The sequence below is a fragment of the Cololabis saira genome, chromosome 18 (genome assembly GCF_033807715.1).
Source record: "Cololabis saira isolate AMF1-May2022 chromosome 18, fColSai1.1, whole genome shotgun sequence".
NCBI classification, from domain to species: Eukaryota; Metazoa; Chordata; class Actinopteri; order Beloniformes; family Belonidae; genus Cololabis; species Cololabis saira.
In genome coordinates, this window is record NC_084604.1 from 20412687 (window position 1) to 20484775 (window position 72089).

Below are 72089 nucleotides of genomic sequence, written 5' to 3' on the forward strand. Positions count from 1 at the left end.
TTGAAAAAAGTCAATCAGACAGCTACAGCTGATCCAGAATGATCCAAAGTTCCTACTAGAACTGGGAAAGTGGACCACATCCCTTCGGTTCTGAGGTCCCTACACTGGCTCCCGTTTTCTAAGAGAATAAACTTTTGTTAATTTATAAATCACTGAATGGTTTAGGACTAAAATACATCAGAGGCTTGTTGCTGCCATATCAACCATCCAGAAACCTCAGGTCTTCTGGTCCAGGTCTGCTCTGTGTCCCCAGAATCAGAACCAAACACGGAGAAGAAGCATTCAGCTTTTATGTCCACAGATCTGGAACAATCTTCCAGAAAACTGCAGGAATGCTGAAATCCTCAGTTCCTTTAAATCAAGATTAAAAACGTGTTTGTTTACAGCTGCCTTTGAATGAATTATTCAAACCTTTCTGAATTTAACTTCACTTTAATTTCAGTACCAAAGTGTAACCATAGCTTAAGTCTAACGTTTCCTTATGATGCCTTTCCACTGTAACTCAGAATCTCTTTTTTTTCCTCTTTACTTTTAATGTTTTCATTATGTAAAGCACCTTGAATTACCTTGTTGCTGACATGTTCTACACAAATAAATGTGCCTTTTGCCGTCATTTACTCATGTAGGGTGCTCCCTCTAAATTAAAGATCAACACAAAAACCAGTTTTTATGGTAGATTATATCTTCAGCAGAATCATTACAGTGTGGAAGCATGGCTGCACTCAAAACACACCAAAAACTATAACGTTAAGAATAATACCTATTTTGATTTCTCCTGCAGAGAGTGTTCTCTGTTGCCCTGAGAAGATTTGCTGAGAAAGGTGTCATTTCTTGGCTCGCCAGATCCAGATCCTGCACATTTACACACTGAACAGTTTTTATGCATCAGCCTTTGTGAGCTTCACTAAAGCCTTTAAATTCTTGGCCTTGCTGGGCCTGCACTCGCAGAACAGGCAGTGAAACTGGTCTGACAGGATGGACCACCTTTGCTCTTGTCTGTGTCTTTTTGTGCAAAATAATAAATAAATTATTTCATCCATAAAATAAAGGTTTGGGGGTAATTTTGTCCTTTGCATGAATTAGCATGAATTCTCACTTTTTAAAGCTCACTTTATACATCTGTGGGTTGGTTTGCGCCAACTCCTGTGCGTCTGGCACACGTGCACCTGCGTACCAGACTTAAATGAACGTCTGATGAGTGACAGACTGATTTAATTTCAAATTCTGCCCATGGGTCCTGCTATGACATCATCTATAGCTCTTGAGCTTTTGGTGATACTAATTTTAGCCCAATAATTATATTGAGTTGTTTATGCTTATGAATCGTATTTGTAATTTCAGCACAAGCCAGAGAAAGGCTTGATTAGATGCTCGACGTGAAATCATCACCAGAGATCTCCTTCGAACACTTTAATGCCCGCCGTGTTTGTGTTTTGCTGTGAAACAAGAAGAAGTTACTTTACAAATCAGCAACCCAAGCCAAACAAATACAACTATTGGTTTAACTGAAATGATATTTTATTATGGTCAGAGAGAATAAAACATGTAACGGTATGACTCACACACAGAAATGTTGATAACTCATCAGTCAACGAGAGATGCTGAACAGCTTTAACAGGCGTATTGCAGTTAAGAAGAACATTCCAGTTGAGCTAAAAAAAAAAAAAAAAGAAAAGAAAAAAAAGCTTGAAAACATACAGAAACGACTCCTTGCCAGGTTAAACTACAAAAATAGAGGAAAGCCTGCTCCTTCAGAAAACTAAACTGAACACTGCATAAAGACCTCACTTGGCAGGGTCAAGTGTGTTTAGATGGGGCTGGAGCAAAGACCCCCTAAGTGCAAGAGGTGCAAACTCTGAGGCTGTTTATTTGTGAGGTGTGCTACAATTTAATGACACTTATCAACAACACAGAATATCGAATCACACACCTCCTACTAAGGAACCGAGAGACGAATAATGAGGGCTTATCATTTACAGAATCAGACAGAATGTGATTCCTTAAAAAAATAAACAGTGCACCGAGTCCCAGTGTCTGAACACATGTACAACAGTTCTCTAAGGTGCAGCAGTGAATACGATGCTTTTCTACAATTTACAAGTGAGCTTGCATGCTCTAATTTAAACTCTCAGGTTATAGTCGCGCTATCTGAAAACATACTGATCAACATGTATATAAAATACATTAATGCACGAGAATAAACCATGAAAACTAAATCCATAGCAGTGAGGTCTGGAGAGGATGATGGGGAGGTCTAGTGGTTAAAGACACTGGTATAGTTCTGAAGCTCACATAAAGAGTCCAAAGTGTTGTGTCCTTAATCAAAACAATAAAGCTAAACTTGCTCAATCATTATTGGCATGATGTGTCATTACTTATGTTTTTTGTTGATGGAATTGAACCAGTTAAAGATCAGAAAGATTGGTTTGAACCTGTATTGTAGTTACAGACCCACATGAAAAGACACTGAGGTTTATATATACAGCATATTTTTATAGATATTAAGCTGAAAAAAAGGCTTTCCATTGATAACAGCTATAAGTGCAGTGTTCAAATATATACATGTTAATTTCACTGACGTGAGTAAGCTACTGACAACTGTAGATTTTGTTTTGAAAAGCCTTTTAAAAGTAGATTGAAGTTTATTTAATAAAATATTTCTTAATAGGGCACTATATACAGTTAAAACACCCCTATCTGTCTTAAAAACGTGTCTCACAGTGTTTCTCCCTTTTGCCATCAGAATGTGAGAATCTGCCTCATGAAAACAGAAAATATTGAGTTCAATATTTTCAGAGTTCAGGGGTGCAGAGAGACTTTTCAGAGGCCTTTTAACAGGAGACAGCTTCAGAGAACGTACAGTAAATGCTCCTTCAACAACCGCTAACATTATTTTTCAGAGGCTTCAGTACAAATATTAGTGCTAAATGGTCTGTGCTTTCCTATTGGAAGTTAAATCTCTGTCTGGGGTTTACAACACCAGACACCAGACCAAAACGTTTGGAGCGCTGAATCTCGCTGGGAGCGGAGCTGCGATGTCCGATGCAAACCTCGTGCTACAGTCACACGGCCCTCCCTCACTTCAAGGGGATCCTAAAACACAAAGCCCTCTCGGTGTTTAGATTGAGCTTCTTCGTTTATTGAGTCTTCTGTAGGTGTTGATGCTGTGCAAGCCAGTGGACACGGAGCTGATGCCTGAGTGGCGATTCAGGCTGCACACGCAGCCATTGGAGTGGAGTGTATTGGAAAAAGCCTCTCCCTGCTCCATGTAGGTTTCTGAGGTGGAGAAGTCACGTGGGATGATCATAGGTATGGAGTACTGCAGCTTCTCTCTGCTCTTGTACCAGAGACAGGAGCACATGGACTGGAAGTGAAGCACCTCGGCGTAAACGTTGCGCAGGCCGCGGCTTGCTGTTCCTCCGCTGCTTCCGCCGACTGCGCTCCCGCCGCCGCATCCAGACGGCGTAGAGGAAGGGGAGGCCGGGTCAATGGAGCAGTTGATGTGTCCTCCCAGTTGACCGTTGTGGGCGAGAAGAGCCCTCTGCTCGGCATCCCTCTTCTCGTCCTCGGCGTTCATTGTCATGAAGCGCAGCACTGCTAAGTTGAGGAAGGCTCCGATCACAGCCAGACCTGTCAGGATGTAGATGAAGCTGAAGGCCACATAGTCCGGCTGGTTCTGCAGAGCCCCCTCATTCTGCAGCGCCACATAGTCTCCAAAGCCGATAGTGGTGAGCGTTATGAAGCAGTAGTAGTACGCATGTAAGAAGCTCCACCCCTCAAAGTAGGAGAAGGCCAGAGCCCCCACACATAATGTGCTCATGCAGGAGATGAAACCGACGATCACCATGTTAACCAGGGAAACTTCAGTGTGCCTCATTCCAAGGCACTTCTTCAGGCGGTGAAGCAAGCACCTGACGAAGGTGTTGATCCGTTCACCCACGCTCTGGAACATGACCAGGGTGAGAGGGATGCCCAGGAGGGCGTAGAGCATGCAGAAGACCTTCCCTCCATCTGTGCTGGGGGCTGCATGGCCGTATCCTGAAGGAAAGTGGAAGAAAGAAGCAGGGTTACTGGGGCAGAACTAATTAAATCTACAGTGCAGAGGACAGGGGTCTAAGAAGAGAAGGCTGGAGGCTGCAGAGATAGTCAAACCTGGACTTGACAGATATGAATCATTTGTATTCACTGAATGGCTCTTCTGATACATTCAAACACTCTTTATTTCACAGAATGCAATTGGAGATGAGAATGCATGGCTGGGCAGAAGCAGGACGGGCCAAGTATTGATGTCATGTATGGGAGAGAGGCCTTGAATAATTAATTGACAATTGGTCTCTGCAGAGTGGCTTCAGTTAAAAGAGCATTTGCAACTAATTAGGGATCAACATTCTTCTGGATCAAATAAACAGTGCTCCAAAGGGTAGTTGGAAATACTGATCTTAATTTATTTCAAGTAAAACAAAATACCTTCTTTATAGAGTCGTACTATGAAACTTTAAGTGTTCAACCAAATCAAATGAACAGTTACATAGCCTAGACGACATTAAGAAAGAAATCTGGCTCAGAGCTTGGAATATCAAGTTTAGGTACGAAGTTTTGAATAATTCATCAACCGAAAGACTGAATTTGTGAGACACGCATACCTGCTAGGGATATGTGTGCTTTCTGAAAGGACTGCTTTGACATCACATTCTCACAACTTCAGATGTGACATCTGTCCTTTGGCCTCACGAGACACTCACATGCAACACAATTACTACTTCAGATATTTTCCTGTTGCAAATGGGAGCTGGGAGATGACGTCCCTGATAATGACGGGATTCGCAAATGGAAAAAGTTGTCCAATAGCGTCAATGTAATTATTTCTGGGCTGATTTAATTCCAGAGGCTCTGGTTTTATTGTCACACCGATCTGGGCCGTTGAACCATCTGTTTGTCTGATGCCAAATCTGTTTAGCGCTCTCCCAGCTGTTCAGCCAAAACAAGAGTCATGATGACTGATTCATCTCTTTGTCGAAGCCAGATCTGATCACCTGGCACAAAGATCATTGGCTACCAGAGTTTTATTCCATTTTCACGGACAGAAAAGTGACTGATGGAGAGTCACTTCTCCGTGATGTGAGTATAATGACTCCTCTCAGTCTTCCAATTATGATCCTTACAGTTGTTAAGCAGAGAGCCTGAGTCTGCAGAGCAGACCTTGGTTCATGGATCCTCACACATCTCTGAAATAAAGTCAGATTTAGCAACGATAAAAGGTTTTAATTCATTTGAAATCATTTTCTCCATTCTTAAAAGATTTAAAGCAGCACAATGTAACTTTCAGCTTTTGTTGAGTTTGGCGGCTCCTTTGGACAAAAGCGGTATTGCTTTACCAGAAAGAACACTACATTTCCCATGAGCACCAGCGCGTACTGCCGGAAAGATCCTGTCCCCAACGCATGCATTTGTTTTGATAGTCAATGAACGGGACAGACTTTCAAAACCACTTTTCTGTATTCAGCGGTCGTTTGCAGGATGGATAGTGAAGAGGTAATGTATCTATTTTTGGCTAAACAATATAATATGACAATGTTGAAAATCACTAAGTTCAACTTGGTTTTATTAGTGAAGTCACCCCTGCCCCTCTGTCCTGTTTCAGCGAGATAATGCGCCCCGAACTACAAACGCTCTGGTTTTGTTCTACTGCACCTTTTTCTTGTCACGTTTTTTAGAGGGACTTCGTCATGAAATTAGTAGTCCAACATACTTACTGACAAAATTAAAAAATACTTTATAACCTGTGAATAACTGAATGCCCATTCCTTATATTTTGCAGATCAGCCCTGCACAATTTTACTGTTCTCAGGAAAAATACTAGAACCCAAGACGAATCCCCTGTATGTGAAAACATTCTAATTTTGATTCTTATTGAACATTTGTATCATAACAATTCTGTCTCTCTCGTCGGACATCCCTCCTCGTCTTTCATCTCATGCCAGCGAGTGAACGCCGGGCCAATGTTTATTCTTGTCCAGGCATTTTTTTTAAAGTTTTTTTTGTCCGGGCATTTAGCTTGTTACTCTCCCGCTTTCTTTTTTTCGCCTCCTCCGATAAAACTTTTATTTTCTTCGTTTTTTCGCTGCTTCGGCCATGATACCAGCTTCTCCTGAGCTCTGCGCTCCACGCCCAGACCAGCTTTCGTTTCGACTACGAATCGGGAAGGAGGGGGAAGTGACGTATGCCGTAAAGCAGTCAAAGTCGTAAAAAATTGTAGTTTTTTAGTGTGGAAGGGTTTCTACCATGCTCCTGCAAGTTACATAGTGCCAGTGGAGGCGATACAGAAGACCCCCTCAGATCACGACAGAGGTGTCATTAAACCTGTTGGAAGTTGAACGCGGACCATATTATTCAGGCTTCACATGTGTCATATGTTGACGTTTTTTTCCAGGATTCCGATTGGCTAGCATGACTTTATGCTTCACGTTACACTGCCCCCTGTAGGTTTTGCTGCTCATAGCACCTTAACAGCGGATTTATCCGGGTTCGTGTAAACAAGAATATTTTTCAAAACGTAGAGGGGGAAATATCCGTTTTTGTAAATACCCGGCTATGTGTAAACGTGGCCTAAGTGCTAATTCGTTTTTTTTTATAAGAGAATGTAGGATTTTAATAATTGTATAAATAAATAATTGCACCCTTTTTTTTTGCCTTAAAAATATTCTGTTTCAATCATATTTGTCTGCTGTATTTAATGATTTATCAGTTTCAACAAGCTTTTTATGTTACAATATCAAAATCAAACTATTTGTCTTTTAACATAAGCAAGCCAACAATTAGCTATTTAATAAATGTTTATGTTTTTTCCATCCATTACTTTGAACATCTGTGTTTTTATTATCGGTGCAGAGTGAGATGTTAAGGTGTTCTCCGTGGATAAACATACCGTAGTTTAATATGTTTATATGTATATGTTTATGTTTCCATATGAACAAATGTTAAATTGTGTTAATCCAAGCTCCTAGACTGCTATTAGGTCCATGGTGCATGCAACAGTCATATATGGACCCAGTCCAACCTGATGCAGAACTGCTACAGATCAAAAATCCAATATATAGCAATTTCTCAGACCACTTTATAAAATGTATTAGGGTTAGTGATCCTAGATGGTGATGCCTTTTTCTTTTCTCCTCTGTGGTTCCAAGTCTCTGTTAGCCTTTAGCTCCCCATCATGATTCCTGATTCTCCAAACTGAAAGTTCTTTTTGCCGCTTTCAGCTTCAGGTGAGACACTAACGACTCTTAAGTACTTCTGGGTTTGACAAAAACATGTAATTACAGTTTTAAACAATACCACCTTGTACAAAAGAAATGGCAAAATAAAATGCTACCAACTGTCCAATTTTAAGCCTTTATTGTGACATTACAATTCGGACATGTGGACACATGGACCCGTGTGTTTACTTCAGGGTAAGAGCTTTAACTGCAGTTGTAGCCTCTGAACCTCCTCCAGTGATACCAGTAGTTTTTCTACAGTGGATGCTGGTCTTACAACATACATCACCTCTGGTCTTTCTCATAACTAAGCGGCTTGCCTTTTCTTCTGCAGAAACAACTTATCTTGAATACAAATACAAGTCTACTGCAACTGGTCAGCCTGCTTTTGTTACATTGCACGTCTATGAATACTAATGTGTTCTTTCTAATAAATATATATTAAAATCATAATATACTGAAGAATATTTGCATTATTGCTTCCATTTGTGGCAGTGCAGTTTGAAACCTCTTTTTTCATGCATTTCAATTCGTTTAGTATTCTCCCCTTCAGCATTGCATCAAAACATTTTATTACCCTCAAAATGGTTTGCCACTTATGCAGCGGCAAACTGTCGGTGCCTTCAAAATGTTAAGCGTAGGTTCTGTATCAATTGTAATATGAATGTAATTCGGTACCTAATTTAAAGAGTTTTTCTTTTGATACCCATGTAAAATAAAAGGGTTTTCTGTCTATGCTCCAAACAGTGGTCTGTGGTGAGGAAATAACTAACTAACTAACTAAATAACTTTGGGACAACATTGACTCAAGGTGAGTGCCATCCATCCATCCATCCATCCATCCATCCATCCATCCATCCATCCATCCATCTTCTTCCGCTTATCCGTTCCCGGGTCGCGGGGGCAGCAGCCTCAGCAGAGAGGGGAGTCCGAGGCGTTCCCAGGCCAGCCGAGAGACATAGTCTCTCCAGCATGTCCTGGGTCTTCCCCGGGGTCTCCTCCCGGAGGGACATGCCTGGAACACCTCCCTAGGGAGGCGTCCAGGAGGCATCCGGTACAGATGCCCAAGCCACCTCAGCTGACTCCTCTCAATGTGAAGGAGCAGCGGCTCGACTCCGAGCTCCTCCCGGGTGACCGAACTACTCACCCTATCTCTAACCCTGCGTTCACACTGAAAGCGGGCGTCATAGGCTGCCGTTCATTTTCTATGAAAACGCGCGTCGAGAGGCAGCGGGAGCAGCAGAGGCAGCGGAGACGTCGGGAGCAGCCGGAGCAGCGCGTCAATTTGAATTTGAAAAATCGGAACTTTATGCAAATGAGCAGCGGCGACGCCGAAGCAGCGCCCAATCACAGACCCAGATTCCCGAAGCGAGAAACCTCAATGCAGATTGTACTTTCGTGTACACACAAATGTACACTCATTCACATGCACACAGGAGCAGAGCTGTGCACTAACACATTTATTTTATCAGGAATTAATATATTTCATCCAGCAAACTGACATTTTTGCTGATTTGACTGCCGTTTCTACCTGAACTGCTCAGGTGAAACACGTAACTGATAGTTGAGGAGCTGTATGGTCTAAACGATTTTATTTGCTACATTGATCCAACGCAAAATAATTAAAAACCGTGCTTATTAATCACAATACACAGTTTAAACATCATGACCAAATCCGCTCCGACCCGGTGTGTCAGTGATCAGCGCAGACAGACTGCAGCTTCAAGCCTGAATTATAGTTCTGCGTTAAATCGACGGCACTCAGCCTCAAACCGCCCCAGCACATGCTGAAGGTCCTGGTCCGATGAAGCCAACAGGACAACATCATCCGCAAAAAGCAGAGATGAAATCCTGAGGTTCCCAAACCGGATCCCCTCTGGTCCCTGGCTACGCCTAGAATTCCTGTCCATAAAAATTATGAACAGGACCGGTGACAAAGGGCAGCCCTGCCGGACTCCAACATGCACCGGGAACAAGTCTGACTTACTGCCGGCAATGCGAACCAAACTCCTGCTCCGATCATATAGAGACCGGACAGCCCTTAATAGAGGGCCCCGGACTCCATACTCACCGAGCACCCCCCACAGAATGGCACGAGGGACGCGGTCAAATGCCTTCTCCAGATCCACAAAACACATGTAGACTGGTTGGGCAAATTCCCATGAACCCTCGAGCACCCTGCAGAGGGTGTAGAGCTGGTCCAGTGTTCCACGACCGGGACGAAAACCGCATTGTTCCTCCTGAATCCGAGGTTCAACTATTCTCCTCTCCAGTACCCTGGCGTAGACTTTCCCGGGGAGGCTGAGTGTGATCCCCCTATAGTTGGAACACACTCTCCGGTCCCCCTTTTTAAAAAGAAGGACCACCACCCCGGTTTGCCACCCCAGCGGTACTGTCCCCTTCCTCCATGCGATGTCGCAGAGGCCTGTCAACCAAGACAGCCCTACGACATCCAGAGACTTGAGGTACTCAGGGCGAATCTCATCCACCCCCGGTGCCCTGCCACCGAGGAGCTTACGAACTACCTCAGTGACTTCAGCTTGGGTGATGGATGAGCACGTCCCCGAGTCCACATTCTGGGCTTCCTCAATGGAAAGCATGTCAGTCGGGTTGAGGAGATCCTCGAAGTATTCCTTCCACCCTCCAACGATGTCCCCAGTCGATGTCAACAGCTCCCCACCCGCACCGTAAATGGTGCCGGCAGAGTACTGCTTCCCCCTTCTGAGGCGCCGAACGGTCCTCCAGAATTTCCTTGAGGCCGACCGAAAGTCTTCCTCCATGGCCTCCCTGAACTCCTCCAAGACCCGAGTTTTTACCTCCAAGACTGCCCGAGAGTGAGAGTTGAAGATGTGCCTGACAGAAGGCTCAGCCAGACGTTCCCAACAGACCCTCACAATCCGTTTGGGTCTGCCTGGTCTGTCCAACCTCTTCCTCAGCCAGCGCATCCAACTCACTACCAGGTGCTGATCAGTTGACAGCTCAGCCCTTCTCTTCACCAGAGTGTCCAAGACATGCGGCCGAAGGTCAGATGAGACAACAATAAAGTCGATCATTGACCTCCGGCCGAGGGTGTCCTGGTGCCACGGGGGGGTGAACATGGCGACTGAGCTGAGGGGCTATAAACAAGCCCACACCAGCCCGCAGCCTCTCACCCTGGGCAACTCCAGAGTAGTGGAGGGTCCAGCCCCTTTCAAGGAGATGGGTTCCAGAGCCCAAGCTATGTGTGGAGGTGAGCCTGACTATCTCTAGCCGGTATCTCTCAACCTCACGCGTGAGTGAAGCTGCCTGAACTTGTTGACAGATCCACCAGATACGGACCAGTTCCTTATTTGCAGAGTCCTTGGACCACACTTTCTTCCTGTACCCAGGACATCTGAGGTAGGATTGCCTAGGGATTGGGATTGCCTTTTCAAAGATAAATGTTCAATGTAAAGTTGATTTACAGATGAAAAGAAAAACAAAGTTCTCTTGATTCTGAAACATTTCAACAGCTTTAAGACAGTATTCCTAGAAAGTGCCTTCTCGAATATGATGGACAACCATGGACTGCACTTTTACTTCTGCAGCTGAAAGAGAGCTGCCTGTGATTTATATGTAGTAAAACGTTATCTTCGGCTTTTCCTCTATTGTAAAGTACAGCATGATTCAGCTCTATACACCAATCTGTTTAGCTTTGACAATCTCTGTAACTGCATCCACTGAAAGGAATTTCCTGCCCTTTGAAGGATGACACCATTTCCCTGTTGAAGGCAGAGTAACAAAAGAGAACATAAGGACATGGGCACATCGTGGGACAATCCAGACTTTCTACGCTGGGGTCCGTTGCTTTTAATAAGAACCCTACAGAGATTTGCGAATGTGAGGGTAAAGAAAGGCCAGCTCGAATATGCGTGGTTCTCCACGGTGCTTATTATACATTCACTGTGGAGTGAGCAGGACATTTTGTTCAGGTGAGGACAGAGACGAAGCTGCAGGCCTGTGACGAGCTGTCTACAGCAGGGAGCAGCTAATCGAGACGCGGTGACGACCAGAATGACAGCAGTGCTTGTCAATAGCAGACGCTGGAGTTGGAGGCGACAAGGCAAGCAGTGCTAGCATGATGTGAGGAAGTGAACATGTCCCACGTGACAAGTCTTTCCTCCCTCTTTCCTCTTCTGTCCCTCCCCCAAGCAGTGACAATGTTATCAGAAGACAGGACGTCTCCGTTGGATTGTAGGGGCACACAGAAGAAGCCGCTGCTTGGTCATTTGCTCCATTTAAATGGATTACAGTTGCAGAGTTGCAGCCATGTCCCTCTGAATGCTAACAGAAAGACAATGCCCCAGAGAGGTTTTGGTGATTTCTGAAGAAGCCTGACTCATAATCCTGCGGTCTGGAGATGAACCATTAACACTGAATATGTTTGGTTTCAAAATAGCAGCATCATTACGAGGGAAAGACCACAAACCACTAACAGCGGAAATAATAACAACAATAAAAAGAGAGAAAACATCTGGGAAATTACAGGCTATTATATTTTTCTTGAGGAAGTAGTCATTCCCTTATCTCAGATTCCTCATTTGTGTTGGGACTGTTGCAAAATGACTTTTGCTCGAACCTGAGGCTGACTGTTTCATAACATAATTTCTGCAATTATCATGTGAAAGAAAATATGAAAATTGCATAACAGTGGAAGGGGATAAGAGCATTTAGACGACTTATCAGGCAAAGCTAACAAGCGGGGGGGGGGCTTCAACAGATCACAGGTGCACCCTACTCTAATTTCTCATTCCCTTCTCACCGCTGCTTCTCATTACTGAACCTGAATTCACAGCTAATCATTTGAGCTAATCGGCAACTGGCTTGTTTAGGGGAAGATAAATATCTTGTTATGTTAGCTGTGCAACTCTGAAAAGCTGCCAACATTCGGAGATTTGATTTCAAGACTTCGATTAGACAGTTACAAATTCATATCACATTGTTCAATCTTCCTATATTCATTGTTGCAGTTTCATTCAGTGGCGATAAGTCCCTCGGTCAGACTTTCTAAATTAAATGTCTGATATCTTCTCATTCGGCTCATCTGTGGTCGAGGAAAATGTGAAACTTGTCTTGGTTGTCATTTCATCTTTTAGTGCTGCGATAGTTTGTCTCCGAAGGTGACAGCTCGGCGAGTACACTTGTCTCCCCCGGGTGTCTGCTTCTAAAAAAGCGGCACCGACAATAACAACAGCATCTGAAGTCTCCATTACACTGATTAATTAGGCTGGGATTGAAACGGGCTTTGAAAATACATCAAAAGAATGGCATAATGTAGATCCTGGGGCCCCCGTTCTTGGGCACTCAATTAAATTGTCATTGATTACCAGGCACAGTTTGTTCTCACCAAACAAGACGAGGAGCGCGACCCATTCATCACGCACAAGGGTGGACGCTCTCTTGAGAAGGAGGTGCATTTATCAGGGCATTTATTATTTACAGTACCGCTCATTTGTTAAAAGTGTAACAAAATACATATCCTATTACATTATATACAATTTATAGTATTTCTGATCAGACAGACGGCCTTCAGTGCAGACTGTGACTGCAGAGTGACGGCGTTGCTCTCTCCCAGCTTAACGGATAATGTCCCCAGACGTCTCTGCAGCCTGCAGACCAAGCAGAGCCACCTCCGTAATACACGTCTCACTGCCTGTTTGTGTGTCGACTGCTGGGTTTTATTCAAACCTAATTTATGAATATGTTATCTCCTAGCAAGGAAAAAGTAGGTTTTACCTCTTTTAAACACTCAAATATTTATTTTGAAGAGAAAGGCTTTGGCTATGAAATCTTTTATTGCCACATTACAAAAATTGACATTAAAAGTCTTTATTTTGTTGGTTTTTCACATGCATAACTACAGATGCATTTAAGAAAGCATCAATATATTGACAAAAAAATGGTTCCAATAAGGGCTAAAACAAACCAAAATGATGTAAAACAGAGCTCTGAGACTTATCTATGACTAATCCATGAGGGGAAAATTATTTTCCCAGTTACTGGATGCACTTTAACATCACTCAGCACACGGTTCTGATGTCAAAGCTCTAATTAAACTTTTGTAGTTCAGCCTATGAGTAGCATATTCTTTGGTGTTACCAGGGTTGAAAAACTTGTGATAATTGCGTCCACAAGAAAATACAACCAAATGCACACATAATCTGAATTTCTGTTGGAATGGTTTTGTTATTTTTGGGCAAGCTTGAAAACCGCAGCGTTGAGGCTGGCATGATGAATTCCTCAGTGGCGGGAGGGAGGCAGCAGGGAAATAAACCTGCTCTGTGATGGAGATTACTTTGTTTTTGAAGATATTTTAAATGAGTTAAGGATTACATTTAAACATTTTGACACTGGTCAATTCCTGCTAGAGGAACTCTGTCAAATATCTGTCATACTTGCCTTAGACTTTAATCCACTGGCTTCAAGAAGGTGAGCTGAGCTGGCTCACTTTTTCTCAACCCTTGTTTAAACACTGCAGCAAATGTTGCCTTATGTACATTAAAATCTGGTACTTAACAGGAAAATGCAACAGAAACACCCAAAATAATTACAGCTTGTCTCCATCATGCTCTTCTTCTTTTAATTAATTCATGGAATTCTCAAAATAAAGTTGAGAAAATAGAATATTTTCACTATTTCACATCAAATGGTTTTTATTCAAAAAAAAATGCCCCGGAGGTATTTGTATGTAACATATGAAACGGGATTTAGTCAACAAAAGTGTGAATGATTTCTGTGAGGTCGCCAAAGTATTTGTTCATGTAACATCAAGAGTTTAAAAGTTGTTACATTTTTAAAAAGGAAACATTAAAGAAAAGCTGTTGCTTTACCTTTTTATCATAAAGCACTTCGGTTGGCCATGAGGTTTTATATGTGCTATATAAATAAAGCAAGTCAAGTTTATTTATATAGCACAATTCAACACAAAGGTAACACAAAGTGCTTTACATCGACATTAAAATTGGCAAGACATAATTAGACAGTAAATAACAAATAAAATGAAATAAAATTATGAATAAAATGATAAGAAAAGAAGTAAAATAATAAAAAGCACAAGTTGTTAAAAATAAGGTCAGTAGAGTACAGCAGATAACTATTTAATTTAGGAGTACACTTGAGTAAACAGTAATGTTTTTAGGCCTGATTTGAAGGAGCTGACAGTTGGAGCAGACCTCAGGTCTACAGGAAGTTTGTTCCACCGGTGAGGAGCAGAATAACTGAACGCTGCCTCACCTTGCTTGGTTCTGGTTCTTGGGACACACAACAAACCAGATCCAGATGAACCTCAGGGGTCTGGGAGCTTCATAGGAACTAACAGATCAACCATGTATTTTGGTCCAAGACCATTCAGTGCTTTGTAGACCAGCAGTAAGATTATAAACTTTATCCTTTGACTCACTGGAAGCCAGTGTAGTGATTTCATGACCGGTGTGATATAGTCCAGTTTCCTGGTGTTTGTAAGGACTCTGGCGGCAGCGTTCTGGATCAGCTGCAGCTGCCTGATAGATTTCTTGTTAAGGCCTGTAAAGATGCTATTGCAATAATCCAACCTACTGAAAATTAATGCATGAATAAGTTTTTCCGTGTCTTGTTTAGACAGAATCCCCTTAATTCTAGCAATGTTTTTTAGGTGGTAATAGGCAGATTTAGTGATAAACTTTAGATGGCTGTTGAAGTTCAGGTCTGTGTCAATAATTACACCAATATTTCTGGCTTGATTTGTAGCTGTTAATGACATGGAGCCAAGGTGAGCGTTGATCTTTTCCCTTTCATTTTAAGGGACAAAAAAGATCACCTCTGTCTTTTCTGCATTTAGCAGGAGAACATTCTGGCACATCCACTCATTGATTTGATGAATACAGTTACTCAATGAGAGTAGGGGACTGTGGTCACGTGGTGACACTGAAATGTAGAGTTGTGTGTCATCGGCATAAGTATGGTAGGAAATGTTGTGATGTTCCATAATCTGAGCTAGGGGTAACATATAGATGTTGAATAGAAGCGGTCCGAGAATGGACCCTTGAGGAACCCCACATGTGATCTTGGTTCTCTTAGACTCATGGTTTCCAATTGACACAAAAAAGGCCCTATCTTGCAAGTAAGATTTAAACCATTGAAGTACAGTGCCGGTAAGTCCCACCCACTTTTCCAATCTGCTGAGAAGAATGTTATGATCAACTGTGTCAAATGCGCACTGAGATCCAGTAATACCAGAACAAAAATAAAGCTGACACTGACATAACCTGTAACCTGTAACCAAAGATTGTTCACTTAGGAATTTTCCAATATCATGTATCTTATCTAATGCTTTACAAACGGACTAAAAGACAAGAGTAATACCACTTCTGACTGTCATTCTGATGTGTTGGTTGAAGAGGCGCTGATAATATTGTGTTACTGAATGGCAACGGTCTTCTTATACCACTTGGTGGACTTCCAATACGCTTCTCCACAAAACAAAAGCAAAACCCTGACTTTGCGACAAAGGTACAGCTGCGGGGGACCAGTGTTCTTCCTTTTATGAGCTTAACTCTCCTAGGTCTCCCTCTGTATCTAGTCCTGCGAGACTTCTCTTCAAAACAAAGAAGAAGATCTTGAAAATAGTCAACAGAACACAAAGGCAGCAGTGATCATTCAAATGATAATTCAGTAATTTGTTATGATTACGGTAAGTAGTGTTACACAACCAATCAATAAGGGCAAAAACAGCTGGAAACTACATTTTGAGGACTTTAAATTGACAGATTACATCACACCCAGCACTGCCAGAGACGTGCAAAAAAAGAAGTGTTGTGTGAAAGCGTGAAAAGGTTTTTTTTTTGCCAGTGTTTTTCGTATTAGAGGTGTTTCCATTCCAGGTTTTTCTTTGTGATATTCAAATTTTGCACAAATCTAAGGGTAATGGAACACAACTCCTCTATAGGTGTACTTTGTTGTGTCTGAGACCACTATGTGACATGATGTTAAGAGGTTGTAGTATTATTACTTTTGTAACCATGTTGATGCTCTCCTTTCTGTATTAATGAGCTTTTATTCTCCACCTGAGCTTTAAACACCACTCACATCTCCCACGAGGGGAGTTTTTACCAGCCATTGTTTATGTAATGCTCGGGGTCATGTTGCAGGTCTCAATATATACAGGTATTTTTTCCTCCACATTTTTTTCATTTTCAATTTCAATTTTAATTCAATTTTATCTATATTGCATTGATCACAATACAAGCTGTCTCTATATGCTTTCCAGAGACCCAAAACACGACCCCCGAGCAATTATTACATAAACAATGGGAGGTAAAAACTTCCCTCCTATATAAAAAGCTTTGGCTGTATACACAAAAACAGCTGTGTACTTTACACCTGCAGGGGGGAAAGTAACTGGCTTGCTGAGAGGACTGTTGGTAACACTGTAGTTGCCTCTAAACAAATTCCTCCTGCAGAGCTGAAGTTTTTCTCAGAGGTGTTACTGTACACACTCACAATATTCAAGCCTATATGGCCAGTATGTTTTATAATAATAAAAATGAATTTAATTTATAATGCACTTTACATTCGATGAATCTCAAAGTGCTACAACATTCAAGGCAAGAAAATCAAAAAAGCAGCAGTATCATCACTAAAATGTAAAAAAGTCATAAAAATCTATGGCAAATCATGAATCATAGCTGGCATATGCTTTCCTGAAAAGGTGGATCTTAAAGGGGACCTATTATGAAAAACACGTTTTTTCTTGTTTTAACATATATAAAGTGGTCTCCCCTCACCCTGCCAGCACAGGAAAGATAAAATACCATGGAATTCTGCAGGGTCTGCTCCCCCCGCCTGACTGAGTCTTCCAGTGTCACGTGACTTTTTTTGGGCCATTCTGAATCTGCGCCTAGGGTGACGTCACCCTAGGCGCTCATTTCCATAGGTCGGCCCCCGCTGCTGAAACCACGCCCACAACCAGCTCTCTACGCCGGCTGGAGCTCCAGCCATTGTTTAGCAGCGGTGGCTGTTTCCACAGCGAGGGACAGTTAAGATGAGGTTTTGCATCGACACTTACCCTTATAAAAGGATCAGTACCAACAGCACGGACCCGGCAACTGCACACGAGTCAGCGGTAAGAACGTTATTTTTTTACGTTATTTATATTTGTCTACAAGTATGATCTTTGCATGGGCTAAGTATTTAGCTTAGCTCGGAGCTCCGGGGCCGCTCACGGACCGGACCGGTGAGGAGCCCCAACGGGTACCGTAATATATTTATCTTCTGTTCATTTCAGATCTTCCAAGCAAAAGGCTGATTTATGGTTCCGCGTTACACCAACGCACAGCCGTGGCGGGGCGCCTGGAGCGGACGGAGCGACTATGAGAAGGAGACGCTGCTCCCGGGGAGCTGCTCCGCAGAGGCGGGCCCGAAAACCTGTCTCTGCCCGAAGACCGGGCGGTGGTTCCTCCGGGAGGAACCGCCTGCCCGAGCGGGAGCCGAGCGTCGGCTGCCGCTCGGGCAGCGGGCTCCGTCGTTTACTGTTGAAGGAGCGCGGCCAGAGAGCTGCGGGCTCTGCCCGTCGCAGATGCAGTTCTCCTGGTCTGATTGATCAGGCTCGGATGAATGCAGAAACTGAGGATGGGGATTTCGATGGGTTTGATTAATGTAATAACTTAAATAAAGCACAATCAAACTAAGTTTTGCTCCCGCTCTATTTTTAAATACCACACTTGTATGCTTGTGTGTGTGTGTGGCTGATTTATGGTTCTGCGTTTCACCAACGCAGAGCCTACGGCGTAGGGTACGTGCCGATTTAACGCAGAACCTTCCCTTAGAATGAAGCACAGAAAAAGGCTTTAGAAGCGGTAAAACTATAGACATGGCTCACAGGCTGAATTTCTGATGTATGTAGAAAAAACAAGCTTTAGGTTGTTTTTAAGACATTCAAGGCCTTTTTAAAATATACATTAAATGCCATAATATGTCCTCTTTAAGTCTACTCTTGAAAGAGTCAATTGACCATGGTTCTCTCAGGTGGGCGGGGAGGGCGTTCCACAGTTTAGGGGCAACGGAGCAGACAGCCTGGTCTAGTGACCAGTTTAGTCTTGGTGGGTTTGAGGAGGTTGTTCTTGTTTGAACGAGTGCGGGTGGGGGGGTGAGTATGGATCAGCTCCTTGAGGTAAGGGGTTTTGTTGCCATGGATGCATTTGTAGGTTAACAGGGTATTTTGTATTCTGTCCGGGAGGAGATGGGGAGCCAGTGTAGTGAGTGGAGGATGCACTGTTCCTCCACTCACTAGCAGCACTGTTCTGTATGTATTGGAGCCTTTGAAGGCTCTTGCTTGGGATCCTGATGAGAAGTGCATTGCAGTAATCAAGTCTGGAGGAGACGAAGGCGTGGACCAATTTTTCAGCATCTTTCAGGGACAGGATGGGGCGGAGTTTGGCTATGTTTTTGAGGTGGAAGATGGACGTTTGACAGAGGTGTTTGGTGTGGGCCTCATTGTTGAGGTGGGAGTCCATTCTAACACCCAGGTTGGTGATGACAGTGGGATATCCTGGCCAGAAAAGGTGATGCATGTGATGGGGGGTGAATTAACCTGGGGTGGGGTGCCAATGAGCATGGCTTCTGTTTTGCTGCTGTTTAGTTGTAGAAAGTGCTGTTTCATCTACGCCTTGATCTCCTCCAGGCAGATGGTGAGTGTGGATGAAGATGACTCTGCTGATGATGGGTCCAGTTTTATGTAGAGCTGTGTGTTATCAGCATAGCAATGGAAAGCTAAACCGCGCCTGCTGATGACACGGCCGAGGGGAAGCATATACAGGGTTAATAGGGTGGGGCCGAGTACAGATCCTTGAGGGACACCACAGGTGACGGGCTGGGTCCGGGATTTAACACCTCCCAAGGAGATGCACTCGGTTCTTTCGGCGAGATAGGATCTGTACCAGTCCAGGGCGGTATTGCGGAGTCCGATGGTGGAGTGATGGCGGTGTAGCAGGATGGTGTGGTGGTGATGTTTTTTGTTTCTTTTTATCATACAGGTGGCCTGTGGAAGCATCGCAGTGTGACATCACCATTATCTGCATTTACGGTGACCCTAAAATGATGCACAGACTGGCGAATGTTCTCCTCAAACACCTATCATGTTCTCTGCTAGGAACAGGCTGTCTTTGAGCGGCAGCCCACTACAATTCCTAGCATGCCTTTTTGCACAGCTCTCTTTCATCCACTGCTGCATCTGTTCACAGATATCATTACAAGACCCAATAAAGCTGTGAGTGTTTCTGTTTGTAAGCAGAAGGCATTACTAGGTACGACACCCAAAGACATTACATTAATAGATGGCTACAATGTGGTGTTTCCCACAAAGTAGGTCTCATCCCTATCTTAAACTTGGACCCGCAGACCCCTATCAATTCTCATTCACAGACACCTCAAACTCCAGACGACCCTGTCATTGTTTATTCAGGCACTCAAACACAGCTCCAGTCCTCCCACCTCCCCGGAGTACACTGAGTGGCTTTTGACCCGCAAGGCTTCGCTGACAGCTGCTGTGTTATGTCCATGTGTGTGAAAGCAGAGAATTCAAGGAAAATGTTTTACTGGGAAGGGAAAAAAAATCAATATATATTTAAGGTCCATGAGTGAAATCTTGGATTTGAGTTTTTATTTTTGTGTTATTTCAAAGCTTGATGGGGCTTCTACAAACAGACAGTAAGAAAATTATCTGAAATTGCTGTTTAACTGTTTTGCTTGTGTTCTATGAGCCTTTAGAGGCTATCGCAGTTACTACACCTAACTCTTGTATTTGTTGTAGCCTTTAGCAACCAATCTACTTGTTAAATGATGCATGTTTTGCAAAAAAATAAAATAACACCATAAAAAAACACTTTAAAGCTGTTTATTTTTAGTATAAAAAACACAGTCCCCTGCAGTGTTGTTCAATGGGGATAAATATTGCTGAAGGAGATTACTGACATCATAGTTCCTTGGACCCCTTTTTTCCTCACACATATTGATCTTATAAATCCCATCTGACAGCATAAAGTACAAATCTGAAATGTTCCAAGTCACGCACTTGTGCAATGACTACTTTAAGTGCATGAGTACATTCACATGGCAAGGATATGAAAGGACACTTAAAGTACCCCAGTGGTGAACTCAAAACAAAAACTGAGAGCAGACTGTTGAAAAATTTCAGGGCTCACCATTTTATCAACAAAGTAGACGTGGTGGGATCTTGTTTGCCATGTTCTGTGCCAACAACTTTGCAGCTTTAATTATTCATTTTAAAAGAAGGGGTCAGCTATTGCACACATAACAAGGAAATTGGGTTTGTTTTGTTTTCAAACACTACCAGTCAAAAGTGTGGGCACACTTACATTAATTTGAATTAGAAATTGTTTCCAAACTTTATGAGTGAGAACAGGTCACATTTGGGTAGTAAATTAGGACAGCACTCATTCAAATAATGCGCCTGTAAGAACATTGGGTACGTAGTACACCCTGTTTTGGTGTACTCAGAAAAGTATGCCATTTCAAACGAAGCAACGCTTTTGATCCATTTGGTTCATTTGCAGGGTTAAGCGCTGCACTCAATACTTTTATCTTTGCAACTAGGTTGTGACCACAATTTGCATCTTATAGATCAACTCATGATCTTAATCATCATCAAGGCCACTAAGAACTACAGTCACAATCATTCCTAAACGAAGGGAAGAATCATAAATTAAATTGTGATAACAAAAAATGCTTCACTGCAAAACTATACAATGACATTGTCTGTGTAGCACACATACATTTATAAACAGTATATGTAATTACAGATAGGATTTTAAAAAACTAAAGCAGTAGAGTCAGCCGAGTGCTGTTCATAAATATGGATAGATAACAATGCATTAGTCCCAGGTGAATGGAAATAAAAATAAATAAATGTGACGGGGTCCTTTGTTCACCACAGTATATTACAGATAATTAGTGCTTATTGTACATGATGGCGTCTGACTGGGTTTGTTATTGTATTATTTGATAGAGTTTACTGCAATGATGGAACATGGAGAAAAAAAAACTAAAGAGCATTTTTTTAGTCTGGAGGTCCAGGCTTTGAACGTCCTGCAGCGTCTGCCAGACAGTAGCAGTGAGAACGGATAATGGTAGGGGTGAGACTGATCTATGAGCATGCTCTTGCGTCTGCAGGAACAATGTGTCCTAAAGATGTCATCCAGAGCTTAGAGAGAGAGTTGGACATCATTGTAAATCACCTTTACAAAAGCAAACGGGTAATTAAAGCTGCAAGCAGCGATGAACGGGCCCTCGCACCCTTATGCACGTTCAGGCATGCTGCAGTGGAAGCGCTTGTATGACTTGCATGTAGATGTCTTCAGGCCTGGACATTTAGCGGATGACACCACCCACGACTCTCTATATCAAACCATTCAAAAGTTATGGCAGAAAGTAGGAACTATCAAATATGGACCAATCGGAAGAAGGGGCGGGGCAAATCTGCACCAATTATGTTCAAGGACTCAAAACCGAGTCCAATGACACCACCCACGAGTCTTTATGTCAAACCATTCAAAAGTTATGGCAGAAAGTAGGAACTATCAAATATGGGCCAATCAGATGAAGGGGGGATGCGCTTGAGGCACGAAGTTTTCTAGGGGGAACTGTTGAGCCATTTGGCCACGCCCATTAATGCAAACCATTAAATATCAAATTTTTCGCCAGGCCTGGCTTGCGTGCAAAATTTGGTGACTTTTGGGGAACTACCAAACATGGACCAATCAGATGAAGGGAGGGTGCGCTTTTTGGCGTCTATTGTCGCCACGGTAACGCTTTTACTGAGAAAAGTAATGCGCATCGTCGCAGGATCGAGAAGCACATTTTGATGTATAACACACCTAGGTGCACGTTACCGTTCTGGCGAAGAAGCGGCCGAAGAAATGGCATAAATTGCGCCAAAATTACACGATTAATTCAAAATGGACGACTTCCTGTTCGGTTTCGGCCATGGCGCCATGAGACTTTTCTTTAATTTGCAACATGATACAGGTGTGTACCAATTTTCGTGCATGTACGTCAAACCGTATTGTGGGGCTTGAGGCACGAAGTTTTATCTGTATGGACTAATCAGATGAAGGGGGGTCGCGCATTTTGGCATCTATCGTCGCCACGGTAACGCTTTTGACTGATAAAAGTAATGTGCGTTGTTGTACGATGGAGATGCACATTTTCATGTATAACACACCTGGGAGTACGTTAAGGTTCGGCCGCATTAACTGCCGAAGGAATGGCATAAATTTCGCCAAAATTACACGATTAATTCAAAATGGCTGACTTCCTGTTCGGTTTCGGCCATGGCGCCAAGAGACTTTTCTTTAATTTGCAACATGATACAGGTGTGTACCAATTTTCGTGCATGTACGTCAAACCGTATTGTGGGGCTTGAGGCACAAAGTTTTCTAGGGGGCGCTGTTGAGCCATTTTACCACGCCCATTAATGCAAACCATTAAATATCTAATTTTTAGCCCGGCCTGGCTTGCGTGCAAAATTTGGTGACTTTTGGGGCACGTTTAGGAGGGCAAAAAGGCCCTCATTTCGTCGGAAGAAGGAGGGAAAAAAAAATGTGGAAAAAAAAAAATTCCTACAGATACAATAGGGCCTTCGCACTGTAAGTGCTCGGGCCCTAATAATGTGTGAAATGATGCTTGTGTAAGCCAGAGCTTTTAAAGTTGGCTTCTTGAACAGAACAGAGAGAAATTACGATTGTAAAAGTTAAGATCAGACCTTATTGAGATTACTTTTAATAGAGGAATTAAAAATGATGTGTGTCCACATGTGGGCACGAGTGGGGTTATTTTTTTTTTTTTAATTTCTGAACGAGGACAGTTTTGGAAGGCACTTTACTGATAATCTCAATGAATGGAGGAGATTTAAAAGAAGAGTCAAAAAAGTTGACACAAATTCCTGAGGTCCTTGATGCTTTTTAGTCAATATACCACAAAGATGTGGCACAAAAGCACCCTTTTCAACCACAACTTTTCAGCTTTGTTAATAAAAGCAGGTTGAAGGAGGTGGGCTTGGGATCTTAACTTTGCCCTCTTCTGCCCTGGGGAAGATACCAATACAAAGTTTGGAAAAACCTAAAAGCCACATATATATGTTACGGTTAATGTAGAAAAACGGCTATTTTGCAAAATAGCCGGCTAATGTGCAAAATAACCGGCAGGGCGGTGAATGTGTAAAATAGCTGGCTAATGTGCAAAATAACCGTCAGGGCGGCTAATGTAGAAAAACGGCAGTAGCGGGTTAATGCTGTGGATGTGTCAGACCCAACACTTTTTCGGGGAGTGTAACGTTAGGCTTCTTCAACAGCCATAAATAGCCTTGTCAACAACAAGCATGTGCAGCATATGGGCTTCTTCCATTGGCTGCGTTACGCACCAACTGCACTGATTGGCGACTGTAAGTGACTGGTTTGAAGCGCGAAATCTACCCAATGAATTACGTTTGCTTAGTTTGTTTTGGTTTAATCAATTTGTGCACCTTCCATGAGAGAGACGCAACAACTGTTTGTCTGTTTTGGAGGTGGCAAAGAGAAGGTGGGAATAGATGTTTCCTCACAAAGACTGTCACACTGGATATTTGCGAGTACATTTCCCAGACCTGTAAGGCTGGTAGAGGTGTGCCCAAATTCAGAGTGCACTCCACTGTGCTTTGCCACCTCGGTGGCGCTCTATTCTGGGGTGCCAATGACGTGATCTGTAGTTTGCATTATTCATTTTGGAATACTCAATTTAGGAATATACTGCATGGGATTTGAACTCAGAATAATTGCTATAATTGCCACGGCATGCACGGTCAGCTCGAGACAATTGTCTCGAGCTATGTGCTCGAGCTGACCGGAGCATCGAGACTGGAGAGATGATTAAAAATGTGATGTCCGTGCACCATGAGCTTAAAAATGTATGTAATTTGCAAAATAGCCGTTTTTCTACATTAGCCGCCCTGACGTTTTTTTTGCACATTAGCCGGCTATTTTACACATTCACCGTTTGGCCGGCTATTTTACACATTCACCGCCCTGCCGGTTATTTTGCACATTAGCCGGCTATTTTGCAAAATAGACGTTTTTCTACATTAACCGTAACATATATACATTAAGATCTTGCAACAGAGGGTCTTTTAGTGTGTGTGTGCATGGGTGTTTGTCTGTGTGGGTGTGTTTCCTTCACCAGCCCCCATGACAGTCGATCATATTTTATTGAACCCTAGAAAAAAAAAAAAACAATTCTCCAGCGGTGGGAAACGAAGGACCAGGAAAGAGTGGGACATTAAGGGAAAGACAAGACAGTGATGGGTGCAGTTTGGTGACTGTGTGATGTGTTGTATGACATGTGAATGAGTGTGTGAAGTGTTGTGTTGGAATAAAAGGAGACATTTAAACAAAGGACAATTAGGTATTTATGAACAGAAGAGGACAGAGAGACAGTTGTTTAATTTTAGTGTGTGGCATGTGTGTGGTGTGTGTATAGTGTGTGTGGAATGTGTTTGGGATGTCAGTATACAGCATGTGTGAGTATATTTAAGTGTGTGTCAAAACCTGGGGGGGGTGCAGGTATCTTTAACTTCTCATACGTGTGAAATATACCAATATAAAGTTGTATACATACAGTCAACTAGCACATATACATATCAATTGTCAGAGAAAATAAAATTGCGCAGTCATCAATAAAGACCAATGTGTAAATATCTACTTGAGAGTACATGATTGTTCTATGCTTGCCATCTATTTAGATATGGCGTCCGTATTAATGGTGCCATCGGTGTAAACCGGAGTCAAGTTCTCTCGTCTGATTTATGTCTGACCTGGCAATAAAGCTTTTCTGATTCTGATTCTGATTCTGATATTATTTATTGTGTGGTGTGTATTATATCACAATTCATGATTAGCACACTACTATATATAGCTATATTTATGTATAAATGCAAAATACATACAGTACAGACCAAAAGTTTGGACACACCTTCTCATTCAAACAAATGGGGAAGTGTGTCCAAACTTTTGGTCTGTACTGTACACGTACATACATGTGCTTGAATAATCATACTTTGATCTGGGTCTGGGTCTGTCATTAAACTGAAAACCTGAACTACTCACTGACTGACCTAAAACAAAGTGAAAAGGTTGTGTTATCTCAATCCTCAGACAACCAAATATAAACTTTTGTTTAAAATATAAACAAAATATAAACTTATAAAACTTATTTTTCATGAATTTTCTCCTTGATTGTTCCCAAAAAAGTTTAAAGGACAAGAATTCATGCAATGGTTCAGTTCAGTAGGGAGAACAGTGAGCAGCAGTCAGTCCACTGATTGTAGTACATGTTGAAGGGCTGAATATTTTACATGTTGATTCAGTATACCTATTAATAGTAGGTTTCACTGGTAGTACACTGAAATTACTTATTAGTAAGTATTTTCATAACTTTTGCTGTATACTGCAATGTAGACTGAAAAACTGGCAAAGATGTAGTGGTCTTCAGTTCTTGAAATTATGTCAGCTTCTACATATTCTGCCGATGACTTCAACTGACAAAGATGATAGCAATAATCTCCCCAATATATTGTCCAATATATCCTTCATCAATTAACAACAAGCCTGTCCGGACAGATGAGAGAGAGATAATAATATATTTATCAAAGGGAAGCTGATCTAACGCCAGAGGAGAAAGCCTATATCTGGGTCCACTTTAACTCAGTTACCCCTGTGTGGGCTTCAGATCGGGCCCGGGAGCATCTGCTCTCGTACATCACACAGCTGAGACCCAAACACTCCAGCTTCAAGCCTTCAGACCAAAGCAACCAGGCGTTAGATACAAGAGTTGTGACTTGCCTGCCACAGTGCTGATTTATCTGTCTTGTAGTAAAAACCACTCATGAACACGCAATACACCCACCACATTCCCGCACTGTTAAAAGCCCCTTATCCACATTCAGAAGCACTAATCTCTGTGTGTCCGTCCATGCTTGGGCAATGTTTTGCTTTCACTGTGGAAGAAAAAAAAACTCCTATCAGCGAATACATCCAAACATACAACTTGGGTTCCTTTTTAGGGGATATGAGAGGAAACCTTGGCAGGCCACAGTTTTCCATGAAGTCAGTAGGCAAGGCATTCCAAGAGGAGTTTGAGGTCTCTGGGAGGCTTAGTTAATTAAATAAACCATATGATTTATTTACCTGATATACAGTTGATATGAACTTGTTTCAAAATTTACAACACAGCTGGACCTGAATGGTGCGTGCACACTCCCGTACTGTACACAACACCGGAGGAGGAGGAGAAGGAGATAGAAGAGGACAGCAGGGATAAAATATAAGGGACAGTAAAGCATTAACATGTAAGATTAAGAAATACAACTGAAAACTAAAATGATTTTGGACTACCAACAGTATCTCGCACTCTTTGGTGTTGCAGTAAATATATATAGGATCCATTAAAAATGGAAATGTTTGATACCTGAAACTTCATTTAGGTGTTAAGTCTTAATTTGTAGTCATTGCTAATGTAGGAACTCCAACTTGGGATTTCTTTCCAGGCTTTTATGAGGTCATCTCAAATGACAGACGTATCTGTTTCAAGTGCTCCACTTAGACGTGTGTGTAATAGTGTGCCTGTTTGGAGAAGATAAGAGAAAAACTGAAAAGACAGAAAGAATTTATTTGAAAATAGTTGGAGATTGTGACATTTGACCTATCAGTAACTCCCGCACCCTTAGCTACTGTTGCTAAGTCGGACAATCCATTGGTATTGTTTACAGTTTTAAAATAGCGATTGCATGTGTGAAAACCTTGTGCCAAGGTGTTTTAGACCAGTTTTGGACACAAAAGGCCACCTTTCATTGAGGAGCATTACATTTGTTTTTAATATGCCTTGGAGGGATATGTACAACATCTTAAACTAAATATGGTAATGTAGTTAAACTTGGAGGCGAGGATTTGCAGATCACAGAGCAAGTGGGAGAAGCCTCATGTTTCTGTTGTCACGATTGCAGATGACAACATCCAGAATCAACACTACTAATTCAGGATAAGATCAACTTAGTTTACTTTAAATTACCCTCATTTGTAAAGGTATAACTTTAGATCCACTGCACTACAGAACTTCACTTCCAGTCTAATCAAAGCCTACATATAAGATGTATATAGATGTTTGAAAGAGGAGGGCATGATGAATATAACTTAAAGGGGACCTATTATGGCATCTAATACCTAATTTAAACAGGCCTTGAATGTCTTAAAAACAAGCTTTTGATTTTTTTTGCTAAATAAATTAGAAATTCAGCCTCTGAGCCATGTCTGTAGCATCCCAGTCTCTAACCTCATTATCTATGCGGGACTCTGAGTGGGCGGGGCTATGATAATAATGCACTGTGCTGATTGGCTGCCTGAATGACGCTTAGCAGGGGAGGGCACAACGACAGAATACAGACATTTGTGTTGGTTTTTACAAGGAGGGGCGATTTTAAGAGTAGCAGCTAGCTTGGCGGGGGACAGACATCTGTAGGGATGTGAGAAAATGACTTCCTCTTTCTTCTTAAATAGACCTATGAACATTATGGAGTCCATGGTGGGGGACAAAGCAAGCATACCTACATCCCAGGGTGCCATAAATAAAAAATACATGCAGAAAATATCTCTTTATACCCCACAGACCAATATATAAATCGCACACTACAGTAGTAGTGTGCGATTTCTGGGGCCCCGGGTAGCTCAATGGGTTGAGTGGGTGCACCATATCCCGAGGGTTCGAATCCCAGCCTGTCACTCTTTAAAGTGCATCTTCCCCCCTCTCTCTATACTCATTTCCTGTCTAGCCTCTTTCAAAATAAAGGCCACTAGTACCACAAAAGAAGTGTGTGATTTCATGAATAATCAAATGTCGATGGATCATTAGGGAATCCGAGGATGAAATCCCAAATCAAAAGTGATGGAAAATCTCTGAACTGTTAGCCAAAAATAGTCAGCAGAAGTTAAGTGAACAAAAGTCAGTTAATAGAAGCTTCAACTGATTATAAACGATAGCTGTAGCCACTGTGATGACTTTGGGATTGTAAAATGCTGTTCAGAAGCATCAAGCTTGGCATGTGGCATCATGATCATGGTCTCCGTGGTGCCAGACGTGACCGTATTTGGACAGGAAGGTGGACTAAGGTGGTAATGATCATGGGTTGGGTCATTTGCTCTTTTTTTGGTTGTCGGGTCATAAAGTTCTGTATTTGCCTTTGTTTGCGGACTTGTTTTGAAGATATGCTTTCTGATATTTGACCTGCTACACCTGTTTTGAATCTGTTGATTTCACAGCTGCTCCAGTCCCGCCACACACCTGTTAAGTGTGCAGTTATCATTTTCCAAGTATGCAAACTCCTTTGCCTGTTATTTGTCCTTCTATTTTGGAAAAATTATCTGTGTTATTGCAATGTTTGTCTTGTTCTCTCCCATACTTTTTTTTTTTTAGTTGCATCTGGTTGTTTTTTCTGTAGATTTACAGTTGGACCGCAGGTGCTCTAGGTTTGTATTATTCTATTAAAGGCTCTTTTAAATGCCTCCTCTGTTCTGTATTTGGGTGCTCAGTCAGCGTCACATGAGACAGAGTGACACTTGAAATTAGACAAAAATACCTCTCTTTGAGGTTGTGTGAAAGGACTGTGTTCCCACTGGCATGAGACTGACTGCCAACCCTTTGAAGGGACAACTGCTCCACCTCCTGAGCCACCGTCATGAAGATGCTAATTTTGTCTCTTCGCAAATGGTGATAAAACGGCATGAAATGGCTAATGGAAACAATTCCCAAAGTGAAAAGTCTAATTTTGCTGCCTATAAATGTTTTGCATTTGTGCAAACAACTTTATGGGTTATAAGATTTGTACCCACCACCATCCCCCGAAAAAATCAGTTACACAAATTTGAATAGATTTCGAAAGGGGTGTTTGTACAAATGCAGATCTGAGCTGATGCTTAATTCAACTATATCCCTCTGAAGGCAAAACAAGACATTGAGAAGCACAGGTTTATGCAATAATTAGTTCCAGGTGTCGCTGCTGGTGATGGTATGAAGATGACAAGGATCATCTTCTGTGGCATATATAAAGATTGTGCAGAGGCACACTTACATCTTGGCTAGGAAGTGGGCCGAGCGTGAATGAGGTGATGATTGCTAAAATTCACATGCTATTGACAGACTTTGAGCCATTTGCATGACAGACAGTGATTTATATTTGTTGCACGTGACAGTAAAGAAGCAGCTGCACTCGTATGTTGTTTTTCCAGACATATTGGGGAGGCCTCTCTGGTCATGCATGTAAGAAACTGCTTAACAGACATGTCATTGAAAACAAAGTACAGTATGCAGACCAGCTACAGTGTGATATGCTTATTTCCCTTATAACTTACATGATATCTATAACTACCGCTACCTTACTATTCTGTTTTTCTATATTAACTTTACCTCTCATGTTAATTTCTGATCAAACTAAGTCAGTTCATCCTTCTCTTTGTCTTTGACCCATCATGTACAGGGTTGTATTTGCTGTTTGCAGCCTGCACCAGCCGTTGTCACCTTGCTGCACAAAGACATGTGCACATGCTCTGCCTGCTGGTAAACTCGTTTGGCTGCTTCGGGGAGCAGATGTTGTCCCAAATTGACCTGTACTGATGTAACACGCAAACATTAGTTTGCACAGCAAAAAGGAATATAATAGGGAAACAAAAAAACTCGAGTTAAATGACACAATAGAAGAAAACACAAATGTACAATGGTAAGCAATTGTGCTTGATTGTGCAGCGGATGTCAATAGAAAAATCTGAAATGTGTATATAGTAATTTAATATACCTCCTTTTGTATTTCTTTATCCATCTCTGCTCCACTTATACTTTCGGTTTCATGTGTTTGGGGGAGGTTTCAGGGGTAAGGTTTGATCATTTTATTGGTCCAAATGTTAAGTATGCATATTTCTCCAGAGCATTTTACATTCTGTGATTTATTTTCAAACAAGGTCTTTCCGCAGTACAACATGAGAATGTTTAATTTTCTTCGTATTAAAAGAGCAAATCCTTCTTGTTTCTTTTATCTGAGAGGAACAACGTTCTTGGAGTGAATATTTCCCTCTCAGACAGACTGGCTTCATTTGTTGGAGTGGGTGACTGCTGGCTGCAATTCACCAAAAACATCTGTTTTTTATTGATAATACAGACGAGGGACTGCGAGAGCTAGGCCGTGCATCCTAAAAGTAAGCGAATATTCATTCAAATGAAACTGAAGCTGATATATTAACATGAAAAAGTCCTTTGAGCTGCTTTGAGACCTCAATATTTAAATAAGCTGTCTGAGTACAGCACATCCCTTGAACAAAGTTTTTGAAAATGTCTTTACACACCTTGATCTCGTGGTCAGTTTGAAAGAAAAAAATAAAGCTAAAAGAAATTAAGATTAGATCAACATCAGAAAATATACCATGGAGGCTTAATTTTCCCCTGAAGCTCCAGGTACACTGAATAAACTGGAAATGGCTGCATAAAGGAAAGAAAACATCAAAACAGCTCTGTGTGGAGTTTTGTACCACACTTTCATAGGCTCCATACCACTTCATTCACTCGTTTCTTTATAATTTTGGATCAGTTTCTTATCTTTTTTTGTTGCATCATGTCATTGCACTATTTTCCTCTGCAGCCACTGAGTGGGACACACAGGACTACCCGAACAGCTGCTTATCATCCTGACCCAAACCATGCATAACTTTCTGCTACGTCAAACCTTTATGGTGGCGTACCACAACCCAGTTGCTCAAATGTATTTTTGCTGTGTATACGTTATAATGTCTATAATTTTCATGTGCAAGTCTTATCACCCGGCCAGCATGCTTGTAATGTAGGCTGGACGGACGACAGTTGGACACGAATGTTCTGCTTCAGTAGCGTGGAAGTTGCTGTACTGAAGAAAAAACTTAAGCATCGATGAGTTCTTACTTTTTTGACATCTTTAAACTTTCTAAAAGAAGCTTCTTACTTTTATATGGTGGTGAATCAGGTGCTCCTTGAACTGTCTATCTGGAGATTAACTTGGACTGTCTGTCCAGCAGATATGACCTCAGCAAAACCATAAAAGCCTGCCTGTAGACGCAGACTGCCAACAAATGTTACCAAGGACTTTTATAGTTCTATCTCCAAAAGAATTGAAAGTTTGTTGCGAAATATATTTTGACGAGGTAGTCGAATACAGCACTCCCCGGCACTTGACACAGACACATGCACTGCTTTGACCTCATTTGTCAATGAATGCGCTCACCATGTACACGTTTGTCTTGTGATCGTAGTGTTTGACTGAAAGGAGAAAATTAACTGTATAATAATGTGAAGAGGTATGAAAAACCTAAAAAAGCTTGAAGATGACAGGCAAATGTTTTAAAATAATTAAGCGCAGAAAGAGATGATGATGAGTCAGATAATTACTCTGGGAAGTCACATTATCAGCATGATGTCTTTCCACACTTTCCACAATTTGAAGCAGCTGTTCTCTTATTTTAAATGTCATTTGAAACAGGAAAATTAAATAAGACCTTTTAAAAAAGAGTTTCAAAGCATGATGTGTGCAGCATCAGGAAGACCCTGAACATTAGCCAGGAGCAGTGTGAATGCTGAGAGGCAAGCTAGGATTCAAGTAGTAACTATATAGGTGGCTGTATTTTAGTAGAGAAAACCTGTACACAAGGAGTGTGGCTCAAAAAAGATCATTATTACCTTGAAGTAACACGACACTGGCTGAACTCAAGATATTCAAAATTAAAAAGAGAGAAAAAAGAAAACTGAGTGATTTAGGTATCTTTTGATACTCTCAGCAATTTGAGATATTTTACTTGGATTTTTTTTAAGCACAAGCCAACACTGGAGAATGTGTGTTGATGCTTTTACAACACATCATCGCTCTGTGTGTGTGTGCATGCATGCGTGCATGTGTGCATGTGTGATCTTCTGTCAATACTTTCTGCTGAGACTCAACTGGCCATCAGCATCCTGGCTGGGCTTGTTGCCACATTGTAAAGCTATCATGTATCATGTCGTGTGATGCATGAGACTAATGCTGGCAACTAGCTTAATGACCAGAGTCAATTAAATCAAGTAATGAATCTTATTAGGGTGTCATATGAACCTCAAACTGCATTACCTGCTGCTCAACATCCCTCCTCTGCATCGGGAAGATGTTGTTTGGCTGTTATCATCTGAAAACGTCATTTTGCGGATCAAAGCCGGCAGATTAAGCTGAACGAATAGCAAATTACACAGGTAGAAGCTATTTGGCTTAAAGCAGTTTCACAAAAAGAGTAATTTTGTCATTAACAGCTTGCATTCAGTGCTTTGACTGAAAAGGCCTCAGAATGCTGCACAACTTAATTACAAGAATCACGGGAACGGGTGCTTTATTTCTCTTGCTTATTCTGCACAGCTTTCAACATGTCCTTTGTAAGTGGTCTCATATCTGAGTGTTTTCTCGGTAGTCGGAGTCCTTCGAAGTGGCATCCCTCTTGGGCGGACAGTTGTGACAAGTGGGCAGTTTATGAGAATTGATACTTCACTAAAATCCATAAATTATGTATAAAGCATTGTTTGGAGAATGCTGAGAACACATAGAGGCACCTTTAAAAATGTCACTAAAGTATGGGTTAGGTGTACTAGATACTAGGGCTGCAACTAACGACTATTTTAATAGTCGACTAGTCACCGACTATTGAAACGATTAGTCGACTAATCGGATAATTAGTAACTTTTTCTTAAATTTAGTATGTCACTTTAATTATGTGGCAAATGATAATAAACACGAGAAAAATGGGTACTTCAATTAAAAATACAGGACTGTCTCAGAATATTTGAATATTGTGATAAAGTCCTTTATTTTCTGTAATGCAAAATGTCATATATTCTGGATTCATTACAAATCAACTGAAATATGGCAAGCCTTTTATTATTTTAATATTGCTGATCATGGCTTACAGCTTAAGAAAACTCAAATATCCTATCTCAAAAAATTATAATATTCTGGAAATCTTAAGCTGTAAGCCATAATCAGCAATATTAAAATAATAAAAGGCTTGCAATATTTCAGTTGATTTGTAATGAATCCAGAATGTATGACATTTTTGTTGTTTTAATCGCATTACAGAACATAAAGAAATAAAGAACACAATAATCTAATTTTTTGAGACAGTCCTGTAGATAATTTATTCAACTTTGCCGCTGTTCATACAAAAAGTTAAGAAAATGTCCTATTTAAAACCAAGGACAGGCAGTGATCAGTCAGACATAAATCCATGAATGAATAAACATCTAGCCATTATTTTTCATTTTTTAAGGACAGGCAAATGTGTTATATAAAAAATAAAATAAAACGTCTCATATTTTTTCTGTATCAAGTGGGTGAAATCGGTTCTGGATGGGAGGACATGATCTGGGTTGAACTGGTGTTGTTGAAACCCGTCACTCAGACCCGACGTGCTTTCTCTTCAAATTCTTGTGCTCCCGTGATAAGCAAGGTCTGCTTTGCAAACCTTGCAAGTAATCTTTTTATTTACCGTATCGAGGCTAAAAGGCTCCAAAATTTTAGAAGTTTTGTTACATGCAGCGGCTCTACAGGACGGGACGCCGTCATTCTGTTTACCCGCTACCGCTCGGCAGAGACGTTATCGCGCATGCGCGACTCTCGGCAGAGAACGTATTGAAGTGAGATGCCTCACTCCGTTGGAAAAACACGTCTGGCGACTATTGTCGACAATGGAATTCATTGTCGACAATTTTGATTATCGATTTTTGTCGACAACGTCGACGAATCGTTGCAGCCCTACTAGATACCAGAGCCGTTCTTCAGTTTGAGGTGATGAAATGAATTTATGGAAAAGTACCTGGATTCCTTGTCATTGTAAATGTATATGTGTATTATTCCTTTTAGACAATACAAGCTGTAAATCATATCTTCCAGAAGCTAACTATGTTTTGTAAGAACTGTCTCTTTGTGGCCATCCAGGTCTCCCTGTAACCTTGATGAGGTAGCCACCGCCTCAGGCTTCCCATATGGCCGGAGCAGACAGCCAGGGAGCTCCACTTCCACTCAATCTGCGGGTTCTCCTCGTCAGGTCTCACAGTACCAGAAAATGCATCTGTGGCATTTATTGTAACCTACTTGGAGAGCTTGAGTGATGAGCCTGGGAGCTTCGGCATGATTCTGGACAGTCAAGTACAAACATTAATACATTACAATTATGTACCTAATCGCTTTTGTTTCGAATGAAGCTGTTCGTTTCTGTGATGCATTTACTTTTCTTATGAAACAATCCCAAATAGTCGAGTTCAGGGAGTCAAAGTCCTCAGCTGATAAACCATCAGAGCCCCAAAGATGTGCAGAGAAAAATAATGATACAAGAGGACTCATCTCATCTCATGAAGTGGTACAAGCAGCAATAATTTGTTACATCACTGACTTCCACGCCAGAGATCACCAGAGTGACACCCAACACATATTTCTATTTTTTTATTTCATAATTTCATCGGGCAATTTATGTTGAAATGGTTTGAATGGCTTCTGACTGAAGCACCGAGTCAACAGCAGCCCACTCCCAGCAGCTTTCCAGGGATCTGTGGATGCACCTAATCTGAGACTTTTCTTGACACAGAAGTACCAAAAATCCTTGTGGGACGAGTGCTGGTAATGGAGCCACGGAACAGTCAAAGCTCTATAAGACCCTGTGAACCTGCCTTTTATGTGAATGACACAGCAAATTCAAACCGCAAGTTCATTCAGAAGCTTCTTTATGGAGGTCACGAATGAAGTTAGAAGTAGTCACTTTTCCACAGACTTCCATGTAAACCTTTTTTCCTCCTTTTTTTTTGCAGCCACAGAAGACATCCTCTTCTCTTCATTAGACAGAAAACAGGTTCATAGCGTCTTTTCTTCATCCATTTTATATAGTTGAAATTCTATTTAATTACAGATAATGTAGATGCAGGATACTTCATGATTTGTTTCATAAACTTAACTTCATATGCTAATACATTTATTTCCACTGTCTCAGGGATGCAGCACATTTTGCTTTTACATGATTAAACTGAACTGTTTGAAATAACATTACTGTTTTGGTTTATTTCTTATAACAGAATTAGCGAGTTTGAAATATATTGGAATACTAAAATACTAAAAGGATGTAAATTAGTAACTGATATAAAGCTTCAAACAGTCTGCAATAAAATAAAAGTAAATGAAAATCAAAGAATCTCTGTGAAATATATCTTATTGGATTTTCTTATTTGAGGTTAGTAATTTGCACTTAACAGAAATAGACTCAAACTCCCGTGGGAAAAATGAGTCAGCTTTCTGTACCCGGTAAGGCATTTATCACTTTTCTCACACAGAAGACCATCACCAGACTGAACATGGAACACTACGTTATTGTCACAATCACATTTAATCTCCATTACGTTTCTTCACGTTTCCCTTTGCTTGTATTTAAAAGCTTTTCTGTTCTATAAAGTAAACCGAGCGTTTAGTTATTGTTCTCTGTTGCCAAATAAAATCCTTAATCCAAAGAAAAGCATGACGGTAACGATTTTTTTGTGCATTAAAGTAACCGAAACTAAACCAGAAGCAAAGGTGCATCAGTGCTGGTTGATAGTTATGAAAGACAAATGATGTTGTGTTGTTTCAAAGGTCAGTTATGTATTTAATCTCTTTTCATTCAGCTTAGTTTTTTTTTTTAATGAATTGGTATATATTGCAGTCTTTTCTCTAATAAACATGCTTTGGATAAAATGAGCATCTACATTTTCATAAAAGACAGTAAACAAACAAACTGCAAGCAGTACAGCAAGCTGCTGCTGGTATTATCAGCACAGCAGGAATGCGTTGAATGCATCACTGGCCAATCGTTTTGCTTCATTACCCGTAGGTGCAGGGTTTGATTGGAAACACTGTTGCATCATCACACATCATCAGCATGTGGATGTGGATCAGGCGCATTATTCCCAACAGCTTGCGTATTACTTCAATGCCAGAAAAGAAATAGGTTAGTAACCACTGGTTTAGGCTGATTTTCTAACAAGACACGGGCTTTGGATTAAACCCACACTCATAAAGCCATGCTCTGTCCGGGGCCCTGAGGGGTAAACACAAGTCGGCCATCTCTGTTATTGTCATTATCATTACAACCCAGTGTGTGACAGTCCACTTCATCCAGGTTGGCTTGTTGAGAGATTAAGCAGATGCTGGAAACAAATTGGGAAAACAAATTCTCCTAGGACACGCCAAACGAGCTGCAGTCCCTTGGCACTGATGGTGTGAATCATTCCAGCGCTCCCAGCCAGTTGGAGTAGCACAAAGCTAATGCAACACCCGAGGAAGCAAAGCGTTCAGCATAGGCTCCATCTCTGGTTGCAGAGAAGGTTTAGATGCGTCAGGAGCAAGCGTGTTGCGACAAAAACACTTCACGTTGTCATGATAAGGGAAACAAGGAAAAGGCTCATGTTGCTGTGTAAAACATAAGCAGACAGCTTTAAATTCACACCTTTCCTCAAGTGTTTGGATGCCTCACACGCAGCTGAAGAGCTGACTACATCAAGGTTTTTTCCACATTCATGTGCTGAGGCAAAATAAAACTGAGGCACTGCCGTCTCTGGGGGCTGATGGACACAGCTCAGTGATTCAGGTATATTCAACAGCTGGGTGACATGTTCAACACCACCAATTGTTCATATTTCTTTTCTTTCTCTTGTGATTTCTTGATTTAACTGACTTGAATGTGTGTTTGTCTTGCTGCCTACTACTCATTCACAATTACAGCTAAGCACAGTAGCTCTTATGTTTATCCAACCAGGGGAAGAGTTCAAACGTAGCGCACACTAACCTATGCATTCACGATTTCAAGTGCAATTTAAGCTTCATTGAAGGAATGTTTGGATATTTCTATTTTGGACCATCTCCCATATTTCTGCATAATTTTCGTATAAATCGGGCAATTTATGTGAAATGGTTTGAATGGCTTTTTGAGTTTAATGCTATCATGGCCGATGAGCTGTGGCAGCCTGATCAACTGTAATAAATGATTATCAGACTAAGGTTTTGAACGAAAAGCTGCTGGACCTGACTGAATTAAGTCAAATTAGAGTTTAACTATTGTCAAATTAAGCAATGTTTGGAGTCATGTGCTCCAATAATAGACAAACAAAACTGGTTGAACACAATTGGTTGGAATATGTCCAATTAACCCGAGTTACCACAAAGTATCTATTTTATAAGTCTGTCCTACTGTCAATAAAGGTAAAATAATGACGAGGAGAGGTCAGGGTCACTGCCTCCCCAGTAGTGGAACAGTATGACAGTTTTATTGAAGCAGTGACCCCCTCATTTTGTGTCTATTGACAGTTGTATATCAGACGTTTGGTAGTCAATTGATAAGGATTTAAGATGCTGGGAATGGGCAGCTTGTGGCTTAGTGGTTACCACTGTTGCCTCAAAGCAAGAAGGTTCCTGGTTCGACTCCCTGGCCCGGCAGAAGTCCGTCTGTGTGGGGTTTGCATGTTCCCCCCGTGCTTGCATGGTTTAACTCCGGGTACTCCGGCTTCTTCCCACAGTCCAAAAACATGCATACTAGGTTAAATGATGATTCTAAATTGCCCGTAGGTGTGAGTGTGAGTGTGTCTGGTTGTCTGTCTGTATATGTGGCCCTGCGATGGACTGGTGACCTGTCCAGGGTGAAACCCTGCCTCTCGCCTGTGATGAGCTGGGATAGGCTCCAGCAGACACCGTGACCCTGCACAGGATAAGCGGGTATAGAAAATGGATGGATGGATACTCAATGTCTGAGTATAAGCAGTTCTTTTTTTGTACACACAGGTAAAATGACCTTGATTTGTCTGTAGAGACCATATACACACCACCACTTCAGTTAAATTACTTCTTTTTTCCTTTTGGAGATTTATTTTATTCCTTCATCACATTTGTGTGTTTTTCAGATGGACAGATTAGTTAGTATAACATTTTCTCCTGACTGGAATATTTTTATGTATTCACGTAAACCAAAACCAATGAACTATTTATGTTTAAATCTAATGATATGGTTTAGGTGTCTAATTCCAACCAAATCGTAAATGAATGTTAATGTAAACAGCAAAATGTATGGATGCAACGGCTGAATTGGACCAACATTTTTGTTTCCAAGGGAACAGTGAAGTTTTCCATCTATTAGAACAGCAAAAGGCTTGTGTTAACAAGTTCAACAGACTGTGTTGCATGGTCACGACTGTCTACACAAATGAATGAATCCTGCAACAGATTTAATACATCATATGTAACATTAAAAAAATAAAATTAAAAAACTGTCTTTAGAGTACAACGAGAGATTGGAGAGTACTGGTAGTTGTTGTTTAACTACTGTAGTGGAAGTTGTTCTAAAAGCACATAAAATTTTAATTCGAGGGAGTATTTTTTAATCTTTTACAAAGTGTCGTCTAGCTGCAGCGATCTTATATAACTGCTACCCGCACAAACCAGACAGAGTAAGTTCCAGCTCCTGTCCCAGACATCTGAGCATCACTTACGGTGGTGCTATCACACATCAGCAATGTGCATGAAACGTAATGAAACAGTCTCACAGAAATACTGTTGACATCACGGCAGAGGAGACTGAGAGACTCAGGAGAAAAAGTAATGACGCAATAGAAAATGAGAGCGTGACCAAAGAAAAGTATCTTAGCATCTTAACCTCCCCCACCTATTGGGGGACCCAAAGTGCTAAAATCGCAAAAGTTCCTCTGTGCCGCTTAAAGTCAGTAAAGCAGATTATTAACGGCCTTGGCACCAGCATTGTTCTTTGAGTCACATCCAAACTGTTTTTAATTCCTTTCCTTTTCAGGTCACGAGAGGAAAAACGGTGACACAGCTTTGTTCAGGAGACGGCTCATTGCCAATTTTACGCTCCATAAAGGGTCACATTCGCACATCTCATATCCTTTTGTGACTCAACAACATACAAACTAATGATTTTTGATTTCCCATATCAACTCAATATAGGCCTTCTTCTTGTCAATCAATAAATAAACAAGCACTGTTTTTTCCTCTGTGTCACATGACTCCACAGCTGCTATTTTTCTTTGCACACGCACTGTAATTTAAATCCCAATGCAAAATGCATTCACTTGTCCATTAAATGTAAATGAATTTGCTGCTGACAGTTTTTATCAGATGCATTATCATGCATTGTTCAGTGTTTGTCTGAAGCAGCAAATTACAAATAAGTTAGTAAGTCGCTTTTACTTCTTGTTTATTTTCCATCCATCCATTCAGACCTCCCACTCACCAACTACCCTCTCTTCCGTGGCAATACTGGAGCATTACCAGGCCAGCCGACACATGAAACCTCTGGATCTCCAACCACTTCAGCAAGCCTGGAACACCTCCCCAGGGAGATGTCCAGGAGATGTCGTAACCAGACACCAGAATCAGCTTGAGTGGCGCAGCTTGATGTGTGGAAGCAGTAGCCCCTTTCACACAGAGATTCCGCAATATTGGTGTAAAGAAGTCCTGCCAATACGCCGCCTTTGTTGGTTCACACAGAACCATACAACGCCGGCATAACGCCGCTCCCGTCTGTAAATTCACACAGCATGCCGGCGTTCCGCAATCAGAGGCGTGACGACAGCGTCAGTCCGACCGTCATGTCAGCGGCATGCCGGCTGTGTCATTCACACAGACCCCGTTTCGTCTCTGTGACGGCTCTGTGACTACCTCCGCTGCCGGCTTATTGGTGGGGCCACTTGGCCCCCCCATTCCGCCTCCGTGACTTTCACACAGAACAGCGAGGCGGCTTAAAGGCGCAACGTTCCCGCCTCGAACTGGCTGTGTGAAAGGGCCTACTGACTCTACTTCAAGTCCTTCCAAAATGGATTAGATCCTCACCCCGTCTCCTGTCTCTAAGGGAAGATCCAGCCACGCTGTGGAAGAAACTAATTTCAGCCACTTCTATCCACAATCTTTCAGTCACAGTTTGTGACCAACAGAAAGAGTAGGAGCGAAGATCAACCAGTAAATAGAAAACTTTGGCTTATGGCTCAATTCTCTTTTCAGCATAACAAACCGGTTCACATTAGTTCACATTACTGCCAATGTCACATGTATCTGGTTGCCAATCTCCCACTCCATTTTTCCCCCACTTGTGAACAAGACGCTCAGATACTTAAACTCCTCCACTTGAGGCAACCCATTGTACATGGACGTAACCCTGACTACGGTATATTTAGTTGATACTGCTCAGCATCGTGCACAACCTCAGGTTTCTTCCCAACCAGAGGAGGGAAATTCCACGATAAGCGCCAGTTTTGGGATTGAGTGTCAGAACACCGGGCCCAACACCTTTAATCATTACACATCCCACATGGTACCTAACTCATATGGCCCTTCCTGCAGGTGTTGGGCCCACAGATTGGCTCTTGGGTTGATCCAGGCTGTCAGCCCGTCATGAAATCATTAGCACCTCGACAGATACATGGAGTTGAATCACGCGGCATTTCTATGGCTTGTCAGTCATTGTCTTGAATTTTATTTACATCCCCTGACAGACGTATGCGTGAGATGTTGGTGTCACTTCAATCAAGGTTTGAATAATGATGAGACTGCCTGGGGAAGGATGTCAGAGCAGCATCACATGTGGCTGACAACTGATGCTGAAACACATGACCGCTGTTTAGAAAGGGTTGTCTCTAATTAGGCATAGATGGTTCCTCTATAAACCCACCTAATGTCTCCACCCATTATTATTTTCAAATGAATATCCCTTATCTTGGAGATGCTGAGGAGACCACTGACTGGTCACTGCTTACAGTTAAGTGACGTTAAGTGTGTTTTCCCAAAAATAGCATAATTACATACAAAAACTGTTTAAGGATAGAGATGGGCAATATGAGTTAAGGGGGGAACATAATATCAAACAACCAACAGTTAAAACAACACTTAAAAGTATGTGTATTTCAGTTACAGGGGTTAAGTTGTGGAACAGCTTGCCAGATAATCTGAAACAAAGTAAAAACATCAGACAGTTCAAAAATAGTTTAAAACACATCATGATTAGTAAATACCAACAAGATTAAAGGATAAGACGCAAGAGAGAGAATTATGGAATTATGCACGTAATAATTACTGATCTTTTTGTCCTTGTTTTAATCAGGACTATTTACTATTTATTTTTCCTTTTTTTTTCTTTTCTTACTGGTTCTTTGTTGTTACATATATTTTTCTTTCGTGTTTGCTTCTTTTTTGGGTGGAAATGCTAGAAAGCATTTGTTATAGAAAGTTTAAATAATAATAATGTGAAGGTTAAAGGGTAGGCATTTATAAGCTCAGAGCTTCAGCCTACTCCTTTTCGATCCAAATGATTACACGACATGTTATGAATGAGTGTACCATACTGAGCACGTGATCTAAATAAATAAATAAATAATTATGAACATCCTTTCTCATATAAAATTATTATTTTTAGCACATATTTAGTGTCTGTTGCACTGGGCCTCATCACAATTAATCTTAAATTTCCACTGGAACGATTAAGACATTAATCAAAAGGCTGTGACCAAACTTCTATAAAAGCTCTGGGTTGTGAAAGAGGGACATAACTCAATATTGCTGGACATGTGTTTAAAGACATTGTCCTTTCAGAGGCAAAAACCCCCCCAAACCAACAAATAACAAAATAGGTGTTCATGTTTCCGATTAAATAAACTTCACAGGAGTCAGTTTGTTACAATCCAACTGAGACTTTAACATGCAGTCTGTTGTATATTTATAGAGAATCAGCAGTCAAGTGATGGATATTCAGATCTCACCACTGTGCACTATTTTATTTGGCTGAATGCCACGCAGCCCCCGTTGTATTATGAAGTTTGCTAAATACAACGTCATGTTTTGTTTAGTGAGTCAGGCAGGCACTAAACTTTCCATTGAGGCACTGAAGCATAAAGCTGACGCACAGTAGATAAACATTTGCTGGTCATGTGAGCAAAGAGGCAGCAGCGATGGGAGTCACTTCTGTAAACTTTCTCAGAAATTCAGACTAACATCGAGTTTTTCCATCCCGTAATAATAGTTGATGTTTCTACATTTCTGTCTGTACACTCTTCTACAACTGAAAGTAAGGGTAGAGATTATGTAAGTAGTACTGTTTGTATTGAGGAACCAAATGGAAAGGCCAAAATTGTTCAGATCATCAAGCTCAAGCTTGGCCCATGCCTGAAGGTTTCTTTGGCCCACATTGAGCTTTGAGTGGCAGCATTGAATCAAGTTGAGTGTGGCTAGTTAAACTTGGCCACATATCCAACAGACGTTGTCTAAATACTAATTTTCTCTAAGCTATTGGGCCTCAAGCCTTGCCATGTCAAATCTATCTTATTAAATATGGACCTAATCTACATTATCCAACACGTCCCAAAACCAAAGTTTGACCCAGTTGATGAACTTTGGGATGTGCCTAACCCACAATAACTCCCATGTGCCATAACTGAGCCACAAATGCGGAAAGTATAAATACACAAAACTGTTCATATAATATGTTATTTTAAAGTGAAACTCAGATTTCTGAGCAGGGTAGACATCTAAAAACATATGTCCTGGAGCTGGAACTCTGCTTATTACTCAAAACTGTACTAACATTAAGCTAAATGTATACCTTGTTTTCTGGGTGGTTTTTTTTTTTTAAACCTTTCTGAATAGTTATGTGAACTCTATATTTTTTGTGCGGGATACAGACAGAAAACACAGCTTTGGTGCGGTTGCTTCCTTTGGTTTGGTTTATAAGATGTGACTAATGTGAATTGATGATGAGGATGAGTTAGATTAGAGATTGTTATAATGTACCTGTACTAAATTGTAGTTAGTTGTTGTTGTTCTTGATTTCTGTGAGTAACTGCAGTCCTGATGTCTCCTTTTGTTAACATATGTGCCTCTTGTCCTCCTAATATTTCTTTTTTTCTTTATCTCTGCAAGCTACTTTAGAGTTTTTGTACTGTTTCGCTTCTTTTCATTGCCTTTCTGGTCATTTTTATCACGTACTGATAAACTATGGCGCAGAATAAGGGCCAAAATTAAGAGGCCCTTATTCCGCGCCATACTAAACATGACATGTTTGCAGCGTGTGGAAAGTATAGTGTAATATAATAATTAATAATTAATATGCCAATTATTAATCAGGAGAGTGTCCTCACTCATTCTTGGCGACAAATGGAAGTGTACAGTAAATCCACCTTGTGCAAATGTGTCATTGAAATTTGTAAAACGGAACCATGCGTTGGAATGACCTTGCCAGTTTGGTAATTACATGGTAAAATCCAGTTAAGGAGTTTTTTGTGTCTAATTTGTGTGTAATTAGGTGCAGCGTTAAAACAATAGCCTACAATTATAATAGCACAGACTACCAGTTTTACATTTTCTAGAACCACTTGGACGATAGCCATATTTTTAGGATTTTATTGATGATTTAAGTTTTTCCTGGATGTTTCACGTGTTTGGAAACTGCATGTCTGGTTTTCATTTCAAAGTAAACTAATCGGTAGATTGTCTGTTGCAGGCTCTCAAATTTGTGTAATGGCCCTTTTCGACTAGTACCTACTCAGCGCCCCCCGACTCGGGACGGCTCGTCACGCCTTGTACCGCCTCCACCTGCTTTTTCCTCGTTTGTTTTTCGACACCCAGGTGAGAAGTGGGCGGATTGGAACCAAGCTGCTGTGACGTATTTAGACTAAAGATGTAGAACATGGAGGAGATGATATATGTGCTGCTGGGTCTGGCTTGTGTTCGATATCAAGTTAAAAAATGATAGTGAAAGAACTTCAAGCGGCAACGTTTTTTTTTTAAATTTTGTTCGTTGGCGCTGATGAGAAATAAAGCCTGAATTATGGTTCCGCGTTAAATCGACAACGTAGCGTACGGCGTACGTTGCGCGTCGCCGCGTACCCTACGCCGTAGGCTCTGCGTTGGTGTAACGCGGAAATATAAATCAGCCTTCAGCTGGGAGCCGTGAGCGGCTGGGAAGTGACCGAGAGCCTGTTTGATCTGGACGTTCCTTATCGCCCGTCTAGATCCCTTTTTAATTCTCTCCTCAGCCACAAGGTTTATGAACATCTGCACCTCAGAGTTGGATCACCAAACAGACTTTTGCGCTGCCACTGCCTGTCGGATAAAATGAGGAAGCCGCGGACTGCTCTCGCACTGACTCCCCGCTTCCTGATTCAAATGTCTGATGGCCCCGCCCCCCGACCAATCGGTGGCGTGTATTGTGATGATGTCAGATACAGGGCCGACTCAGCACAAAAAGGTGGAAAAGGGCCATTAGACTCTTGTTACAAGTTAACAAAATTCTTCGGTTTCTTCGGTAAAGCTTAGAGAGGTTTAATGAGTCATCTTTGTTATATAAAAAAGGTTCTGCCATCACGGAGATTAGGAGACATCTGCTGCAACTGTTTTCGCTATATTGACGTTGGTTAGTCGTAATATGATAGTTTGGGACCAAGGTAAGTTTATTTTTATCTTCTTTTCATTTCATATGTAATTGCATTTAAATCTTTTAATCTATTAAATCTCTCTTTGAGCCTTTGGACATGAATTGTGTTCCATAAATAAACTCACCTTGACTTTTTTTATGAAAGCAGATAAGAGTCACTTCTTTCTGAGAATATGCTGATTCTCATCATTTCTAAGCAATGAGGGGAATTAGATTTCTTAGAAAAGCAGAGATGTATTGCAGCTTCACATAAACCACCTGCACAGATGATTAAATATTGCTACCATTTTGATGAACAGTCGGGCACAGTTAAAGAGGACACACCAAAAAGAACAATGTCAAACCAGTGATGTAAGGATTTACGCAAACGGCAGCCTATCAGGAGAATATTAAAAAGCTTTATTCAAATAATGTGGAGCTGGTCACTTCCACCAGGACACAGAAAGAGGACAGGCACATTTATCTCCTCATAGTGAATGATGCCTGTGGCGCAGGATAATCAGCATTTGTGGACAATCAGCACAGGCCACAGAGTGAAAACAGATCATTATAAATCAACATCTACATCACCGCAAGGAGTCAGGGGAATTTAAAAGGAGGTGCCTGTCTTTTGTTGGTATAAGTGCATTTCACCAGAACATCAAATAAATCAGCCAATAAGAGATTCAACAACCTTCAATCAAATCCTGTTATTACTAAGCAGCATATGATAATTAAAATGCCACCTTGTGAATCAGGATTAATGCCAGGCTTAGATGAAATGAAGGAGGGGAAACCTTTATGTAAAATCAGAGAAGTTAAAACACTTTTTGACTTGTTTGAAGCAGCTTATCGATATACAGCAGGCTGCATGGGCTGTAAGTTGATTTGACTGCGTATCCCAGAAGAGTAAAAAGCCAAAAACGGTTGGGAACTTCCTTGTGAACAGAAACTTCTTCTGAAGAGCTGCAACCCACACAGAGACTTTTAGGCAAGGGAAAAGCTTTTTCCAAACTTCATCACGCAGGGATGCACGAGTCATGCGAAGTGAGCTTTGTCATCCTTTCAGCTGTTTAAATTTTCAGGACCGGCCCTGTGGCAGCTCCGCCTCATAAATGCTGAGTCCAAAGCTCTTGCATAATTATGAAATTGCTAACGTGCACTTATGTCACAAGCAGTTTGTCCCTTGACCTTTTTGTCTTTGAAACTTGTTTAATTTAGAAAAATACATTTGCAAATCACTGCCTCTTCCGTCGTGCAAAAATGAAAGTGAAATGAATTTCTCTCCCTCTCTCTCACTCTCTCACTCTTTCTCTCTCTTTGTGTTTTCCAGCTCCATGTCACATAACATCTAAGCGTGTCTCCATGATGGGTTTGGAGGGCAGAGCCTCCGTGCAGACTGCAGCGTTGTGTTATGCAAGGTAATTTGTTCTGTTTTGGTGCTTTTTTTGTCCAAACAACATGTCAAGAGTTATAATGACTTTATCCCCCAAATCACTTCAAACACAGGAGCCGTTGCACAGTGGGACACAGATCAATTCATCTCCAGTTAAATTAAACAGTAAAGTGAAACTCTTCTAGCTGATGATGAACATTATTTCTCCACTGACTTGTTGTGAATATTTTCTGTGTTGTATTTCTATGATTTGAACAGTTTGATGAACTGGTTCTAAAAAATAAAGAGAGAAAAATATTTTCACTGCCAGTTTTTACAACGTAGCAATAAGGAAATGTAACTAAATATACACCGAAATAAAATAATAGTGAAATAATGGATCCACTCAGGAATCAAACAATATTTCTTTTGTTTTTTAGTAAGTCTTATGTTCCTGCAGTTCCGTGACCTTTTCTTACTTCATTTAAAACTGTGCGTGCCATCAATGACAAAACCATAATCTGACTTTTCATTTTTGCCACAGTGCCAAGAATACAATAACTTATATAATCCCCAACTGTCACATGTCACAGACATGTGTTTATGGTGTTCAGGTGGCTCTTCATTTCTTTGTGATAATGTTGCATCAGCTAAAAGTTCAATGATCACATCTCATTATTTTCTCCACTTAATAATCACTTTTAAAAGATTTTGGTTCTGTTCTAAAGCATTTAGAGGGCTTGACCAAAGGTCTGTCCCTTACCTGAATAATGTGCTGCTTAAATCTAACCCGAATGCACATATGATCCCTGGTGTTTTATTCAGAGCACCATGTGGTACAATAGAAATTCCCTAAAGTATAATAAAAACAAACCCAGTATTCAGTTAACATCCAATTCATGGCATCAGTGTTCATGTGGTGTACTTCTCCTGATGTCTGCAGAACGAGTGCACTAATTGCACATGCAGGAGGAAAGTAAACAAGACACGTGCTTAACTGCCTGGCCTTGTGTTTATACTGCAAATTCTTCTCCTTACTTGCCTGGCCGAACACAATAAAAAGCTGCTCTTCACAAGGTCACCATCATGTTTGTGTCTGATATACCAGTGAAGTTTGACTGCTTGTTTGTTGTTTTATCGTGGCATGTCATCATGCCCTCCACTGCAGCTGTACTATCTCCATGACACATGTCTGCAAAAAAAGAGTCTGGGCTCCACCTGTGACCATTTCTAGCAGAGAAAAAGATCGCAGTGACCTGTGCTAAACACTAAGGCCGAGATGCAGTGACAGTTGCCCGGCAAAATGTTGTCAGAGGAGAATTTGTTTTGATAGAGGTGCTGCATAAACATTCAAGAACATTGCTGTTCGTCAGCAAGTGTTACAAACACATCCTTAGATCTTTAAAACCTTTTACCGGGAGAGGCATGAAGGCCTGTCAGAAACCTTTTCAGTCAAACGTCGCCATTCCCCGTGCAACAAAGGTGATTTTAAAATCAAAACTGCAATGTTCCTTCCCATTCTCAGACAGCATCACATACTGCAGACAAAGGCAGAGATAAGCTTCCAGTGTCAGCTCTCAACTTGTTCAATGTAGCAAAATGCATATCTGCATCATTGTCCGGTACGAGCCGATTCTTTCATAAACCAGTTGTTTAACAAGAAAACTAATTTAAGAAAGAGTAAACACTATGTTGAAAAGAAAGGTAAGCTAAAGATATAAAAGATGCATCATTTTAAATGCATTACACTCCAGACCAAGTGGGGGCAGTATATCACAAGAAGGTTAGTTTGTCAGCCCCTGGGATAAGACACAAAGAGGTGCAGAATTAACAGCCCTCCCCCTTATCCTCTACCGCCAAACGTTACTCCACAATGCATATTGTTTTCTTTTTTTCAGTGCATGAATGTGTGTGTTCTCCACAAGTCCACTTTGACAGTTTGATCTTACACATTTTACTAACATCGGGTTCCAATATTCTGCCAGACATGACTAAAATCATATTCTGTTTTCATGACAGCAAATATGGAAATACAGTACAGTGGCATGTTGAGGAAGCGTTGCAACTTAGATGTAATTATCTGCATAAATAAGCAAGAATAGTTTCTGCCATTCATGAATGATTAAGGACTTTGCAAGCTCCTCAGCATATTTTATTTCTTTATTTGCTAAAAGTTATTGGCATCAGGACAAAAAACATCAATGATGACTCTCTTTTTCCATCACTTATTATCGTTCATTTATTCAATTCCAGATGTGATTTAATTCCAAACATTCTCTTCATTTTCTTTCTTTTTTCTTATTTTTTGTGCGGTAGGAGGGATTGTTTGCCTTGATTAGTTTTGCTTATTCACCCTGCAACCAATGTCAACAGACTGCTGTGCAGTTCAGACTAACACAGTTCACTGTCTTGTAATCAGGAGTCCTGAAGTTGTTTTGATGTTCACACTGAGTGACTAATCAGCAACTAGGGGTCACACAATATACAATCTGAAAGTGACTTGACATGAAAACACTGAAAATCCATGGATCCGGCAGAAGCCCGCTGGTCTTGAATATTTATGCAGCGGGGTGCGGGGCAGAAACATATTGTTGCTTGTGCACCAGAGCAGCAGTTTTCAAAATTCACACCACCAACTGTTCTAACATGTCTGTACTGGATGGGAAAGCATTTTCATCGGTATTTACTTTAATGGATTTTCTATACTTGATTGAAAATGAATATCATGAAACTTAATCAGAAAAGGAAGCGAATAGTTTGCACAGAATGTTGTGTTTAGCGGGTAAAATACAAAGAATGTACTTATTTCTTTGTTGTCCAAAAACTAAGCTACACAGTTGTTCTTTTTTTAGCACGCGCCACAGAGCCCCTCAGATAAAAGCCTCTTGATCCTCTCACAAGAAGAGCTACAGCATTTGACTTTCCAGTGTCACATCTCTTTCATTTCAGTTGTAGATTTATTTGTTTTGTCTTATCTTTTCAGCACCGCCACACTCACCGCTCTGCTCTGAGAGGAACTGAAGTATCTGTCTCCAGTGGTCTGATGATGATGAAGCCCATGTGGAATAGCTGGTGAGGGTTACATTCTGTCTGCACTCAGCCACTTATGGCACAAACCTCTTAAGCGGACTTAATAATAATGATGTTGCTAATGTAAGTAATTACCATTAACAATTCAGGATGTGCCCTCATTATGCAATAGCAGAAAATGGACTGCCAAATCAAAGTCGCTGCCAGCAATGAAAATAAGGAGAAGATCAGATATTTTATTCATTGTCAGTCCACATATAGAAATATTAGACTCACTGACCCAGAGGGGGTTTGGAGAGTGAGCCAGTTTCTTTTTTCAGCATCAGCGTCTGTCACATTTGACTACATTAAACTACCCGTTACGTCAACAACTCATGCACTGGTGGCGACAGGGCAACTAAATCAAGATTTTTCTTCTTTTTTATTTTTGGTTGCTGCAGCCTTAACTCTACCTAGATGTCATCTTAAGATTTTAGCAGCTCAAACAGACTAAGGATCATTGATGCATTTACCTTTTGATAGATAGACGAGAGATGAGATGTTTAATTCCTCAGTCAAAGCAATGAGTATATCTATCTATTGAATAAGAAGGATTCCCACAGCCAAGTAATCATTGTACAGAAACTATTCTAAAGGACAAAACTCACCATAACAAGAGGAAAACACAAACATTATGAATATAGTATTGGGGAAAAAAGATGTCTTTATTAACACTAAATGCTTCCAGATGTGCAAGCAGCCCATTCCGCATGCTCTAAAGGACCACTACGATCAGAAATGTGGGCTTTTAAACTCGGAGCTGGTAACAAGCCGAGAGCCCCCTCATGTACTGGCCAATTTGGCGTATATGGTTTCCAAAAATCATTTCAAATTTCAATTTCTGACCAAAGGACAGCTTTCCACTTTGTCTCAGTCCATTTTAAATGAGCTTTGGCACAGAGAAGACAGCAACATTCAGCTATTTGCTTCATCTCTGCATGCACATAGCTTTAACCTGCATTTATGGATGTCACGGCGAACTAGCTCCTAAACGGTGAGTGTGTTTCCATTAGTGGGGGGTTCAGGGTAAACCCATCAGACAGGACCCTCTAACAGGGTCGACCTCTTTTCACCCCTTTCAGCTGGTGTGTCTCCATTACACTGTAGCGCCAAACAAGAACATTTGACCGAACAAACAGTGATGGGGATAATGCCCCTTTTTTGCCTTTTGCAAACAACCAGCAGCATAAACGTGGACGTCAAAGAAGAAGGCAGCAAAATGAGAAAGAGAAGACGAAACAAGTAAACAGAAAGGGACAGAGATGCTTTTTTTGCATTTTTGTTTGCTTTTTTAACATAAACTGCAGTGGTAGTGATTGACATTAAAAAGAAACCTTGCCGGACCCTTTCATTGGTGTACTAAACCAAAAAGGCCCGAACTGACTTGTCGGTAGATCTGCCGTTTTTTCCTGTAATCTTCATTAAATCATGCAAAATGTTTCCGGTCCAAATGTTTAAAATGAGTTGTGTTCACGTGATTCACGTTCACGTGAGAGGGCTTAATGCAATTTAGAAACCCGAATAAGAAGAGACCCCCCCACTCTGGGATTTGAAACTCATTGCAATCCGTTTTTATTTGCATTTTTCTTCACAGCATCACAACTTTTTTGAAGTGGAGATTGCATTCTGTTGTGTCCTTTTCGGTTTATGCTGATCAAAACAGTTCAGAATATGGTCTTTTTTCAGACAGATAAGTTGCTGCTGAAATTATATATTTCATTTTTTTTCAAGCACACAATTACCACAACTATATAAACAAAATGTTCTGCCTGGAGCTAAGTACCACACAACAATACTGAGCGTGTGCGTAATTTGGAGTCCTACCCTTTCATTTAGTTTCTGTAAACATACTGAGCTATCATATTCTGCATTACATGAAGCCTGTTTTACTGTAAGTCAACATGTGTTAAAAACGGAGCCACCTGGCCACAGAAAGCAGCACACCTGCTCCCCGAACCTCGCATTCACATGTTCCTGTTCACGTCACATGTCAAACACACATCAGATTACACACAGATACAGCAGTTTATGTCCTCAGATTTGTCCTTTGTGTGCTATACATCATCATCACAATGACGAGACCACCACCCCTGGAGGTGAGTGACTGTAATAGGAGGACGACTGTGATGCAAGGCCCCCAGAGCTTCAGACTGTTATCACATCCAGTTCCCTGATGCTGCTTTCACACTCACAGCTTGCTCATTTTCCCCTCATGGTGTGCCTCTCATCATTTCAATCTTTCGCCTGAAGTCGCTACCATCAGCCTCCCCTCTGTTCTGTGGAAAGTGGGGACTGATTACTGATTGCAACATCTCTCTTCTTCTTCAAATAAAAGAAGCTTGTGCCACAGATGCCCTCACACATGTGTGAACTGCTCATCGGCCAGGATATGTCAGGAAATAAGACACTTGTGTTTATTTTTACTTTTTTTTAACATCTTTTAACAAAGTAGTTGTTTCCTTCTATGTTACGATGGCTGGACTTCAATATAAGCTTGTGTATGGTATTGTGCAACTACAGTATCTGCAGTGCTCGTGTCGTGTGGCAGACGTCCAGTGGAACAGTAAGGCTCTGGTGTTGTCATTAATACTTAACGACAGGCTGAAAAGCCACTCGCTGTGTTTTGTAGCATAGTGGGGGCTCACAATTACAGAATGGAGTCACATGACACTTGGCTGGCATATTGTACACATTGGTGTCCACATCTATAGGGTTACAAGTCACAGGTCACGAACGACAGCTGCACCTGTCACCAAATACACGAGGGAAGACTCGTCTTCCAAGCACGTGAGAGGGACGTGGTAGAGCAAGACTGTGATCTTTATATGAGGAAGTTGGTACAATTCCACTCACACAAATAGAAATATGAGGTATTTTCAGCCAAAACACTACTGTAGATTTACTCCAAGACCTGTTAGGATGTCACGTCTGCTCTGGAAGCAGGATGCACACGATCGCTGAGACCTCAATCGCACTCCGACAAAAACCTGAGACTTTTCTCTTTCCTTAAATCTATCTTCAACTGGAAACACTCTCAGACAAAGCTCCTATTACAATAGAGCGGATGAATTCACTACATCTGAATAGACACAGCATGAGCATAAAAACAGTGAGAAGGCTGTTAAATAAATCTCAGCGGTGGAAAAGCCAAATGAAAGGGCGACGTGGTGAGCAGAGATCAGTCTATTTGTATAACGCTGGCCGGAGAGATGGACTTTTCTCATTTTACCACTTTATGCAGTTGTCATTTCTACAACATTCTACATTTCTTTGTTTTGATACAAATGCTATAAAAACAAACCTCTTTGTGGCTTGTGTTGCACCGCACTGAGGTGTCAATAAGGCCAGAGAAGCTGATGTGTTGTAGCGTTGTAGGTGGGAATTTGAGAAACTGTCTTTAGATGTGATATATGGTGATGGACTAACAAAACAATGTTGCCAGTGCTCAGGTGTGTATGTTTGGATGTCTGAGGTCAGTATCACTTCCACTTCACAAACTCTCATACAGCTCAAGTCTGGGACTTTATCTGGAGCCACCCAGGTTTGAAATGATCCACCTCTGAGCCCTCGCTCAAAGTAAAGCCTTCCCATTTTTGTCTTCACCCAGTATTAACATCAAATTAGGCTGCATTTTCTCTACATTTGTAAGTGGAAATTAAAACAGTTTTATTCTTGCTTTTTTATTTTTCCAAAAACAGCATATTTTCAATAATATGCTAATGAAATCAGTTAATCATGATCTGACGGTGGTTTTCTTTACTTTTTTTGCCGTCAGAGATAGGATATTTATTTATTATTCGTCACTGACTGCTCCTGCACTAGCAATAATTGTTCCATTATTATTTTTTAAATGTATAGAACTACAAAAAGTAGACCACAGAAGCCTCTTTATTTAACTTTAACCTCTGAAAATAGAAAAATACTTTAGAAATATACCCGTAACAATGCCCATGTACATGGAGCCTGTATGTGACGGAGGAATACCAACATGACTTTGATTATCACTCGCTAGCTTGCTGTTACATAACTTAAGCGTTGCCATCTGTAGTGTGATGTTTTTCCCCTAAACTGAACTAGTTTAATTTATGAATTACAAAGCGATTGAAGCAAAAAGAAAGCGTAGTACCAACTATTCATGGCCAAACTCCAGAAGAGTGAAGTGCGAGTATTTCAGAGTGGCTTTGCCAGCCAAATGTTTTATTAAATACATTTTTCTGTGTGTTTGTGCGATATCCATTTGTTGTGTGCTGGCACGAGATGTGTGCTCTCTCACATGGTAATAATAATAAGATTTATATCCAAATCCCAGCTGCATGGTAGCTTGAAGCTTTAGGACAGATTGTAAACCTTAAAGAGAATAAAACCTGCAGTGATGTAACTCATACTTGATAGAGAAGTAATTGGATTCTCTATCGTATCTTGCACTAATCATGTCACTGATATTCCTTTAAAGTTATTTTAACTTGTGAAAAAAGGAAATAATATGCCTCCATGTCTCATTTATATGTAAAGAACATACAACCACAGGATGGATTGTCTTCCTGTCTTTGCTGCATGCTGTTTATTTTCTTTTTATCGAAGTTAACCGCTTGAAAAACTAACTCAAATTCAAATGACAGTTATCGTTTACACATCTGGCTAGATGTTGCATTAAATCTATTTTTTTTTCAACAGAAAGCTAATATATATTGTAAGTTAACAATATGGTCAGCTTGTGGTCAAAAAGCTGCTTAAATATCAAGCTGTTAGAAAACAGCATAACATCAACATTGTGTTTTTTTTCTTAACCACCTGTTCAATGTGAGTTCATTATTCAATGTCGTATAGCTGGGTTTTCAGTTAACTGCGGGCTTCTCAGCAGTTACCTTACCTAATATGTTATCACTATATCCCAGAAGCTGTTTCAATTGCTGCTGAGTTCTCAGCAGCCCCGACGCAGATGGGATTTTAGAGATATGTCACTGAAAACAACTGCTTGCTGCAACTAAAAATAAATAAACAAAAGTGCTGAGCATGGTGAAATGCTGCAGCGAGGACTGGACTGAAGAAAAACCAGAAAGCTGACAATTAACCACCATCGAGTTGAGTTGAGATGAGATCAGGAAGATCATTAAGTAGTTTAGTAGTAGTAATTCAGTAGTTTAACACCACAAGCAGCCCTTTTAACACTGACTGCCATATTTTTTTTATTACTGTAATTGTTCTTAACATTGGTTGTTATATTATATTGCTTCCTACCATTTAAATCCAATTTTCTGGAATTTAAAATGCCAGGCTAGGCATAAGATGAAACTGTAGGCAATAATTCACCGAATCTCACAGAGCATCCCCTGTAATAACAACCTCAGCTTTGTAACTGCGTAGTTTCATATGAAGAGAGAGGTTTGAACAAGTGACTTCACTTGACTTCTACAAGTTTGACTTTGAAGGTGTCATTTTATTGCTTTGAATGGATGAAATCCTTCAAAAGGAAATCTGCTGATTCCAACCTTGCAGTGCCTAACCACGAAAATACATGCTGCCATGGAATACAAAGGACTGCGTGCAGAGGCTCTGAGCCTTGGTAGCATGACACTGAAATAGTGTGAGAGAATAAGTACCTGCAGTATTTTACTTTAGTATGGCACTTGAGATTATCTCTCTGTCTGGCCTAGTTACTATCTGCAGCTACTGAGAACATTAAAAAAGAAAAAAAAAATCAAAAAGGTACATGATACAGTGTGTTGCATGAATTAATGATTGTGCACATGCAAGAACTGGTAAGTGCAACAGGTGCAATAGGAAAAAGAGATACACCTGTAAGAATATTTCAGAGTATCTACAAAACATCAACACGTCAAAAATGTGTCTTTAAGTTTAAATAAATGCCACTTCAATTAAGTAGAGAGTCAACTTGAGATTTAAAAAAAAAAAAAAGTTCCTCCAGAGGAGCTGCTCTCTTACCTATGGTCGTAATCACAGTGATGGCGAAATAAAAGGAGCCCGCGAATTTCCACTGCACGCCGGCTTTGTGCGGCTTCAGCTGCAGGACGACCCGCTCCAGGACGTCAAAGTCGTCCGTGGATAAGTTGAAGGCGCGGAGCAGGTCCCGTTTACTATTGACCACCCGCATTTTCTGGGACGTCTCCTCCTGGGATTCCAGCGCGTCGAAGATCGCGGCGCCGACGATCAGGTAGGTGAAGGTGCAGATGATGAGGGCCAGGGTCCGCACGTTCTGCCTCTTCATGGTGGCGTCGTGAGGGGCGAGGTCAGGGCTGCAGGCGGAGGGACAGCGCGGGGCTGGCGGGGCTGGCGGGGCTGGAGGACGGGGAGCTCGGCTGTCTCATGGCGCTGCTGCTGCTCTGACGGAGCAGAGGAGCTCTCTGATTGTTTTATGAGCGCAGGAGCTGTTCATTCAGCACCACCCCTCCCACCATCACACACCCACTTCGCCATTATCCTCCACCCCCATCTGGCTTTCTTTCTCTCTAGTTTCTTCTAAGGGTTTCAAATGTATTGTAGCAAAATATGCTGCACTCTAGTGTACCCATTACTTTAAAGTTGTGTTTTTTGCCATCTGTCATCCCCGCTCCAGTTAAATACAGTATTCTACTACCGGCGTAAAAGGATTTCTGACATTTTCCACAACTGAAGCCCAAACAGCAGAATTTGAAAGTGGCAAGTTGTGGCAAGTGGCAAGTTACTGTATAGACAAGTGGTTGAGAGTCCACAAGCAACGCTGGGTTGGAGGAACTGAAAAGTAACAGCCATAATTTGATGTCTTATCATTTTCAACCAGTGGCGTCAATTCAGTAGAAGCTAAGGTATGGCAAGGTTACGAGTCACAGAACTTAACTAGAGTATCAATCAACACGTCCAGCAAATACTCATCACAGAAGTCTATGTAGCTTATCTGTGTGGTCAAGAACATTGGAACTTTTTCAAATGCAGTCTCACTCACTGCAAAAACTCAAAATCTTACCAGGAATATTTGTCTTATTTCTAGTTAAAATGTCTCATTTTTAGTCAAAAAATCTCATTACACTTAAAACAAGAGTCATCACCAGAAAAATAACTTATTTGACCATTTTCACCTGTTTCAAGTACATTTTCACTTGAAATAAGTCGAAAAATCTGCCAGTGGGACAAGATTTATCTTTTAATTACAAGCAAAAAAATCTTGTTCCACTGGCAGATTTTTCCACTTATTTCAAGTGAAAATCTACTTGAAACAGGTGAAAAGGGTTGTTTTTGAGTCTTGTCTTAAATGTAATGAGATTTTTTTTTTGACATTTTAACTAGAAATAAGACAAATATTCTTGTTAAGATTTTCAGTTTTTGCAGTGTATAATAACGAGTGAAATCGATCATGTTCTGATTTGCATTTTTAGTTATTCTATATGTATTAAGTAATAGAATAATCAATACAAATAGACACAGAGTAATTCCATAAATGTATTTAAAAAACAAACATTTACATTTTCCCTTGAAGCCAAGGTGTGGCGGCTGCCATACATTGCCATACCCAATTGACGCCCCTGTTTTCAACACAAAATTGTCCACATTTAACAATTGAAATACATATTTACAACCCCAGGCAGCACGGGGGTTTAGTGGTTAGCACTGTTGCCTCACAGCAAGAAGGTCCCCGGTTCAACTCCCAGGCCCAGCAGGGTCTTTCTGTGTGGAGTTTGCATGTTCTCCCCGTGCTTGCGTGGGTTCTCTCCGGGTACTCTGGTTTCCTCCCACAGTCCAAAAACATGCATGCTAGGTAAATTGATCATTCTAAATTGCCCGTAGGTGTGAGTGTGCGTGTGTCTGGTTGTTTGTCTGTAAATGTGGCCCTGCGATGGACTTGTGACCTGTCCAGGTGCAACCCCTGCCTCTCACCTGGAAATAGCTGGGATAGGCTCCAGCAGACCCCCGTGACCCTGCAAAGGATAAAGCGGGTAGAGATAATGGATGGATGGATGCATTTGCAACCCCAAAATACAAAAGCTTATTGTTATTCAGTAATCCTCAAGGAGAAACCCTCAGACTGATTTGTGTGCATGCAGTTCTCCAGAGGAACATCTGTGCAGCCACTTCAGTTGATTTGATAATTACTCTGTCAATTGTGAGGTCATGAAATAGAAATGAAAACTAATGACTAAAGTATTTTAATTATTTATTCTGAAACCCAAGTTTGTATCGTCTGGAAAAACATATGTGTACTGCTTGATTGAAAATGTGATCACAGGTTTTCATTGAACTTTTATAGTAATAAATACCTTAACATCTAGTCTTGGTGTATAGTGAGATGAGAAACAGGTTTGACCTCATTATGAAGGCTTTTTGCACTATTTTGACATTCTTTGCTGTCTTACATCTTAGTCAGCTTTTCTTTTTTTTCTTGTGATTTTCTGTGTTTGAGCTACACCCTACTTGGCTTCTGTTGATAACTTCACTGTCCTGTTTCTGCCACTGGTGGTTGCAATCAGTCATCGCTCAGCCCGTTTACATACTAACCACTTTCTGTTGTTGTCAAAAAGACTGTCAAACGTCTGCTGCAACTAGCCTTCCAGGCCTGTTTCTCACATGTGTTTCTTAGTTAATCTATGACTTCACCCTTGGCTCCTGGATGGTTTGACTTTCCTGCTCTCTATTAGTTTACCACTAACACTGATAACCCATGTCTGTCCTCTGCTCTGGTTGATAAACTTTGCCTTTTTGGATTTTACCTACAGCATTTGGGTCCTTCACTTCATGGAAATGTCACTCCCTGCTCTTCCAACAGGGAAGACGCAGACAGAGTCATAGAATTAACAGAGTTGACATTTGACAAATGTACAGTGGCAACACAGGGGTGTGAAATAAAATAAATGGGGAAGCTTAAAATGCATCAAAACGGGTTGGATTGTATAGCTAACAAACCTGATTTTGGCTACTTTGATGCAACCAGAGAGCAAATGTGACATGGATACAGTGATCAAAAAGCACTGATTGACATTCGGAGCACTGAGAGTGCTGACGACCTCTTTGGCTTCACCTACTTTCTGCACGCTCTGCCCTGTAGGCACTGACAGACTTTTCGATCTGGCGAAAAGTGACCATTAGGATTGGGAGTTTCTGAACAACTTCCACGTGAGCTTCATTTGTCAGCTCTGAAGGTTACGACTGGGTGGAAATTTAATTTGGAAGAGACACCGTTGAAAAATGGGGAGCATAAGAAGAATAAATGAATTTCACCTGAAGTCACTGTTCAGTTGATCACAAAGCTGCCAAATGTTCTCCAGCTGTTCCAGTTCCTCCAATGTGGGGATTTTCTACTTTCCTCTGTTTAATATTTTTATAATTTAAATACATTTAAAGGTATCACATGAAGCTTTAGGGCCTTTTTAAGGGCATTTCTCACAAAATTATTAAAGAAATAGTTCAACTTCACTGTAAATACACGAAATGTGCTTAAAACAATCCCACAAACATTTGGGTTCTCTGTAATGGAACATAGAAATATAATTTTGGAAGAGCATATCAATCCCTGTGAGGAAACTAAAAAAAACCACTACAGCAGCTTTGTTTTTCTGGCCACTGACCCACTTTATCAGAGAAACTGGGAGCAAGACCTCCTTTCTACTGTGCTGCGAGGGGGTTTTATAGCACCAATAAAAGGACGTGTGCGTCTGAAGCCGACAACATGAGTCACTCCAGATTTTCTACAGGATCTAAGTGTTACTTCGGTTCCTTGGAGAGTCATATGATTTTGACATCAGCTTTTCTCCGATGAGCAAAGTCAGCACCAGATTCTTCTCAAGCATGACCCACAAATAAACTTTGAAAAAAGGTTTGCGTTTTCCAGCCCCGTTTGAATACTGTTTACACAGATGGAGAATTTAGCAAGAGGTGTTTTTAGAAGTTTTTATTTTAGATGTTTTAAGTAGAAAGAGAGTAATTATAATGACACATGATGACGCAAAGAAACAAAATGTCAAGTGAAAGTTTAACTGAAGAATAATATGGTGTACTTTTGAGACACTGGTTTCCAGTAAGTTGCTTCACTCTGGGTTGCACTGAGCGCAGTCTTGACAGTAAAATGAGTCATTGGTACATTCGTCTACATGGTTTGTGGTTGCATATCAAAGTATCCCTTGTTTGTCATACAATGACACAGCATCCATATGACATGACAAAATCAATAAAAAGTTAAATATGTAAACCCTAAGAATGTATTTTCTTCTAACTCTAACTATGCATGTTGAAACTTCAAGTTCTAACACCTCCAAACTTCCATATTTCCTCTTTGTAAGATTTTGTTTCCAACTAGATAGTCAAACATTAACATCATCATGTAATGAGACAAATATGTCAAGAAGAAGCAGTAAGATATTCAACATGGTCAGTGTGGCAGGGTGGAGGATTGGGCGTGGTCTGCGGGAAGCAGCACACAGGTGGGCCTGGTTCAGCTGATCGGGCACACCTGTGCCCAATCAATCTCTCCACCCTGCCTGGCTATTTAAAGAGCGGCTGCTCAGAGGACTGAGGGAGAGCTGCCGAAGGTGTTGGTTCACGGCTGTGTCTGGGTGATTCAAAATAAAGCATTTCCTCCTCAAAACCCCGTGTCCTCTGTCCTGTGGGTCAACCTCAGTGGCACGAGGTTGCTACAATCAGGTATCAATTTTTTGAAGGTCCCTTCATCCACTACTGACTCTTATGCTGCATGTTTGGGGAACTAAGGAAAGCATAGTTACTGAGTAAGTCTTTACTCCAACCCCCAAATCAGAAAAAGTTGATATTGAACATTTTAAAAAAGGAAAAAAAGGCAGTGAATTTGCAAAAGTTTTATTACAGTCTTATTGTTTTATCAAGGTTTTATTCACCACTAGAATATATAAATTTATATACTCCACCATCGGACTTCGCAATACCGCCCTGGACTGGTTCAGATCTTATCTCGCCCAAAAGAACCGAGTGCATCTCCTTGGGAGGTGTTAAATCCCGGACCCAGCCCGTCACCTGTGGTGTTCCTCAAGGATCTGTACTCGGCCCCATCCTATTCACCCTGTATATGCTTCCCCTCTGCCGTGTCATCAGCAGGCACGGTTTAGCTTTCCATTGCTATGCTGATGACACACACCTCTACATAAAACTGGACCCATCATCAGCAGAGTCATCTTCATCCACACTCACCATCTGCCTGGAGGAGATCAAGGCGTAGATGAAACAGCACTTTCTCCAACTAAACAGCAGCCAAACAGAAGTCATGCTCATTGGCACCCAACACCAGGTTAATTCATCCCCCATCACATGCATCACCTTTTCTGGCCAGGATATCCCACTGTCATCTGTCATCACCAACCTGGGTGTTAGAGTGGACCCCCACCTTAACTATGAGGCCCACATCAAACACCTCTGTCAAACGTCGTCCTTCCACCTCAAAAACATAGCCAAACTCCGCCCCATCCTGTCCCTGAAAGATGCTGAAAAATTAGTCCACGCCTTCGTCTCCTCCAGGCTCGATTACTGCAATGCACTTCTCATCAGGATCCCAAGCAAGAGCCTTCAAAAGCTCCAATACATTCAGAACAGTGCTGCTAGGATCCTGATGAGAGTGCGCAAATACGACCACATCCGTCCCATCCTCCACTCACTACACTGGCTCCCCATCTCCTCCCGGACAGAATACAAAATCTCCCTGTTACCAATGCGTCCATGGCAACACAACCCCTTACCTCAAGGAGCTGATCCATACTCAGCCCCCCACCCGCACCCGTTCAACAAACAAGAACAACCTCCTCAAACCCACCAAGACTAAACTGGTCACTATGGGAGACCAGGCCTTCTGCTCCGTTGCCCCTAAACTGTGGAACGCCCTCCCCGCCCACCTGAGAGATCCACGGTCAATTGACTCTTTCAAGAGTAGACTTAAGACCCACCTTTTCAGTAAAGCATATGCCAGCTATGATTTATGATTTGCCATTGATTTTTATGACTTTTTTACATTTTAGTGATGATACTACTACTTAGTGATGGTTTGATTTTCTTGCCTTGAATGCTGTTGTAGCATTTTGAGATTCATTGAATGTAAAGTGCATTATAAATTAAATTCATTATTATTATTATCTATCCATCTATCTATCTATCTATCTATCTATCTATCTATCTATCTATCTATCTATCTATCTATCTATTCATTCATTCATTCATTCATTATCTTACCCGCTTTATCCCTTGCGGGGTCACGGGGGTCTGCTGGAGCCTATCCCAGCTCATTTTAGGTGAGAGGCAGGGGTTACACCCTGGACAGGTCACCAGTCCATCACAGGGCCACATATAGACACACAAACCATGCTCACAACCACACTCACGCTCACACCTATGGGCAATTTTAGAATCATCAATTAACCTAATATGCATGTTTTTGGACTGTGGGAGGAAGCCGGAGTACCCGGAGAGAACCCACGCAAGCGCGGGGAGAACATGCAAACTCCACACAGAAAGGCCCCTGCCGGGCCTGGGAGTCGAACCGGGGACCTTCTTGCTGTGAGGCAACAGTGCTAACCACTAAGCCACCGTGCTGCCTATCTATCTATCTACAGTACATATATACATATACTGTATATAAATAAATATAAACACATATAGTATATACATATATATTATATATGTATATATTAATATATATACTGTACAATGTGCTCATCACTCCATTTTTGGTTTCTATATTCCTCACAGCATTATCCATTACCCCATCTTCCACAGCCATTTCCATATATGGTGTGCAGGATGTGGTTTTGCATTGTCTCATTGAAAAATACATCAGTGTCCCTGAGAAAGATGATGTCTTGAAGGCAGCTGACGTTACTCAAAAACTCCAGTATAATTTTCTGCAATAATGCTGTCAATGCAGAGCAGTGAATGACACAGCCCTTGGATGGGTTAGTGAAAACTGTCTGAATGCTCAAAACATTTTGTCACAAAGGAAAAAAAAATAACAAAAAAAAACTGCTGATTTGTTACACAACTAAATGTTTCCCAGATGCCTGTGAGGCACCAACACCACATCTAGACGAGGTTAACATCAAGTTTCTTATTTGCACGGTTTTTACGCTATATTTGTGAATATAACTTCGTATTATATTGCTTGGTAGAGGTTTCTCATTGCAATCCCTTGTCGATGGGGTTGTGGTGAATGATGGCTCTTGATGGAGTCCCATCTGAAATATCTCCAGATTTAAACATTGATTTATAAATGTATAAATGTTGAAGGAGAAATGTGCAAATCCCTTCCAAATATTCTTTAGGGAACATCGTTTTTAAACAATGTTTTCAAATGTTTGTTAAGAAATATATGAAAATTAATACATTTTATAAAGTTTTATAAAATGTTGCAGTATTTTTCTATTTGGACGCGAGATGTTCTTGTTAGTCCCCCAAAGGCATTTCTGAGAGGTTAAAAACACCCCATCTGAAACCATCCTCTCCATTCAAAATATACCAAAATCTATACATCCACCAAGCTGTGACAAAAAAAAAAATGTGACAGCACCTCACGGCCTGTATCTGACTGCCGAATCTTGGCTTGACTTGCGTTGTTCTTAGTCAGCCGGGACAAAAATAGCCCTGGCTCCAATAAACAGGTCACTCAAGTCAACTGTGACTGAGCCTGCATAAATCCTCCCTTCACAAATTGAAGTGCTCCAAGCCGCAGCTGATCAACACGTCAATTAATCCATGACACTTTGATCCACACGGTGGTTTTTTCTAAAAAAAAAAAAGGCTTTATGAAAGCTAAACACAGATAAAATGATAAATAGTATTTGTCTTCTAACTCTTTTCATCTGTGTGGTTCTAAAGCCTATTTAAGTTCTACTTTTAGTGTCATCTTGTTAAAAAGAACATTGTGAGTAGTATATGTTCATCTCTGTATTGAATGACCAATCAAATGTATGATCAAATACCAGCTGAAGAAACATGACAACTAATCTACTAACAACTAACTATTAAATGAAGCAGGCACAAGTGCCAGTATTGATTATTAATAATCTTTATTTGTCTCACGAAACCCAACAATATTAGTCTTCTGCTTTAAACCTCTCACTAGTCACAGTCATTGGGCCGCCATTTTTCTGACTGTTGCCAACCCAGGGCTAGAACTTGGGCTTGTTTACAAATCAACAACGACAAACAATAAAACATTAATATAAAAAATAAAGTTATATGTGAAACATATAGCTGTGGCCCAAACATGCTCTTTTGACAGGATCTTGTAAAGATCTATAGGAACCAGTGAGATTCTTTTTACTGTGTGTGTGATTAATTAATGAGGAGAACTACAGCTCACAGATGTAAATATTTGATTCGTTCATAAATGTACAGGTATGTGGAAAGACTGAACCACTCAGCCAGTAGGGGGTGCTACAATAATTATGTGTTTGTTTATGCTCATATCTTAAATATATAAATATTCAATAGAAAAAGTATTCTTGCTTCCTCTGATTCCGTGTATTTTTGTCAAAAAATGTTGCTTTTTGGTCTAATTTCTATTCTCTTAGTGTTTCTCACAGTTAAAGCCCATTTATGATCTTTTGTTGAATCAATGCAGTTGCAACACTCAAATTGTTCTAACGTCAAGAGATACGGTATAATATTTAAAGCCCTTGCCCTTAAAGCTACTCAACAGAATAATAACATTTCTGATTTTTTTTAAAGTCACTGACGATCCAGTGAGTAGGGACGGTCCAGCACTTCATTGGGTTTTATTCCAATAGATGACAAAGATTTTTGTGAATTGTTACAAAGAGTGGCTCTAAAGGCTCTATGGTCAATATTTTCAAATGTGGAAGGTCAAATTTCAAGAAACATAACTCATCTGACCATTCTGATATTCAGCTAATCAATATCTCCCTAATTTGCTATAAAAAAAACTAAATCACTACTGGGGAGTTGTTGGAGAAGACAGCATTACCCAGTCTGATCTTTATCTGACCTTGGCATTTTATGTTTCTAGAGACCAAATGTATGTGTATCCAGCATATATGTTGTAGAAGTAGATATGTAACCATCTACCCATGTAATCCTACAATGACTTAGCATGCATTAAGGACTATTTTAGTGTTAAGAGGTAGGTGGAGTGGTGGAGGGCTCTAAAACACGAGTATTTAGGTCATATTTTACACCTTGGGTATCAGTGTTTCACTCAGTATTAAAGGTTTTTTTTACAACCACAGACCTTAACAAATCCTTTATTCACAAGCTATTTCATGAATAAATTTGAAAAATGCACAATGCTCAGTTTAACATAAAATCAAATGCACATGATACAACATAAAATGTAGTTCACAGGAACCAACTGAGAGGATTTCATTTGGAAGTAGAGGACATTTGTTTATGTACATTCCACAAGTGTAATCTATAAGCAGGTTATGTCCATGCCACACTGCGAACGCGACTTACAACGCTTCCAGAAAGTTTTTATTCTTGTTTTCACAAAAAGGTTTTCAAACAAACAGCAGAAAAGAGCACGACTGCAGTGATGAAACCGGAGCTCTCAGCCTTTGTTGCTACACGCGCATCACAGTGTGGTCTGTCCACATCCCTGCACGCTACTTCAGGTAAGGAGGGAGAAACCAATTAAAAATTTACCACAACTGGTTAAAGTATCTCCTGGTGCTTCTCTCTGAACTTGTACCCTCTCCCCATGTCTCTTTGTTACAGTTGAACAAAAAAGCACGATCCACCAATACACAAAAGTTAGGTTAACGAAGAATTACAGGCGTTTGATTCCAAGGTCACAGCAGAGATGGTCGAGGGAAGGCTGCATTGGGGTCGATTGAGGAAAAAGTAACAAAACAGAAAAAAAGAGAAAAAGACTGGAAACAATTTAGTATCTGTTTTTCTTTTCTTTTTTAATTTAAATGGGCTCCAAAATCTTTCAATATCAAAATATACCATTTAAAATCCCACCAATGAATTATGTGTTTTGTGAACCTGTCACAGAAGAGACTGTAACATGCTCAAAAATGATGATGTAGGAAGGGTTGGAAGTTCTCATTTCAGCATGCACCATCATGCCCGACATAAGCCCTATCCATAATGTACTAGGACTTTTCACTTTTCAACTTTATTCACAGCTGGAATTTAAAAAAATATTATTAACCTTTATCTAACCAGGGAAAGAAACTTTTGAGATTTAAAATTTATTTTTGAAGAATGCCCTGACCAAGACAGTCAGTTAAGACCACATGAGTTATAAACACAAATAATAACAGCTACATAAACTTAAAATATGTACAAAAGCGCCACAAAACAACAATGTCATCAAAGACTGCCTACATAAAAGGCCTAAAATTATTATTCATTTCAGACTTTTAAAAGGTTTCAAAGATCAATGTAATAATGCCTGACAGTTATCAGTCAAAACATGAAATGGATAAGGCTTTAAAAAAAAAAAATCAGTAAAGAAGAATGTAGGGAATCACAGGGACAGACTTGAAGGAAATCCTCCTCAAAAGCAAAAGCATATCCGTTTCGTCTATGAAGACAATTAAACCTGGCTGGAAGACAACAATAAAATCAAAGGTGACAAGTACCGAGTGCAACGACTAGATGGCTCTGTAAAACTTCACAAAATATATAAAAAAAATTTTAATCAGCCAAAATATGAGACGTCTCCTCAATGAGTAAAAATGGGTAATTTTATTATGATGAATTTGACTAATGTACCCATTAATATTTTGCATCAACTACTTTTCTAAGACAACAATGTCTTAGAATTTTGTGGCTTTTTTTTAAATGTCGGTATTTGAACTTCTTACAGTTAAGAAGTTATCAGGACAATGTTCTGATGAAGGGTGGTGCATGCTGGACATGAAGAAGAGTCAGACGACCTTTCTCTCACTCAGGACCAACTCAGACTACCTACTGTAACGTGTGATATGCTGAAGTGTCGGTGGAAAATGAACCATTTAGAGTGGAACGACTAAAAAAACCATAGCTTCTGAACACTGAACCTGTTAGGTCTGTTACTGCAGACACATCTGGCCTCAGTCTGCCCTGAACTCGTGTCGTGTGTGATAATAATTGAGTCGAATGGCCCAGGAAGACCATGACGGGATTTGTCTAAACAGGAAGTATTCAGCTGAGGGAGATGCAGAAGACAGGGGTGAGCTGTGGTGGCGGAATATGTTGACAAGTTGGTTTTGGTGTGTTTATGGGAATTTTTTGAAAAATATGAAATGACCAGATGCTAAGAGTAAATTAATATTAAAAAAATTAAATACAACAAAGTGTTCAAATTAAGCTAAAAAGACCACCAAATACCGACAGAAACAAATACATTTGTATCATGATCACTGTAGTATTTTCTTTTATACAGTAAATCTGATGGATGGAGTCCTGCAGGATTTCAGCTGCAGGCTGATCTGCGTTCTTCTTTTACTCTGCTGCACAATCACCAATACATTCTTGTGAGTCTGAGCTCTTCCCACAGCCTCAGACCCATCGAACAATATTTTCCAGCCGCAGATTGTGACCTCTGGCAGTCCAGGCAGGGATTCAAGCCCGGACTTTCATTACTACAATTTTGGATGTGGTTGCAAAGACAACAAAAAAAAGAAAAAGGAAAAGAAAAATGGATTGCTGTACTCACTAACAAATAGTTACCACTGGTAAACAATAAGGTAAGTTAGATATGGATTTAGAGCTTTTAACTTGGTCTTGTAAGTTACATTTCAGTTTTTAATGACTCACTATATAACACTATTTTTGCTCTATATGGCCATACTGTGCATGGTTTGCCTGTGAGTCCCTCTTTACTGGGGGGTCGCCAGGCAACAAGCAAGAGGGAAGAACTCTGACCCAAGTGTCAGAAACCTGAACTTTTTAAATCGGTATTCATGTAACGTATGATTCCACTCATTAGCTGTTATTTTCAAGAAAAGCTTTCACATTTCAGAGAAGACAATCATAAACAACATCTTGTACACAATACAGAAGCATGTCTCTTTAGTAGGAGCTAAACAGGTGCTAAATCTGCCTCCCAGTTCTGTCAGCCTGTCAACAAAGAGACCTATCTGCAGTACTATTTTATGAAAAAAAAGAGTAAATATAACAAAGGAGCCACATTTCTTCCACATCATACAAGAAAAAGAACACATTTCAATTTCAAAACCACAGTAGATCCTTAGAGACGTTACACCTGCAGTTAAAAGAAGATGCACATACATCTTAATCATTATTTTTGCTATATTTTCCATTAAATATCAGATTTAAATGTCTTGTAAACATTTCACAAGTGTCTTGTTCTTGAAACAGTAGTTAGATTATTGTAATAAAAATAAATATCAAAGAAGGAATTATTAATGCACCTCTGCATGCAATCAGTAAGTATATACTGTATTGTCTATATGTATCTGGGAATATCATTTTGTGGCATGATCTGCACCATTTACAATCATGTTTCTATTTCTGAATTGGTGAACCCAAAAACTAAAATATGAGACAGAAAAATACTTTCTGGAGAATATAATATAATATATAAATATAATAATAATAATACAGGCAATTATAAGGACATCCAACAAAAATAGCTGGAGTTTTCTTGCCAATATGCATGTGCATCTGAACACACACGTGCCCAACAAGACTGAAGGCATAAAGAGCTCTGTCAACTCTTGAACTGGTTGGCAAGGCTCGAGGTGCACAAGGCTGACTACACTTTACTGGAGCACACATTACATAACACTATCACATGAGGACATCATTAAAGGCAAGGCCAGAGACAGGAGCTAGCCCACCCCTCAGTTTCCACCCCCTCCTCCCAGTGCCCTGAAAGCATCTTGGGAGGGGTGCCCTTCAGCTGCCCACATCTCATTACATGTAGTTCATCGTGGCCTGCAGCTTCCCGCTGACATTCAATTAGACGCTTTCATTTTCCCATCATTTGCTCTGCCTCCGCAACTCTGCAACTGCTCCTGCTGTCATTTGCTAATTATTCCAAACATTCCTCCAATTAGAGGTGAATCTGTTTATTATAGCGGTGGCACCCCAGAGAGCGAGACACACCTGCACTCCTCTGCAGGAACAGGTGAGGTCATGCACCACAACGTGGATATTTAGGTCTATTCCATCCTAAAAACATAAAAATAATAATAATAATAATAATAATAATAATAATAATAATAATAATAATAATAATAATAATAATAATAATAATAATAATAATAATAATAATAATAATAATAATAACAATAATAATAATAAAATAAAAGGACAAGCTAGTCGAAGTGCTCTGGTCCATGCAGCTTCATACCTGACCTGTACTCTTGAATACTTTGTTGTGGTTGAGCTGTTCATCAGGTTTTGGGTAAAATAACTAAAGTCATTATGCATGTAATTAAACAACTTCCCAACTGATTGCTTTAACCAAGTGAAAAGCTTATTGAGTACTAGAAATGTGCTTTATTCTCAGATCATGACATACCGGTAATTGTTTTTGGAAATGGCAAAGTCAACACGCGGTCTCACTGCAGTCAGTGAAACGGAAACAAAGTTAATACGTTGAGTCATTTCATGAGAGACGACTTTATTTGATGTGTGTGTCCAAAACACACACATCACTGCAGAATGCCATGCAGAGGTTTTGAGAGACATAAAATTACAATGTATTTTTCTCAGAGGCTATTTTAAAAGTAATGTTAAAAAACTTAGACCAAAGCCTGGGCCCAGTTTCCAACTGAGTTAACAACCATCAATAAGGGGATTTTAGGTGGAAGTAGAGGACAAAGATTAGGTAAAGTACTTGTAACAAGATTCATCTCTTAGCCGATTATATCCTGGCCACACAGCAAACACGACTTACTGTGCATCCAGAAAGTTTTTATTCTTTTGAAAAAAAATAGCTGAGATGAAACAGGAGCTGTCAGCCTTTGAAGCTCCATGTTCATCACAGCATGGTCTGTCCATATCCCAGCGTGCTACTTCAAAGGAACCGGTTATATTTTTACTACAACCGGATAAAATAGCCCCCCCTGACATTCCACCCTGAACAATTACCCCTGTGTCTCTCAAAAGTTGGCTAAACAAAGAGTTGGAGGAGTTAGACTCCAAAGAGACATCACAGCAGAGATGGTGGAAGGAGTGTTGCAGTCCATCAACAAAATACAAATAAAATGAAAAAACATGTCTACGTTTACCTTTTAAAATAATAATCCGATTCATTCTATGCTACATGAAGCTGCCTCATAAATTACTATAACATGCTCAAAAAGACTTTTAAGGATGTGTGAAGGGTTGAAAGTTGTCATTACATCATGAACCATGCCAGGCAGCCTCGTATGAGCCCCATCCGTCCCAATACTGCATCAGGACTTTTCACTTGTCAACCCCAATCGCAGCTGAACGTGAACAGACGAAGTTACAGTAGATGTTCCTTAATATATAGTGCAAAAAAAATACCAATAAGTACCTTGTTGGAAGACGTCGAAAAGTGAAAAGGTGACAAGTACAGAGTTCCACCACCAGATGGCGCTGTAAAACTTTACAAAAGAAAATTATTTCTACGTTTCAATTAGTCAAAAGATGAGACACATTCTTATAAAGAAGAATATCAAATTCTGCTATGGCTGATTTGAATGAGGTATATATTTTATTTTTTGCATACTTTTAAAACAACTAAACATCTTGCTGATGTGATGTGCTGAAAGTGACTCCCACCTTGACCGTTCAGAGTTTGATCTGTGTGGTGATTGGGGTGTTTACAGCACTGACCAAGGACACCAAACTCTGTCTCCCATGGGACCCAATACTTTCCCCTTCTTTCTTTTAAAATGTTATGTTTGTTGTCTCTAGTGGGCTTATCGGATAATGTTAAAATACCTAAACCACTTAGTTGGATTAATCTGCTTAAAACATGTGATTAGAAACCTGAAATTTTACTTAAATACCATGAAAGTGGGGCTGTGTGATTTATTTAAAAAAAGATACACTATTTGCTGTAGGAATGGATGCTTTTAGTTGCGTGCCATGTTTCAATAAAGACTGGGTGGGGATTTCTTGTAGTCAGTTGAAGAGCTTATAAATGTTATTAATTTGGCCCGCCACGTTAATCAACACTAATCCGAGGACCCTGAGGACACTGAGGAACTGCCACATGCCTGTTACCCTGCCCAGTTTTCTCTATTTTATCATCTACTGTACTTAAACTTTTGCAGTTTGTTCTTATCTAACTTCCTGCGCTGATCTTTACATGAACATATACAAACTGTCCTACAAGACAAAGGTTTGGATACCTCAACCTTTTTCTGTCTAAACCTCTGATCGTTACATTAAATTACTACTTATTCAAAAAGTCCTTTGATGAAATTGCAACACGAGCATTTCAAGCAAAAAGGTTATTATCAAGGATTTATTACAAGAAGCCACAAAGTGTAGATGGCGCCACTATATTCAACAGTTCATTAAACTTTGTGACTATACTTTGAAACCAAATTACAACCACAACTTTTTTTTCTTTGTTTTCTTTCGCTCAAAATTTTACTAGGATTTCATTCACTGTTGTCAGTCTGCATCGTAAGCACTAAGTTAAAAGGTGTGAAAGGATCATGTTTTCTGCTAAAATAATAGCATAATATGTGTATTTGTCTTTTTTCATTTCAGCTAAACATTTTCAAGGATTTACAGAGCTTAAAATGCAGCGTGATGAAAGGAGAGGAGACTATTACACTGGTGTATATTTTTGTGGTCTACTCATCAACAGGGCGTGTAGCAAGTAATTTAACTGTAAACTGTAACTAACGCAAGTACATATGTTTCCAGAAATAGCTTTAATGCTCATCTGAGAGATACATTAAAACACAGTGCTACAGTTATTTAATGGTAAGATCAGTGATTTTTACCTTTTTTTTTCAAAAATAAAATAAATACATTTTTTAGGTCAAATAAATCTCTTAGTTTTGCTACTAAACACAAAAAGCCACCCATAACATTAAGCCAAGTAGCCATAAAATGTTGGAATATGCGAATGACAAACAGTACATGAAAGTGTGCAGTGTCACTTCCTGTACATGTTGCAACATACATATTTTTAAGTATAAAAGTAAGTCCCAATTTTACCCGAAACTGTTTCTAAAATCTTCAACTGCAATATTTAAAGTATTATTCAGAATTAAAACTCCTACAAACAATAAATGAAAGTTGAACTAATAATTTGGACTACCTTTAAAGCCACTATATGCCAACGGTGTTAACCGAAGTCAAATTCACTGTTTGATCAGTTCAAACTTTGTCATTAAAGCTGATTCTGATTCTGATATGTAGTAATACCACTCCTGACCTCATAGGAGCAGATAGCTCTGCTGTGTTGATAAAACAGCCAATGGAAATACTGTGTTAATGAGTGGAGACTGTCCAGCGCATCTTGTAATACCAGACCCGGACACTTTGTGATGTATGCTGGAGCGGCAGTGGCTCAGGTGGTAGAGCGGGTCATCAAAGGATCGGGGGTTCAAACCCCGCTACCCCCATCTGTTGTTGTGTCCTTGAGGGCATCGCTGGTGTATGAATGTCCCAGTGGTGGAGAGGCAATTAGGCATGTATTGGCTGCCACATTTCCATCAGTGTGCTCCAGGGCAGCTGTGGCTACTCATGTAGTTTACCATCACCAAGTATGAATGAATAATGTAACTGAGCACAATAAAAATCTAGTCCATTATTATTACTGCCCGTACTACTGTGGTCAGTAGTGGTACTGCTACAGTACATATACTGTAGTTGCTTGAAAAATGCTCTGTTTTTGCTCACTGATTCATTATGTGCTCTTAATCTAAATTAGAATAAGACTTCTTTATATTTTTATATTGAGTTAGATTTTCTTCCTCGCCGTTTTAATATATA

General features: G+C 40.5%; 1 protein-coding gene across 1 annotated transcript; it reads right to left on the minus strand.

The window, feature by feature from the left end:
* Positions 1-1525: 1525 nt before the first annotated feature.
* On the minus strand, positions 1526-55572 carry kcnk3a (potassium channel, subfamily K, member 3a). Its single transcript, XM_061707134.1, has 2 exons — positions 55185-55572; positions 1526-4038 (listed from the first exon to the last, which is right to left on the minus strand). Exons 1-2 carry the CDS (start codon positions 55465-55467, stop codon positions 3119-3121), a joined length of 1203 nt encoding a protein of 400 aa, XP_061563118.1. The 5' UTR covers positions 55468-55572; the 3' UTR covers positions 1526-3118.
* Positions 55573-72089: the final 16517 nt, after the last annotated feature.

Coding starts and splice junctions, on each gene's coding strand:
- kcnk3a (XM_061707134.1), bottom strand. CDS start 55,467: ATGAAGAGGCAGAACGTGCGGACCCTGGCCCTCATCATCTGCACCTTC. Junction 4,039..55,184: donor CACTGTGATTACGACCATAG/GTAAGAGAGCAG, acceptor ACTTTCCTTCAG/GATACGGCCATGCAGCCCCC.